The sequence below is a fragment of the Dermacentor albipictus genome, chromosome 2 (genome assembly GCF_038994185.2).
Source record: "Dermacentor albipictus isolate Rhodes 1998 colony chromosome 2, USDA_Dalb.pri_finalv2, whole genome shotgun sequence".
Lineage (NCBI taxonomy): Eukaryota > Metazoa > Arthropoda > Arachnida > Ixodida > Ixodidae > Dermacentor > Dermacentor albipictus.
This window is the reverse complement of record NC_091822.1, coordinates 112,148,865-112,220,953: the sequence shown is the minus strand read 5'-3', so window position 1 is coordinate 112,220,953 and position 72,089 is coordinate 112,148,865. Positions and strand designations below refer to the sequence as shown.

Sequence of the window (72,089 nt, the reverse complement as noted above, 5' to 3'; positions counted from 1 at the left end):
AGCTTAATATTCTGGCTGAGAAACAACCTGCTTTTAGACAACTAGGGCACTGCAAATCACCATCCCCCTAAATCACAATCGTCGAAACCTCAGATAGCAAGGTCACGCCGGCAGTTTTTGGGGTTGGTAAGGGGTGTTGGTAAGAGATTGCCTGCGGAAAGGTAACAGTGTAATTGGGACATATTATGCTAACTTGCTGTTGAAATTATTGGAAGCCATCTCTATCAGCAGCCATGCTGTACAAAGGCGTCCTGCTTTTGCAAGACAATTCTCCGGTTAGCAATTAGCACGTTGCACAAATGGAAGCAAGCTTCAGTGGATATTGACACGTGTATTTATATTTATCGGGGACCAGGTTTCAGCGCCTAAGAAATCTTATCGCACAGCGCGGGACGCGCTTGCATGTATCCGAAGTTTCTGGAAAGCTATCGATGCTTCTATCCGCAGTCTGTTGTTGCCGAACCTTGTGTTATCTGATTTATTCGCCTGACGCGAATGATGTAGAACTTTATGGAAGGCCCGCGGGTCCCAACGATTAGTCTGGAACATTCGACGATTGTGTATAAAAGCCGACGCGCTTGAATCGCTGATCAGATTTTCGACGATCGCCGACCGTGCTCGCCGCTATCGTTGTGCTATAAGTGTAGCCTGTTTTGTGGGCACAGGTTCGCCCAATAAAAGTTAGTTTTGTCTATCACAGTATTGCTACTGTGTTCTTAACGTCACCACCACGTGACATCTGGTGGAGGTGCTTTTGGTCCATGTACCGGACGCCCCCGACAAGCCGTGATCCAAGCCCGGAACGCAAAGACAACACCAACGCAGTCCCGGACCATCGAGCAAGCCGCCGTCTTCAACAACTGCCCCCGGAGCACGGACTTTTGCCTGAGACGACCAGAAAGATTGCCACCAAGTCCACCCCAATGGCAGCCCCGGCATCGCCCATCGTGCTACAGCAGCCCAGGGAGCCTCCGACGTTCCGTGGTTCAACTTTCGAGGACCCGGAAGGCTGGCTTGAGACGTACGAGAGAGTCGCAACGTTTAACAACTGGAACAGCGACGACAAACTGCGATATGTCTTCTTCGCATTGGAAGACGCGGCCAGGACGTGGTTCGAGAACCGAGAAGCCACCCTAACGACCTGGGAACTTTTCCGAAGCGGCTTCCTGCAGACATTCGCAAGCGTCGCACGCCGAGAACGAGCCCAAGCGCTATTAGAAACCCGGGTGCAGCTACCTAATGAGACGACCGCGATCTACACGGAAGAAATGAGCCGTCTCTTCCGCCACGCCGACCCTGAAATGCCCGACGAGAAGAAAGTCCGCCTGCTGATGCGTGGTGTGAAGGAGGAACTTTTTGCGGAATGGTACGAAGCCCACCGAAGACCGTCGACGAGTTTCTTCACGAGGCCACCAGCATCGAGAAGACACTCGAGATGCGAAACCGGCAATTCGACCGCCGCACGACCTCGACAAACTACGCCGGAGTTCAGTCACTGGCCGCCGACGACCTACGCGAGACTATCCGAGCTGCCGTGCGGGAGGAGCTACAAAAGCTGTTCCCATCATCACAGCCTCAAGTGGCTTCGATTGCCGGCGCCGTGCGTGAGGAACTCCAACAACAACTTGGAGTAGCCCCTGAATCGCCGCAGCGTGAGCCGCAAGCGATGACATACGCCGCCGTCGCACGCCGTCAAGGACCCCCTCCGCGACCACGCCAGGGCCCTGTCACGCCACAGTTCCGTCGTCCACCGCCGCCGCCGCCAGCACGACCACCCGTCGCCCAGTGCACCTACGCGAGGAAGACGGACATCTGGCGTGCTCCCGACCACCGCCCGCTCTGCTACCACTGCGGAGAAGCGGGTCACGTCTACCGACGATGTCGGTACCCGGGAGATGGGACTGCGAGGTTTCGCCGTCAACGCGCCGCGTCCACAGCTTGGCGAGCGCCCACGTGACATCGACGATTACCTCGCCGCTACTCAGTGGAGCCCTCGACGGCCGTCCCGTTGGCCATCACCAGGCCGCTACCTGTCGCCGCAGCGCCGACCATACACTGGCCCAGCCCGGGGCCGGTCAGCGAGCCCATATCCGGAAAACTAAAAGCAGCAACCGATGGAGGTGCGGTTGCTGTTCGTCGAACTGACGAAGATCCTCCGCCGCCGACGAAGACGACGACGAAACGATCTCGACGACATAACAACGACACGCCGCCGTCCCGACGAAGTCAGGAAGGCAAGACTACACGGACGAAAGACGACTTGACGACGCGACGTTCCAACTTCAGTTCAACACGACGCAGCCGTGATCCGACGCCACGACCTAACTGCAACGCCAGACAAAAAACCACCGACCTCGACGTGCTTCTCGACGGCCACGCAGTCACTGCCTTAGTCGACACAGGGGCTGATTACTCCGTCATGAGTGGACACATCGCCGCCCAGTTGAAGAAAGTTAAGACTACGTGGGAAGGCCCTCAAATTCGAACCGCTCGAGGACACCTCATCACGCCGTCTGGAGTCTGCACGGCAAGAATTACCGTTCATGACCGTACTTACCCTGCCACCTTCGTTATCCTCCAACAGTGTTCACGAGACGTCATTCTCGGCATGGACTTCCTGAACCAACACGGCGCAATCATCGACCTGAAGTCGAAGTCAATAACGCTGTCAGAAGATCAAGCGATACCGCCGGAGAGCCCTCGTAGTCACCACGCCTTGAGGGTGCTCGAAGATCAAGTGAGCATCCCACCTCGCTCCAGCATTGTCATTTCGGTCGGCCCCGAAACACCCGTTGACGTCGAAGGCGTCATCGAAGGCGACCAACGTCTACTGCTCGACCGTGAAATTTGCGTCGCAAGAGGGATCGCTCGACTGCACGGAGGAAACACGAAGGTGTTGCTGACAAACTTCAGCCAGGAGTTCAAGCACATCAACAAGGGCACGACGATCGCATACATCGAGGAATTTCAGGAAACCAGCGATGCGTTTGTCCTCTCGGATTCTGTTGCATCTACGCCGACGACCGTAGTTCCCGAGCCAGACTTCGACATAAATCCAAGTCTCCCCGTGATTAAGAAGCAACAGCTCAGAAGTCTGCTTCGACGATACAAAGACTGCTTTTCGACGTCATCGAGGATTCGACAAACCCCAGTCGCAAAGCATCGCATAATAACCGAAGAGTGCGCTCGACCACTCCGCCAGAGCCCTTACCGAGTTTCGACGCGAGAACGCGAAGCCATAAGACACCAAGTCGACGAAATGCTGCGCGACGACATCATCCAGCCGTCGAAAAGCCCGTGGGCGTCTCCAGTTGTTTTAGTGAAGAAAAAGGACGGAACCCTACGTTTCTGCGTCGATTATCGTCGATTGAACAAAATCACGAAGAAAGACGTATACCCCCTCCCACGGATAGACGACGCATTGGATCGGCTCTGCAATGCTAAATACTTCTCATCGATGGACCTCAAGTCTGCCTACTGGCAAATAGAGGTCGACGAAAGGGATCGCGAAAAGACCGCCTTCATCACGCCAGACGGCCTCTACGAGTTCAAGGTTATGCCATTCGGACTGTCTTCGGCACCTGCAACGTTCCAGCGCGTCATGGACACAGTATTAGCACGACTGAAGTGGCAGACCTGTCTCGTTTACTTGGATGACGTCGTCGTCTTCGCCGGGAATTTCGACGATCACCTCAAGCGGCTTGCGACAGTACTAGAAGCCATCAAGTCGTCAGGGCTTACTCTGAAGCCGGAAAAATGCCGCTTCGCTTACGATGAGCTTCTGTTCCTAGGCCACGTAATCAGCAAATCTGGTGTCCGTCCAGACCCGCAAAAGACAGCTGCAATCGCACAGTTCCCGCAACCCATCAACAAGAAGGCAGTGCGCAGGTTCCTTGGCATGTGTGCCTACTATAGGCGCTTTGTCAAGGACTTTTCACGCATCTCGGAGCCGCTAACACATCTAACGAAATGTGATGTCGAGTTCAAGTGGGAAACACCGCAGGCCGACGCATTTGAAGAACTCAAACGACGCATGCAGTCGCCGCCGGTACTTGCGCACTTCGACGAGTACGCCGATACAGAAATCCATACTGACGCCAGTAGCCTAGGCCTCGGTGCCGTTCTAGTCCAGAGGAGAAACGGAGTCGAACAGGTGATAGCTTACGCTAGCCGGTCGCTGTCAAAATCGGAAGGCAACTATTCTACGACCGAAAAGGAATGCCTCGCCATCGTTTGGGCTACAGCTAAATTTCGCCCTTATCTTTATGGCAGGCCATTCAAAGTCGTCAGTGACCATCACGCGTTGTGTTGGCTAGCGAATATAAAGGATCCTTCAGGACGACTCGCGCGGTGGAGCCTCAGACTAGAAGAATACGACATCACTGTCACCTACAAGTCCGGACGAAAACACTCCGATGCCGATTGCCTATCACGCGCCCCCATTGACCCGCCGCCGCAAGACGACGAGAATGACGACGCCTTCCTCGGAATGATAAGCGCGGAAGACTTCGCTGCACAGCAACGGGCAGACGCGGAGCTAAAAGGCCTCGTCGAATATTTGGAAGGGCACACCGACGTTGTCCCCAGGGCATTTAAGCGCGGATTATCTTCCTCCACGCTTCAAAACAATCCACTCGTGAAGAACAACTTCTCCCCAGTCCGCGCCAACTACCTTCTTGTTGTCCCGTCAGGACTTCGTCCAGAAGTATTGCACGCCCTACATGACGATCCGACCGCTGGACACCTAGGATTTTCCCGGACACTATCAAGGATACAAGAAAAGTATTATTGGCCGCACCTGACCGCCGACGTCGCCCGTTATGTCAGAACATGCCGAGGCTGTCAGCGACGCAAGACACCGCCGACAAGGCCAGCCGGATTACTACAGCCAATCGAGCCTCCTTGCCGACCATTCCAGCAGATCGGTATGGACTTGTTGGGACCCTTTCCGACGTCAACAACCGGAAATAAGTGGATCGTCGTGGCGACGGACTACCTCACCCGCTTCGCTGAAACTAAAGCACTGCCGAAAGGTAGCGCAGCCGAAGTGGCGAAATTCTTTGTCGAAAACTTCCTGCTGCGACATGGTGCCCCAGAAGTCCTCATCACCGACAGAGGAACGGCCTTTACAGCGGAGCTCACCCAAGCCATTCTGAACTATACTCAGACAAGCCACAGGAGGACAACGGCCTACCACCCGCAGACGAATGGTCTTACGGAGCGCCTGAATAAGACCCTCGCCGACATGCTAGCGATGTACGTGGACGTCGAACACAAGACGTGGGATGCGGTCCTGCCGTACGTAACATTCGCTTACAACACGGGGGTGCAAGAAACAACACAGATCACGCCGTTTAAGCTGGTTCACGGCAGGAATCCGACGACGACGCTCGACGCCATGCTGCCCCACGTCAATGACGAGGAAAATCTCGACGTCGCTAGCTATCTCCAGCGCGCCGAAGAAGCCCGACAGCTCGCCCGCCTGCGGATCAAGAACCAGCAGAGGACCGACAGCCGACACTACAACCTCCGACGACGCTTTGTCGAGTACCAGCCCGGTGACCGTGTTTGTGTTTGGACCCCTATGCACCGACGAGGACTGAGCGAGAAGCTTTTGCGTCGCTATTTTGGACCGTACAAGATCATCCGACCTATCGGTACACTGGACTACGAGGTCGTGCCAGACGGCATTTCGCTGTCACAGCAGCGCCGCTCACGACCTGAAATTGTCCACGTTGTGCGGCTCAAGCCGTACCACCAGCTTTGACGAACTTTGGCACTTCGCGTAACTGACCTTTGGACTTTATTTCTCTTCGTTGTTTTGTTACTTATGTTTAATAAGTGTCCCTTTGTGTTTCGCTCTCTTTGTAGCATCGGGACGATGCTTTTTAAGAGGGGGGTATTGACACGTGTATTTATATTTATCGGGCGACCAGGTTTCAGCGCCTAAGAAATCTTATCGCACAGCGCGGGACGCGCTTGCATGTATCCGAAGTTTTTGGAAAGCTATCGATGCTTCTATCCGCAGTCTGTTGTTGCCGAACCTTGTGTTATCTGATTTATTCGCCTGACGCGAATGATGTAGAACTTTATGGAAGGCACGCGGGTCCCAACGATTAGTCTGGAACATTCGACGATTGTGTATAAAACCCGACGCGCTTGAATCGCTGATCAGATTTTCGACGATCACCGACCGTGTTCGCCGCTATCGTTGTGCTATAAGTGTAGCCTGTTTTGTGGGCACAGGTTCGCCCAATAAAAGTTAGTTTTGTCTATCACAGTATTGCTACTGTGTTCTTAACGTCACCACCACGTGACAATATGAACTTACTAACCGTACCCCGTACTCCCCAAATTTCGACACCTCAGACAGCTACCACTTTCCATCTATGATGTTACTTTTGAAGAATCGGGTAGTTTCCTGATGGCCGTACACTCATCACCGCAGTCAAGTAATGTATCCAAGGCCAACGAGAGGACTTCTTTAATATTGTTATCCACACCTATGTAAAACAACTACACAAGCGTGTGGCACTCGGTCGAAGCTACGCAGAAGCAGGGAAAAAGGATGTGCCAACTTTCGTGCTCCTTAGCCAAGAGGAAGTGAGCCAGGAGAAATCTTTATTCAGCACCCTCGTATGTTATTGTATTTACCATTTCGGTGTATGTTATGCGACATTTCTGACGAGCTGTCTGTAGTGAAATTATGCGATGACGTAGATTTTGCGTGTGTTGCTTATTTATGGGTCAAATAAAAGGCTGAATACACTCAAAAAAACAGTCATACAAAATGAATATGACCATTTCATTGCTGAGAAAATCAAGAAGATAACAAACATAAACATGCATAGGCGTATGCGTACTAGTTGCCTTGAACTTCGTATAAACGCAGGAAATGTAATAGGTTGAACGCATTAATTTCAAATCGCAAGGAAGATGTACACCCAAAACTTCTAATTTCTAATATAAAAAAAATTGCAATTGTAATGTATAATAACAACAACACTGAAGAGACAAATCACCGCACATATTTAAGTTACTTGAAAGACAACTATTATTGAGCTCACTTCTTGCTGCAAATGCTTCAGCTAATAAAGAAAGATGCCTTTTTATACTTTACGTGTAGAGGAAGGGTACCTTGCATTTTGTGCGCCACAGCATTGTGGATTTGCTGTATGTCTTGCGGATTGGTGAAACATTCTCATATTTACCGTCCATCATCGAGTGAAGTGGTGTCATAAAGCAAATAATTATCCGCTGTAACACAAAGTTCATTCTACTTGACACTAGATGCACCAAATTAACAGATTTCGTTGGAATAAGTTGCACCGTTTCCCGAAGTTGTCACCGGAATGTTAAGGCGCAGTTGAAAAAGAAAGGCTCGATTACGAGCAGAGACTAATTGCGACAGCCTTCGTACCTGAAGTCAAGGCAGTCAACATTAAACGGTTGTGTAAAGTGGAAATTAGAGATTTCACTACCAAGTGACGCACACATAGCAAACGTCGGTTTCTTTCACAGATCCAACGGCCCAACAATGCGTGCAGGATTTAGACGAAGAGGTCTTACGCAAACGTTGTTTCTCGCTATCATGTTTATTGATTCACACGTGAGTCAGCATTTACGTAGCTGTTAGGTTATCAATAATTAGTCACCTACGACCACGGTGTGCAACAGGTCGACGTTTAAGCTACAATAGCATACAACTTTATATGACAATGAAAGGAAGGGTAAGAGCTGGATCAGACCTTTTGCCCCTGCCTTACTGTGTCAAGTATTGTCGCCTCGGTCGACAGACGCTTTGGTTTCTTAGAACAGACTGCGAATAATCGTAACTACCACATGGGACGATTTCGCATTTCCCAAACGATGAGAAAGAGGAAAGCGGGGATATTAGTTAAACTTACCACTCAGTGATCTATTTTCTCGTTTTTGTTTTATAAATAGAATGTTTCCCCATATTCTTCTCCAGCTAACAGCAACGCTGATTAGAATGCGGGACCTTTCTCTCCAGGAGCGTGCTTGGCCTCCGTTGCAGTCTCTTCATTGCCACAGTTAGTTGTCCGCGAGTATGTATAGTTCATTATACAACGTCTATATGTAAACGACTGCGTCAAGTGTCCTTTACTACGCAGGTTACGTGCGCGGGACGCGGTGTGTGCCACCCTCGTAAGTCAAGGTCATCTGACTGAGGGTATGGGATTTGAGTCGGAAGTAACGACAGGTGGACGGTGTAGAGAACGGGCCGAGGTGAAGGGCATAGTGGACAGACGACGGGGCTTGCCAAAGAGCAGTTCCTCGGGCCAAGCCCTTGAAGGCTTTCCTTGTTCGACTTGGTACGCGGCCAGAATCGAAAGGTGGTGCGAGATATCAATAGTCTATACTCTGCAGAATACTTCTCTGTGTACACTTTCTTACTATCACTCCGTATAGAATTAGTCCTCATGTATAGTTTCCTGAATAGGGCACAATCGTCGCATGCAGCAAATTAAAAAAAAAACAAGCGTCTTTAATAATAACTCTAAGTAGCATCATAGAGCGCCCAAGGTCCCTGCAACAAAGTGTCTATATAGCCAGAAAACTTGGTCGAGCTTCAGCTTGACAGTGCTTCGACGACGCTTCTTGCATCTCGCTCTCGACGGTAGTGATGCGTTTGCTGTCCCAGTTTTGTTCTGTTTTCAACAGTTATACAGGCTTCATGACGCGAAAGGACCGTCAAAAACGAAGTCGGTCGACGAACTTTATCGACAAATTTTCTGATGAGGGAAAGCTAGCCTGAGCTGCATACTTTGTTGCGCAATAATTTCGCATTGGGGTCTAAGAAATGGAGGATTTGTGGTGGCATAACGCAGCACATACTATAGCCAAAATACATTTACTCTTTTAGAGCTATCTTTCTGGCGTTGGACTAAGGAAAAATTAGCCTTTGCAGTAAATATTATCTCAAACACTGAAATATGTTCTCCTCAAAAGCAAGAACTGCGCCATCATCTCGACGAGTATTGGATTTTGTGTGGTAGAGCAGCTATCGAAAAGGCTGCCCACTATGGTCATAGCTCTCTTGGGTGAAAGAAAAACGTGGTTGAAGCAATCTTCATTACAACTGCTGTTAGAACGTCAGATACTCGTTCTTTGTAGCTTTCCGTCCAGCGTTACAAAATAGTACGTGTCCGAGGTTGTCGCGCCGTGGGCATAAGGAGTAGGGCATGGCACGTGCCCAGGCCGAGCCGTCTGAATCGTTTGCCGGCGGGCTCGGGCCAGGGGTGCTATGTAGGATGCGCCGAGTTTCTCGTTCACCCGGGTTTTACCCGAGTTTGCTCGACGGCAGTCAGTGAACGTAGATAGCGTGGAACGCGCAAAGGCTGCAGGCAAAAAAATATGTAGACAAAAAGCCGCGTATGACAACATGAGCGCACCCTGCGCGGCACGCTGCTTCCACGTTTCAAGCGCAGACGGCTGCACAACGAAACGCGCCAGCGCCGCGTATTGTTATCAACGGATTATCGCAACTTAGCAGTACCATGACTGTCCCGCTGTCTGTCTGCACACTTGCCGTGAGCCGCTTGCCACGCCTTTCACGGGCGCGTCAAGGGCGTGCCTCTTCTTTCGGCAACTATCTTTCTATCGTCCATCGAATGCGAACAGGGTACATGCGGCGCATTCTGGCACCTACGCCTTCGCTCAAACGAATACGTTAAAATACAACAAATAAAATAACAAACATTTTTATTTCTTTAAGTGTTTGTTTTTAGTTTTGAATGCTAGAAATTTCTGATGACAAACGGGGATCGAGCAAATTATTAAATTTTACACTTCTTGCCGCGAGTGGCGACAGTGAGGCGAAAGCTTAGAAGCGGATACATTGAAGCGGGTCGCACGCACGAGGCAGTTCATACGGTGAGATGTCGCCTAGGGGCGCTACAGTGCTTTTCTCAATAATGTCAATGATCACCACTCTTTCTTTATTAGGCGAATAGAAACGCAGCGTCGTGATACGGCTGTTCATCGCAGGCGCCTTAATGCCCCCGCTTTACCAACTAAAAGCGACGCACTAGTCACAAATAGGTGAGCAACGGCTGTTGCTGTAAAATGGCGGGCCGTAGTGACGCAGTTTAGTGAAAATGTACGAGTTTATCTTTGTGCGCGAAGCCTCGGCGATGCATTGCGAAGAAGTGCGTGCTTCCCATCGACACAATTCATCGCTTGTCATCGCTTGCCCACTGAAAGTGCCCCTGAGCGCATGTACGCAGTTATTTGAGTGTTTTGTGCGCACCAAGGTGCTTGCGGATTACTTTTGCTGGAGCCAGCAGCGATCGCAGAAGGATATCGTAACGACGCCGCAGCAATCGCATTTTGGCAGGTAAGGGCTCTTGTGGGCGGTTATGAAATGAGACTTCGAACTGAGGAAGGTGTTGGAACTGTTGAGTGCGCAGTGTTTGTGATGAAGAAATGCCATTGCACTGGGTCTAGAAGAGCGAGTGATTCTCGAACGCTGATCGTGTTTACGACGTTGTGGCTCCGATACATCACCGATGACAGAGCAGTCATCTCAAACGACTGCTGCGATACGCACTCCTCAGCATCGTCGTCACCCTCGGCGCATCGACGCCTTTTAAGCAGCTACAGTGATGTGCCGATAATTATTTACTGTGCGCTACGTCGCCACAATGCAGGCAATGAAACCGTGCTGTGGGGCCATCTCAGCCAGAGAAGGTATATGCATAAGCCAGCGACAGTCAACGATTTGTTTTTTATAGTAGTGCGCAGTACATCACCGATGACAGTGCGTTGTGTGTGTCTTATGTCGATGGCAAATATTGTTGATGCCTCTCAGCTCGGCACCGCATCGCTGTTGCCGAAAGATAAGTTGGGCGTGGCCCAACCGTGGTGGGTGCGCGCACAAGAGTTACATGCCTCGCGCGGGGCGTGGCCTCTGGCTTTGATTGATAGGCGAACTCGTGCTAAACTCGTACATCGCGAAACCCCTTCCGAGTTCAACTCGGGAACATGGTGGCGGCAGCAGCAGCCTGTGTTATTGCAGCCAGCGGCAGCAAGCGTCAGTATGACCGTCTGGACCCGTTCACGTGCATGAACGCCGTGGAGTTTCAGCGTCATTTTGGCCTGTCGAAGACATCAGTGCGCTGGCCGTTTGACGAGCTAGGCGAAGACTCTCGTCTGCGGAGACAGCGTTGCGGGCTTCATTCGCTCACCGTCCAAGAGCAAGTCCTCTGCGCCCTCCATTTCTACGGGACTGTGAGTTTTCAGGGAAGCGTCGGCGCCGAGCGCTACATTGGACGTCATAAAACTACTGTGAGCCTCTGTGTCATAGATGTCTGATGCGCTTATTGACGCGGCAGTGCGGAAGCGGTGGCTTGTTTTCCCGAAGACTGCGGCTGAGCGGGCATTTATAAAAGAACGCTTCTTACTTCGCGGAAACATTACGAACGTAGTCGGGTGTGTCGACGGAACGTACGTAGGAATTAAGGTGCCTTCAATGTCAGCGTTACTGTGATTAGCATTGAAGCAATGTCTAGACGAACCATATTGCCAAATTCGTCACTTCTGTGTAGCCGACTTAAATTTTGTGTTACCGACATCACACATGCGGCAGCCTATGATACTGACTTTTTCGCTGGTTGCTGACTTTTTACCGATTGTTCTACTTGTCTATCAGGGTGCCTTCCAAATGGCTCACTTTTTGGGGAAAGAGGTTAATGAAGTATAAATAGATAAATGGATATCACAAATTGTGTGAAATACCCTGTGAATGCTAATCTCATAAAGAACTTGGGATTTTTTATGAGATTACTTAGTACAAGTTACTCAGTATGCATAATGCCGAATTTTGGTCATGCGTCATCTATCGGCCGCACTATGAAACAGCAAGGCATTGCACAATTGCAATGCGAGATGCGGATGTCGTGCCAAGCCGGTTGTGCCTATGCATGTATGGCAAAATGAAAATGCATTGAGAATCTTAGTGTGCTGGCTTGCATGAAGAAAATACTTCAGAGTGTTTGCTGTGTTCACTGTTGGTGCATGTGCCAGTGGTTCAGTGTAATTTCTTTTGAGGGGGGGGGCAGCGTTATTCTGTATGGACAAATCGTATATTTTCCTCTCATAATGGGGCTCTAATTCATCAGCAGTAGAACAATGCAGAGCCAATGCTCTGCAGAACTCGGTGTGCGTGAAGATGTCGTGAACCACCAAGGCAAAATTACATATTGGGAGAAATGTGGTGCAGATGCCAATGAAAAGTTGGTCTTTAACCCGTCATGATACGAATAAAGATTGCAGAGTGAATCCACCTTTTTTACAGCTTTAGAGCAATGATTACACAAACTGTGACATGCTCAAACGTGTAAAAGCTTGCCGCAGTGCCAAAGTAGGATGAGCGATATGCAGCATATTTTGGCATTGAACATGTATTGTAAATGCTATTTTTATTGTAAGCCTCGCTGTCACGCCTTTCCCTCCGGCACTCCCTTTACTGAAACGCAGCAATGTCTTTCTATTGGTGTCATGATGATGATGGTAACGGCAGCAGTAAGGCTGGTTAATGCTTGCCCCTTTGATTCCTGCGAGTTTAGTGGTACAGAATATGGCACGTGCATACACCTGTGCAGCAAAATATTATGCTTGTGGGGATTTGCTGGAGAGCTAATTCGTGTTGGGACATTTCAAAGACGTGCACCATTTTGGCTTAATAACTAGATCATTGGTGAGGTTGAAGACTCATTGTATTGGTATAGGAGCTTGAACCTGAATTGCACAACGATTCGACGGGACACAAAGAAGAGAAATACACACAGCAGAACGCTCTGCTGTGTGTCTTACTCTTCTTTGTGTGCCGTCGAATTGTAGTGCGATTCAACTTCAAATAGAGCATTGGGCCTCTTTGGTGCAGGACCGAGGAAGTGTGAGCTATTCGACACCATGCCGGTGCCTTGCCACACAATTATGGAAGTCTGAGGGTTTGCAAACAAAGCTTTGCTTTCAAATCCACCTGCTCATGTAATACAAGCACTGATTGAAAGAACCGTCATACAAAAATAATGGTGAAATGAATGGCCTTTCAAAATTTTTATGTTGACACTAATGACATAATAGGTGCCACAGCGAACTCGACAATTGTACTGGACAGAGCACTTTGTTTCCTATGTGAAGCAAAAGCTTCCATTACATGCTGTGCAGATAACCAAGCTCAGTTTGTTTTAACGTGGTACACAACATTCACTGTAATGTGTTTTTGATTCTAAAGTGCCAAACACCACCTCTTTTTCGAGGATGTCATGGGAATATTTGGCGAGAACTGTTTACAGCCCCTCATAATGGATGTCTGCCCAGCCAGCTTTGCTGGAGTGCCTTTATATATTTCTGTTCCTGATCACTGTGTGCTATCAAGTTGCTAAAGGCTATGCAACCAGTGCAAGGCATTATGTGATTCTATAGTCTGATACAACTTTAGGAGGCCGCAGAACCTGCACTTCAATGGCAGGTGAACACAAGCCTGCACCAATGGGCACACACTCTACACTGACGTCGTGCCGCTGGACGCACTAATACCCGCTCATTGGAGAGGGACTATTTCTTTAGACATGGAGGCAATCGGCTGCTGCGCTTTGGTCATCTGGGCGGGGCCTCTCCTGTCTTGCGAAGTTGTATCCGACGAGAGGATGCCGCTTTTCATACAACACAAACGGACAAAGTGTACAATTGTTTGGCCTATGAAATGGATACATCACAAGTGAGCTACGCATGGGCTTAAGCTGTGTGAAAATTAGTACATGCAAATATATGACATTGTTAAAGAATATGTGGTATCGAACATGCATGTAATGGCACGTTTAAATTGGAGAGTGTTGCATTCATGTGCACAGTCTATATGTCATAGCATTATTAAGGTCATGCCGTTTCCTGTCTTTTCATTGTGAAATACACACACCATTCATCTTGTGGCTAATCAACACCCACTGCATTCTTGCACATAGAAAGAACAAATAGCACAATGACATATATGCTGCATTAGTGTCTTTTTCATTTACACGGTCCAATAGTGGCACAGGTTGTCTTACGTGTTTGCCGATTTTGAAGAGACATCAAGTGCATGTTACAAGTGTCCCAATATGCCCAGCACAATGCTTACTGCAATAATTTTATTCATGCTCTTGAATAATAAACAAAATAATAAAGTGAAAGCTCCTTTATAAGGTGTGTTCTGGGGGTTCGACTGGAAAGCAGTGAGGGCACTGATCCTGCTGTTGCAGAGCTACTGTTGCCACACTCTGAAGAGCATGTGCCTGGCGCTCGCCTACTGCCACCAGGCGGTTGAATGCCTCCAGCAGCAGAATGTTTTGCTGCAAAAGAAGTGGATTGTTGCAATGAATCAATCGCATATAAACCATTATTTACAAATAAAAATGCTCATTGCACTATCGGTACTAACTGCCCTTAACTGTGGAAGCCTTTATTGTATGCATAAGAAAACAATTTGTCGGGATAACATTGCTTTATTTTTCATAACAGGTTTTTTTCAGAGCCAATTGTCATGCTTGTTAGTGTGCCAACAGCTGAGGTGTCCTCGCACCTTCACGAGTCCCTACTGTCAACACCACAAACCTATTTTTGTTCACTGCAAAACCAATGCCTCTCCCTACAATCCCGTCTTATGCGAGCTGATTGCATCCTATGCCTACAAACATATTTTTGTCCCATTACGCAATTTTCTACCATCCTCAGCTGCAGTTCTCTCTCCTTGACATCCATTCTGTCACGCTTATGTAATCACCTGTTATAAATTGGCAACAAGTGATTGAAGACGTGCATGGCCTGCCCACCGATTCCATTTTTTTTCTTAATCTCAACTAGCATATCAGTTGCCACGGTTTACTACGCCACTGTCTTCCTGCCTTAACGCTATCTCGAACAATTTTTGTTACTTCGCTTTCTGCACAGTCCTCGACTTCTCAAGTTTCTTTGTTAACCTCCAGGTATATGTCCCATATTGGATAACCGGCAGAATGCAACGATTCTAAACATTTTTCAAGGATATCGGTAACGTGGCGATCACGATTCGGAAATGCCTCCCATGTGCTGTTCAACCCATGAAATTTTTGTATAAGTTTCCTGCTTTATATCAGTACCTGCTATTGATATTTCACCTGGACAAAGATACTCTTTCATAGATTCTGCGGGTTGAATGTCACTGATGAATTTCTGTTATATCACTAAGTTAGTGAAGGTTACCTTTATATTTTCCATATTTTCGCGTGCCCACGTACATGTAAAAGCACGAGCACTCATTGGCTCTCAATGCCTTTTTTAAACTGCTGGACATTCAGTTCGTTACTACGAAAGGGACTTAATCCGTGCAATATTATTATGCTAAATATTAAACAGTAGAAATATACTTATCTGCAGTTTGTCGATGCTTCCTTCACTGTGTTGGTTGCGAGATCCATCGTCGGCACCACCTCCTTGTCGCATCGTAGCTATATCGACTGTCTTCCTTTTGCACACACTGTGCAATATTTGTGACGCTCGCAGTCACGCAGAGTGGAGGAACTCAGCGCACTCACATAAGCAGCACCGGATAAGTTGTTTGTTCAGGATTGTGCCGTGAACAGTAGGTGTGCGTTGCGATCTGTAAAATCGCCTAAGCTATTGGCAGTCTTTCGGGGAGCACGGAAAGATTGCTCACGGAGCAATAGAACTATCCAAGAAATAGTGGTCATTGTCGAGCCTGATCACTACGTCGCGTACTGCAAGCTCGTAGTACGAGTTTGTTTACACTGGGCATCGCCGATGCTTAGCCGCCATGCTCGCCCGATGAATGTATGTATGTGATGACGCCACCACAGCGTTCCCTCGTGGTATAATGCGAAGCGTAATAAATTACAAATTAGTCGAATATACATTCAGTGTACATCTTGTAAGCTTTAAAATGCTTTTAAACCACGTTAAACTAACTAATAATATTGTACTAAATGCATTTGTTTTATAACTCGCTTGCGCGTGTAATGCACTCGGTGGAACGACAAACAAGTGAAAGAAGGCGCGACCATGCACCGACGGTATGATCACGTGAGCCCCAGTTTGTCGACCGCCCAGAAGGCAACGCCCAAGGAATGATAGCCAGCCAGAGTGAATCTAGATCAACCAATGAAACTGGAGGCTTGTCGAAAGATAATCTGTGTCTCGGTACCATTCGTGCTTTCATCTTAGGGTGTCGCCAGAGCTCGTGAAGATCCCGAGTTTCGCCAAACTCGGCGCATCCTGCATAGCACCCCAGGCTCGAACTTGAAGTCACAGCGTGAGCCGGGCCCGCTCATTAAAGGGCCTAAGCTGTGACTTCGAGCATGCGTGAACATTACTCATAGCTTGGTCCATGGAATTCTGTTCCAAGCGGAAGTGACACGTGCAAAGAGCTGGCTCTTATTGCACCTTAGTAAACAAAATAGAAAAGGAGATGAAGTTCAATTTTCCTGCCGAAAGACGAGCATTGTTTCCACATGAGGAAAAATACATTACGCAATAAACCGCCCTTCACACCTTACCGCGTTTGCGATTGCACTATTACAACTCTCGGCCAGTGCTGGGCAGTATCGAATACCCATGATACTGTCTTAGAAACTCTTTTGGTATTTTCTACCTGTATCATGATACGCCTGACACGTCTACATACTGTGCTGCCTACGCCAATGCGTGCGACATCTTTCGCGCAAATTGCGATGCCACTCTAGTAGCGTTATCTAAGTTTCTCTTGCGTAGTGTTTTGTTACAAAGTCTGAAAAATGTAAGAATTGGGTTTCCTTGCGTCTAGTGGCTTTCACACATCAGTGATCTGAAGGATCTCGTGGATTTACCTAATAAAAATGTTTATTCTCTCTCTCTCTCTCTCGTGGATGTAAGTTTGACAGTTGCGAACCACAGCGTGGATGGCACTGCTTCCAGGAAACTTCGACATAAGACGGCTATTTTGTGTGCGTGATTGTTGCCTGCAAGCACCGAAAGCAATTGTTTGGACAAGGTTAGATACGTAAATGGTAATATACCTTTACGGACGAGGGGAAAACCCACAGTGGTATTTGCGCCATCGTGCAGAAGCTTCTTATCTGCGTTCTTGCAATTTAGATGGCGACCCACTTCCACATCGGCAAGCGGAGCAGCGACTCCAATCAGTTACAAAAGCGATAAGCTAAAAACCGCTGACAGCGTAGCCTACAGAGAGCTTTCAGGTTAAGAAGCTAGAGCAAGCCCACTAAATTGCTTGGGAATGAAAATATTATACTTTGAGCAACAAATACGAAGTTTTTGATACTGGCAGTCAATTCATTCAAATGAAACAAGGTTGCTCAGAGTTAAGAAATTTCCAAGCAAACATTTTTGTGCATACGCGCTTGCTGCTACAATATATAGATCTATAATGACAAATTTGCGAATGTATCGAAGTATCTTACGTTAGAAATGCAAAGTATAGTATCGAATACGTCAATCGCGATAGTAGCTTGTATCTGTATCTAAAATAATTGCTGGCCGAGTATCTTGCATCGAATCATGACACAAATTCAAGGTATCTTTGCCCAGCCCTGCTCCCGATACTATCATGCTATTTTACCGCTAACGTAAGGCGTGTCTTTTTCTACTTGTGCGTTTGTCTAATGCTGTATGCTCTCCAATTCACCTGTTTCTGTGTATATTTAGGAAGAGGAAGGTCGATTCGTCAATGTATTTACAACTATTTACGTGGAGAAAAGATAGTGGTAATCACACAGGCTGGTACAAAGGGCACAGCTCCACGAGGCAGTCTACCACTTCCTCTTCGTCTTCCTCTGGCGCGCCCTGTCCTGTCCAAATGCACCGGACCATAACCCCCGGAGCTGGAGCGCCATCCCGGCGCTTTTTACAATAATAGCAAACTATATGAACAGTGTGGCTTTAGGTGGGCTAAGTGGACGACGTGAGTACGTAGCTGGGATGGCAACTGCGTGTCTTCAACAGGGGCAATTTACACCGACATAGTGACTTGGAGCCCACAGCAGAACGAGATTTCCGGGAGCGAAGTGAATGTCCCGGTGACGACTGTCGCAGCGAGACTTTTGTGACGCCTGAGCCACTGTAAGTTGATCACAGGCAATCTGGCCAGCCATAGGAGCCCGCTCAACGGCGTCACGGGCATATTCCGTGGTATGTCTCGACACCGAAGTTGTCAAAAGGCCGAGTAGGATGGAGACCAAATAAGAGGTCGAAAGGCGCCAAACCCTTGGTATCATGGCATGACGAACTGAACGCAAATCTCACGTTGGGCAGAGGGCAAAGTCCCTCCTTAGAGCCCTTGAAACACAAGAGCCTTTGGCATGTGCTACGCAAAACAGTTATCGCAGTGGCATCCTCCAGCACGAGGATGCTCTACGAGTTTAATGGACTTGTAACATGTAAGATAACATGCTTTAAGAAACCGAGGACTGCTTTGGTGATAAATAGCGGTTCTTGGCAAATATACATTGCCGGGTGAAGAAGGATGTAATAACGGTATGCCAGAGGAAAATATTTCTTTCTCTCAACTTCGGCCTCTCGACACTCCACGAGGACATGAAGCACAGTCAACCTCTCACCACATCTACCCCAGATTGGAGGTTCATTTCCAGTATGTATAAAATTATGGGTGCCAAATGTGTCTGTTATTGTGAGACGACAGAATGGGACATCTTTTCACTGTGATTTTGTTGCGGATGGCCAAAAACCAAACCTAATTTTCTCCTTTTCTTTGCGAGAACCAACGTAGCTGTATATATTCACATGTCTCGTGTACGCCTCGATTGTGCAATGCCTCCATGACTGTTGCTAGCTCTACTCTATCAAATGCATTTTCAAAGTATATGAAGGCCATATAATTTGATTTTGAGGCCATAGATTTTGATTCTACTCCGTAGATTTCTCAATTAGCTGATTGAGGGCATGGATGTGATCCATTGTAGACTATACGTTCTTGCACGGTTGAAATCCGGGCCAGTTGGTACATAGTTGAAGAAAAAAAATAGTCAAAAAACACAAAGGACAAGAACAGAGGTTCACACCACAACGACTAGTCATTGTGGTGCAAATGGTTATAATGGAAATATTCTTAGTGAACATTAGTGCGTAAGGCATTATTTGGTGAGCTCCCGAGTCCTGTCACGCGGAAAATGCATTCCCTTGTACCCGAACAAAAATGCGTAATTTGCAAAGCTAAGACGGTGAATATTTTATTACAGTGTAAATGTGTGTAATCTGAAGTTTTTAGACGATAAGCAACAGCTAAAGCAAAAAAAATAAAATGTGTCGAGAATACCCATAAAAATACATAGGCATTCTAAGAAAATGCATGGGGAAGCTTGTAGAAGTTGGGTCAACTTGAAATTTCAGGGTGGGCAATAGGGAAATTTCAGGATAGCCCAACCTAAATTTCGGGCTGGGCCAACACAAATTTGGGGCTGGGCGAACTGAAATTTGGGTGTGAGACAACTTTAATTTTGGATGTCAACTTAACTTTAGGGATGGGCCAAGTTGAAATTTAGGGATGGGCCAGCCTAAATTGAGGGTGTGGGCCAATTGGAAATTAGAGGGTGGCCTAACTTAAATTTCGCAATGCGCCAACCTAAATATGAGGGTGTGCCAACTTGGAATTCGCATGTTGGCGAAGTGAAATTTAGGGGTGGGTCAACGAGGTATTTGGGGCTGGGCGATGGCCCAACTGAAATTTGGGATTGCGCGAACCTATATGTAAGGATGGGCCAATGTCAATTTGGGGGTGCATCTACTTGAAATTTGGCATTGGAACAACCCAAATCTGTGGATGGAAAACTTGGAATTGTAGTGAGGGTTAATTTGAAATTTTGGGGTGGATGAATTTGACATTGAACGCTGCTGAGCGTATATTGATTTATGAACACCTCGTGGGCAAGCGAGCACATTGAGACACTTGGCGCGTTTTCATTGGGATTTACCAAGAAAATGCACAGCCTCCTAGTAGTTATTGTAGCTGATATTAACATTGACATTTATAGCACAATTCACAGAGATTACCAGTATCTTCTGGAGACTTACAGCTTCAGAATTTCTTTTCCGAGCCTATACAAGTTACTAGCTCATCGGCTACACTTCTTGATCATTCGCTTAGTAACATCACTGAAGGGATTCAGGCTGGCGTACAGACGCAGCAGATCTCTGACCATTTCTTGATTTTCTTTTTCATTGATGTCAATTGCAGTGTCATTCGTCCTACTGTCAAAATCGCAATTAATAGTGACTGCGATACGCTGCGCAACAACATTCTATGAACAAATTTTGATGCTCTATTAACGGCAATATCGAAACAGAGTTTTGTAAACTGATTTCATTGCTCAAAAATGCAACGAGATTAACACTAAAACATATGTCCTCGGTTGTACGACAGGTCTGTTTGCCCTTGGATGACGAAACCAATATTAAAAAAAAAATAAACAATATTTCTATCGAAAATTGAGGCAAAATAAAAAAAAACAAATTCTTGTTAGTGAAAAAATTGCGTAACCAATCAGTTTCAGTGATGAGAGCCCGAAAAAAATTTACTCGCGTAAAATTGAACAGCGAGCTATACAAAAAAGACGCAGAATGCTGTGAATGAATTGGTAGATCTCGTAAATAAAATGTCCTCCCGAAAAATATTAATGAAGACTAGTAGCGTAGCGTAGCATAGCAGCGTTGTAGCGTAGGACCATCCTTAGCAGCCCAGCTTCCAGATACGGACAGTAGACCTTGTTTATCTGTCTCAGTTGTCAATATGTTTGTATTGTACGGCATTGGAATTAGTTCGCTACACTCCCTGGTTTCCAGTGTGCAGTTAATAAATCTCCTGGACTTGAGGGAATTACAATGAGAATGATCAAGAAGAATCTTCATGTATTGGGGCCAATTTTATGCACCTGTAACCATTCCTTAATTCTTCATTATATCCGGCTGAGTTGAAAACAGTCAAACTAGTTCATATGTTTAAACACTCATATCCTTCGGATCCATTGAACTACCTACCTGTCTCGATACTAAGTGCAATTGTTATAATTTTCAGAAAATAATTACTAAAAGTTATCGAAGTTTTCTTGAAAGACATGACTTGTTACGTCTCCAACAATATGGATTTCAACAAAATATTCCACATCCCAGGCAACTTTATCCCTTTCCCTGGTAATTAACCATGCATTGGAGAAGACTAACCTTCTAGCTGTAATTTTCTTAGACCTAAGAAAGGCATTCGATACGTTGGATTGTCCAATACTAATGAGCAAATTAAAGACCTATGGCATTCGTGGTAAGGCTTTTGAGCTATGTTCAATGTACATGGAGGCACGCGAACGAGCAGTGTTGATGGATTGGTTCAAGTATTCGAAGAAGACATTAGACAAAAACTTACATAATGCAGAAGTCATGTATGCCGACGATACATGCATTGTACTAACAGCCCAAAATCTTACAGAATTGGAGCCAGAGGCTAACGCTGAGCTCGACAGAATTCTCAGATGGTTTTTCGCTAACAAGTTTCGCTAACAAACAAAGCATGTTGTTTTCCATTCCCCACAAAAAAAAGACATCTGTACCGCCAAAGCACAATTATCGAATAATAATGACTTCATAGAACAAAATAATTCATAGAGATACCTTGGAGTAGTTTTTGTAAGGATGTAAACATTACGTTATATTTGATTCTGGCTGCAAGTCGAATCTCGTCAGAACAACGTGCATGGCACTTGGGTGGGAGATGGGATGGGAACACGTGTTAAGGGTTAAGTGTCGCGCAAACGACAAACATGTCTGGTGGGCCGGCGTTACGAGAATATGCACTGGCACGAACGCAGCAATGCTGTTTGCTCCAAAATAACATCTGTATGCTATGCCTTTGTATGAACACAGAACTCGTTTGAAAACAATATGTCGCACACTGTGTATCCTGCCTTAATTCACAGTCAATTATTGTACTGTATTGAAACTTGTGGACGCACTTAAGAAACGTATATTGATCCCACAAGAACATTATAAAAAACGCGCAGTTAGAATAATCACACCGTCTACTTCCACCACTGCAAGCAAACCTCTTGTTCGCTCAGCTTAGAATTTTACCGTCTCACCAGCTACGCGACTTACGGATTGCCGAGGGTGTCGCAGATGTCAATTTGTGTATAACGCAAATGGATGTTATCCTTTGTTCTATCGTTATGAATCCAGACGGCTTTTTTTGCACTTCCTACTCAGTTCATTTCCTTGCACACTGCATTTCCCAGCATTTCATGGTTTCGCACCTGCCGGAAATTTTACGGTAACATCAAGGTTTTTGTATGCCTTGTTTCTAAAAAATATTTCTGCTATACCTGTTATTCCCTTTGCTGTTGCAGTTCCGTTTAGTTTCGGCTTGATGCCTTGATAATCATATCAATTATTTTCTTTAGTTTCACTCATTGTCACATATTTATTCTTCTTTATTTTGCCTGTGTTTATTTAGGAATGCTAAGGTGAATAAAACATTATCAATCAATTACGCTGGAACCCTCGGCGAGTCATGTACAAAAGCTGACGAGCTTGACCCGCTCATGAGATCTTCGACGATCGCCGACTGCGGTCACCGCTATCGTAGTGGTTCAATGTTGCTCCTTCTTCATGGGCACAGGTTCGCCCAATAAACAGTCACTTTCAGGATTCACAGTTTTCCGTAGTGGGTTCTTCACCGTCAACGCAACGTGACACTGCATCTCGATGCATGCCTTCACGCTGGTGTGTTTTGTTCTTTTACTTATGCTTTTGGTAGTGTGATTAGTTCATTGCCCACTGCAAATCATGAAGCGTATGGAAATTTCGCTCTCATGACATCAAGCAGAGTTGCACTCTCCATTTTCCTCACAGAAGCTCCCATTCCCAGAGTTTGTGAGTAGATAGATAGCTTTGAGGAAAATGTGCCACTAATTTGTATGCGGGCTTTTTCACCTGGCCTTCCAAGGATATGGAGATGATGCGAATGCCACAGATTTGCCTAAACTGCGTGCTTTTGCCTTCTACTTGCGTCACAGATTGTTATTGTAACCTTTACGAATATGCTTTCTTTAAGTATTTCAACATTGTGGTACCGCCAAATTAACGTCGTCCTAGTCCGCTATAGTTTGACCTATTCTGTCCTCTGAATCGGGTGTTAAGCGCGACACCTCGCACAGATCAGCAAGCGTGAATGTTACGCGATAGCCAGAGTTTAGCATGTCGCCCTTTAAACTGCGACATGGGTTTGAATCCTCTTGCTGGCGAAAATTTTAGGCTCTCCGTACATTTTGCTGATGTTCGTATGTAGCACCTACTGTGTTAAGATAATCATCACATCTTGCACTCTTCTGAGAGCATTTGTATTTGTGCAAAATAATGACCATGAAGCGGCTATGTTCTTTAATATTGGTTTATTCACAAGAGGTAGACTTTTCACAATCCTGCTTGCGTTAGCACTCAAGTGCTATAGTGCAGCGTAAGCAATCGGTTTGCACAGCAGCCGGTACCAGCGGCGACATAGAGGTATTATGTCGCGGTTCATTGTTTAATTACGCACAACAAAGATGCGCTAACTTGCACGCTTCGTGACTGAAAATAGCGTGATACAAAGGCGGTTTCCTGGTGCTTGCATTATCTGGAACGCTATCAATGGATTAATGGTTGTGCGTAGCAATCTTCTTTGTCCTGTATGAAGGGGAACATTGAGGAGTTAGCCAGGAGGCTACCAGGGAAAAGGAAGCAAAGCTTCAGGAAGACCATCGAGGTCGTGTTACATCGGACTATTTACCTTTTATGCAACGTTCCGCGGCACTGCGTACTGGATTGCTTTATTTATTTTGAAACTCGGCAATATCCCTAGCCGAAAAAGCTCTTCAGCAATGGTACATGAAACAATGTAAATTAATCAACATGGAACATATTGTTGCCATTAAGAAGAAGCGATTTGGCAAAGCCTGCCGCATGATCAACTGTTGCAATGTGGACAGGTATCGTTCCATTTTTGGTAGCTTCTGTGCATCAGCAGCTGCTTCTCTGTATACGCATCCGCTTGGCCATGCGTCGTGGCTGCCGCAGTAGCGATATGCGAATGTCGTTGCTCTATAACGTTCTTACAGTGATACAGAAGCAGCAATGTCATTCGCTTTTATTGTTCTTTGAGCAATTAAGTGTTCGCTTTCTTCAGGGTTTGATACGAAGCACCTCTTTCAGAAGCAGACACAACCAATTATGCAGCGATTGCCATCGTGTTAAGATGTCCAAGTGTGCTTTGTCGCCTTCTGCCTGCGCTGAACGTGTTAATTCTTGGCAGGGTGTGACACCTATTTTACCTTGCAATCATGGATATAATTTTCTTTGTTTACCTGTAGTCGCACATGGAACCAGAAGCTTTTCGCCAGTTGTATTTGTGGTTGCAGAATGCTGTATTGGATTATAAGATTCTTTGTTGTTCCTTTCACTAATTATGGGCATTTGGCCCTCGCACTCCAGAGACCCTTTGTTGAATGCCCTTGACTTAAAACCAAACACAGGTTGTGCCTCGACGTCATCTTAGGTGCAGTACATGAGACACTTTACACTTGGGCACCTTCATAAAGCGGCAGCCCCAAGCAGGAATCAATGACAATACCTCGTGTTCAGCTGCACGACGCGTTAGACACCCCTAGAAAAAAGTTATACATAATATTCCCTCCCCCCTAAGTATATCACTGACACGAAAAGCTTGATAGAAATAGGACTGAATTTTTATAACAACTTTTCCGAGGGGCTGAGCTGCCACAGAGGACGCGTAAACAAGCAATCACTTCACAGCAAGATGGAGGCTTGAAGTGATTAACAGTTTACGAACAAAGAATGTCAAGGGTACCTCTCTTCCTCAGGGCTGCATATGCTTTTGCGTTCTCTAATATACGTCCCTTTCTCCAAAAGTTGACTCCAGCAGCATTCCTTGTTCGATCCCTGTAAATAATTATTGCAGACCACATGTATGCATTTTCAGTTTTACACGCACCGAGTGCAGTTACTGCATGAACAAGTGCAAGCTCCTATTTTGCAGTACTGCGCTACAAACACGCAGCTTTGGTGTATTGCAGTGACAGGGAAGATTTCCGTCGCATTCTTATAGCATAGAAGAAATGCGCAATTCCGGTATCTTCTTTGCTATTTGACTGTTTTTATCGGGCTGCGATCGAGCCTTTCCAGTCGGCCAGCTGAGGATGAGCCTACACAGCGCCGTTGATGGCGCCTCGCAGGCCAAGAACTCAACGTAGGCCAGAAGAAAGCACCAAACGAGCGTCGCGAACCACAACGTGATCTGCAAAGAAAAAAAGAAAAAAAGGCCCGTTTAGCGCGAGGTATAGATACACGACAATATATTAAAGCATGTCTGCCAAAAAAAAAAGAAAAACTGTCCTAAATATATTAACGAAAAACGAAACACGTAATCGCTTGCGAGTGATATCATCAAAACCGAAAATGCGTGGAAATAGTGAAAACACGAGGATATTCGTAACAGTACAGTACTAATCACATGTTTATTAGGAGAATAATGATTATTTATGTAAATGCTCATTGTGGTTGCAATGCAAGTTTTCTACTTCACACATTAGGGTTTTTCTTCCTCCGAAGTAAAGGTCAGAATACCACATGCAGCATCGTTGTTACTTTTTGAGAATTTGGTGATCTAAAGAGTACCACACGTTGAACTTATTCGAGCATATCGTCACGTACTAGTGATGGTGAAGAAAGGAAAACTGCCAATGACGAAAGTAGCGTTTTATTGGGCGAACTTGCACCCACAAAAGCAGGTTACACTCAAAGCGCAGTAAGAGCGGCGAACACGGTCGGCGGTCGTCGAAAGCTGATCTGCTGGTCAAGCGCGTCGTCTTTTATACACTAATCATCGTAGATTCCAAGGCAATTGGTTGTGCCTGCGTGACGACGACGAAGTGTTTTTGACACAGAGCTGTTCTTCCTTGCCCCAGTTTATTTATGTGAAAATCTAATTTCATCCGCTGGTCCTCGCTCCCTGCTCGGTCGTGATGGAAGTGGACGACCCCGCACGTCTGCCGGCGACGGCGGCGTCAGCGGCGGCCGCCTCCAGGAAGCGGAACGGTCAGCAGAGCGACAGCGACAGCGAGGACACCCATGTCTACTCTCTCAGCAGTGAGGACACTTCCGATGACGACTTCCAGCTGGTGCAGAGCCGCAGAGCGAAGAGAAGAAACACCAGGACGTCCTGATCGTCAAGCACGCAAACAGTAAGACACACACAGAGGCCGGACGCCAATACCATCATCTTTGTGCCCTTGCTTCCCACCGTCAACATGAAGCTACTCAACAGGCAATCTGTGTCGATGTCACTGGAAGCCCTGGTGCCAAATGAAATATTGGACATTCGAGTCAACACTCGGAAAAATCTACTGGCGGTTGATGTCCAACATGCGGCTGCTCTGAACACTCTACGCAGCGTAACGGACATCGATGGAATTCAGGTGCGCTCTTACATCCCTCTGGGATCTGACGTAGTCAGTGGCGTTATCTACGACGTAGACGTCGCCATCCTTAATAACGACTTGCCGATTCCTATCAAGCCAGCCAATAATGAGGTCATTGTTGATGTTAAGCGGCTAGGCAGTTCACGCTGTGTGAAGATTGCATTCAAGGGTAAATATATACCCTCGCATGTTAAGGTGGGACACTTCAGACATGCAGTGTGGCCTTTCATTGTGAAACCTCTTCAGTGCCGCAAATGCATGCGACTGGGACAAGTGAGCAGCGTCTGCGAAAATCAGGCAGCATGCCCCCGTTGCGCCGAGCCCCACGCTGCAGATAAATGTGGCGCGACTGTGATGAAGTGTTCAAACTGCGGAGGGTCACACGATGCTTCCTCGAGGAAATGCCCGCATATTAGGAAGGAAATGGCTATCTTGAAAGAGATGGCGAGAGATCATTCATCTCATCGCGAAGCCGCCGAAAAAGTCAGGAATTGACGTTCCCGTCGCCGGCGCCCCTCAAGGAAGGCTGTTGTCTCTGCGACGCGCATGCCACTTCCTACAACACCTCCTCCTCCTCTGCCACCCGAGCCAGACACTGTCGAAAGGACCGCGAAGAACAAGGCAACTGAGAAGACCACACCTGCAGAATCTTGGCCGGCTCTACCGAAACGACAGCATCCACCGACAGAATCACAGCAAAATTTTGCTGGACAACCCCCGAAGTCTACTGTCAGTGATCTGTGCGACCAAGACAAGCAGGTGGCTGATATGCTGCAATCGCTAATTAATACAATGCGCATCATACTGAACAAGCTGCAAACCCCAGCAGCTCGAAGTGCTCTGCAAATACTGGATGTACTAAATCCAGTGCTTGCTAGCATCGTTTAGGCATCATGGCTCGACCAATAGTCCCCTTCCGCACTGAAGTTAAAGGTGCGTCGTTCTTTCAGTGGAATGCTAGGGGTCTAAGGACCCGCATAGCAGACTTTCGCCAATTCATTTTTACAAATCGCTTTCCCATACTGGTCATTTGGGAACCAAACACGTCAACTCCACTCAGACTGTCCGGTTACGAATCTTTCGTCTCGTCCACATGCGGTGCGAGCACGAAAGTAATCATCTACATCCGCACGGACTTTAAATACGTCGCTAACGCAGTAGAGCCTCACGACGACAACCAATATGTCTGCCTCAATATCCAAAAGAAAGATGTGTCATTCACACTAATTGGAGCCTACATATCCCCAGCGGGTCACTTTGACGGCGAACGACTCAAGAAAATATTACTGATGAACAATGGCCCCTGGGTTATCACAGGTAACTTCAACGCGCATCACCAGCTATGGGGAAGCAGTAAAATTGATTCCAAAGGCAGGAGTCTCGCCTCCTTTGCTGCCGACCACGATTTGTGCTGTGTGAATGACGGCAGCCCTACGTTTTTGCGAGGCACCACATATAGTAGCTGCTTGGACTTAACTTTGGTGTCACGGCGCTTTGCCTCGAGCGTCCACTGGTTTACGGACATCGAAACACATGGAAGTGACCATATTCCAACACACATAAAGATTAGAGGAGTTGAGCAATGCCCCTCTACTGTCTTGCGTACAGTTGATTGGACAAAGTTTAAGAAGGATATGGATGACGCATGTCGAGAAGGCCTTTCACAAACCATCGAAGATGCAATCGCAGAGACATTGAAAACATCCATCCGCTCGCTCACAAGGTCAGCAAGGCGAACAGACTTAGATATGGAACTGGAGAGGCTTCGTGCGGAACGCCGACGGGCGGAGAGGAGGTATCGGCGCACGAAGTCCGTCTTGGATCTGAGGGCTTCACGACGCATACAGAAGAAAGTACAGCGTCGTATAGATAAACTGGATGACAAGCGATGGAAAACTTTCTGTCAGTCGCTTGATCCCAGAAAATCGCTCTCGCACATATGGAGAACTGTAAGGGGACTTCGCTCATCTCCGCACCAAAGGAAGCGCTTTGCTGCTCTGGCCCTATACCAACTCCGCTCGGAACTTCAAGTGGCTGAAGAGTTCTGCGCAGGGGTTGCTGGGTCCGCGGCCACCATTACTGACGCAGCATTGAATGACATCCCTGATGCACGTGTACCAGAAATGGACGTGCTCTTTTCACTCGAAGAGCTCGATGTTGCGTTGGCGACCTGCAGGCGTTCGTCGTCACCAGGACCTGATGGCATCACGTATGCTGCCCTATGCCACCTTGGACATGACGCACGTGATGAGCTGCTCAGCTACTACAATGAGTCTTGGCAGAATGGCGCCGTTCCTAGACAATGGAAATCGAGCCGCTTCATCCCCATTCTGAAACCTGGAAAGTCTCCGCTTGGGCTCTCATCATACCGTCCGATTGCGCTTTCGAGCTGCGTCGGTAAATTGATGGAAAGAATGATTCTTGCTCGCTTGGAATGCTACCTAGAGCGATTCAACATCTATCCGGACGCCATGACGGGCTTTCGTCGAGGTCGCTCGTCCATCGACAACGTCATTGACCTCGTAACCAAAAAAGCCTCAAGCGCCTATCAGTGGCACTTTTTCTAGATATTAAAGGAGCATACGACAACGTCGCCCATGAGGCCATACTGAACTCGCTTGAGGCTGTTGGAGTTGGTGGCCGGATGTATCAACGGATTCGGGACTATTTAACCGAGAGGTGCTTTTTCTTACAGACTGAAGACGGCCCAACTTCGGAACATTACATCTGCCGTGGTGTGCCGCAGGGTGGAGTGTTGAGCCCCATTCTGTTCAACCTCGTCTTGGTAGGACTAGGGGAGTACCTACCGCGGTCAGTTCACGTCTCAATATACGCCGACGACATTTGCACCTGGGCTTCAGCGGTGACTCGACCTCAGGTACGAGCCAGGCTTCAGCGGGCGGCAACCATGACGGCATCTTATCTACGAGAACAAGGCCTCATCGTGTCTACTGAAAAGTGCGCATTGGTTGGCTTTACGCGCAAACAAATGTCATCGTATCCTGTTTCAATCAATGGTCAAGCGGTATCCTATTATCACGTGGTAGTGACGGTGAAGAAAGAACACAGTAACAGTACTGTGAAATACAAAACTAGCTTTTATTGGGCGAACCTGTGCCCACAAAACAGGCTACACTTATAGCACAACGAAAGCGGCGAACACAGTCGGCGATCGTCGAAAATCTGATCAGCGGGTCAAGCGCGTCGGCTTTTATACAGCAATCGTCGAATGTTCCAGATTAAACGTTGGGACCCGCATGCCTTCTAAAATGTTCTACACCATTCGTGTCAAGCGATGAAATCAGATAACACAACGTTCGGCGACAACAGACAGCGGATAGAAGCATCGATAACTTTCCAGAAACTTCGGACACATGCAGGCGCGTCCCGCGCTGTGCGATAACATTTGTTAGGCGACAATACTTGTCGCCCGATAAGACAAGTACACGTGTCACTATTCTAAGACACATCGCTTTCTGGGTTTAATCATTGACCGCAGCCTCTCGTGGAGCCCTCACTGCGTCTATCTAAAGAAGAAATTGGCTGCCATTGCTCACGTCTTTAAATTTCTCTGCGGCAAAAACTGGGGTACACCAGTCCGTTCTATGGTGCAGCTCTACAGGGTACTGTTTCTCGGACTCCTGCGCTACAGTCTACCAGTGTTGTCAAATGCATTCAAGACGAACTTTCGCGCCTTGGAGAGCATCCAAGGTCAAGCCCTACGCACGTGTTTAGGGCTGCCTCGGTGCACGTCAACGACAGCAACAATTGCCATCGCTGGGGACCATATGATCCAGACACACGTAGTTGTCGACTCTCTCAGAGCGCACATTCGCCATCTGTCAAGGATCCCCGACCATCATTTGACCTCCCTACCACCCGAAAGACCTCAAGCGACCTTTTCGCGAGTGATTAGCGCTCATCAAGAGTGCATACCGTCATCTTTTACACCAGCGACAAAGCCTTCATCTCCCCTGTGGTGCCTACGACAGCCTCAAGTGAATTTTGATATTCCTGGAATTACAAAAAAGTCCAATCATCTATCGCCGGCTCTGCAGCAACTTACGCTCCTATTACTACACCAGACGTATCATGACCGCATACGTATATATACCGATGGTTCGACCTCACGTGCCAGCTCAACTGCCGCATTTGTCGTTCCAGCCAAGAAGGTTACAGTTAAATTCAAATTGTCGCACACGACTACATCGACATCGGCAGAACTTGCAGCTCTCCATGCCGCTATGATTTACGTCACCGAAGAGCCCACAGAGAAATGGGTCGTATTTTGTGACTCTAAGGCAGCCCTTCACAGCATCAAGTCTGCATTACGTCACAGAATATACGAGCAGATGATATCTGACATCAGGGAAGTACACCACCATGCTCTGGAAAGAGGGCACACCATTACATTTCAATGGATTCCTGCTCACTGTGGCATTGTCGGCAACAACCTAGCAGACAAGGCTGCCCGGTCTGCCCACGCAGATACCCAGACGCGTTCAGTACCTTTGGTGATGTCTGACGCTGCCATGGAACTTCGCCTACATGCACGCAAAAAGTCGCAAGATCTCTGGAGTTCAGGTGCCTTCAACTGCCGATTATATACACTGGACCCCACGCTACGGCTACAAGTGCCATCTAGCCTTTCCCGTGGTGAAGCAACCTTGCTGTACCGCTTGTGGCTGGGAGTAGCATTCACAAACACATATTCCTTTCGTTTGGGAATGGCCGAGAGCCCGATGTGTGATTCCTGTGGGTGCGAGGAGACCATCGAGCACCTATTGTGTACCTGCCCCCGCTGCGATGTACAACGCCTCTCTCTGCAGGAAACTTTGCACCGACTAGACTTACGACCTTTCACCGAGTCAAAGATACTCTGACCATGGCGACACCCGTCACTGGCACGAAAACCCAATCGTGCATTACTGCGATACTTGAGGTACACCGGTTTAAGAGACCGCTTATAGTGTCCCTGTGCCTAGTGTCCTGCCCACAAGTACTCTGTGCTTACTCTCTCCCTTTCTTCTCCTTTCTATTCCCCTTTCCCCCACTCCCAGTGTAGGGTAGCAAACCGGATACTCTTCTGGTTGACCTCCCTGCCTTTCCTGTCCTTGCTTTCTCTCCTCCTCCTCCACAACATTCTCGTCGCGCCTACATGAAATAAGATTCCACAAGGTTCGGTGGCAACAGACGGTGGATAGAACCATCGATAACATTCGAGAAATTTCGAATACATGAAGCTGCATCCTGCGCTGCGTGAAAATATTTGCGAGATGGTGAAAAGCGGTCACCCGAAAAATATAAAGTACATGGGTCAGTATCTAGATGACCAAACGCTTTGACAAAAGGATGTTCATTAAAACAGTATACAATATACGAAAATTCCCCTTAAATGTGCGCTGAGGAAGCTTCCCTACTCAAATCTTTGGTATGCAGCTCAGTAATTCCGTGCAGTTTTTGCGTGCTTTATATTTACTTTATACGTAATTTATTTAGATTCCCTTTAATGTTTACCTAGCTTTCGTCAGAATCGTACTGAAATCATCATAAATTCTTAGAATGCATGCGGAATTTTCCATTATATGGGACTTTCGCAACTATAGCGCACACATCAAAGTGCGCATGGCATGGCACTCTTTGGGCATACCTGGCCCTTGCACCAATAAACATCACACATTCATACGTGCGATTGCTTATCACGCTTCATCCAATCTCTTATTAGTGTCAACAAATTAATTTAGACCACTGGCACCGGTTTTGCCAATTCAAAGCTAGCTACCAAAACACCACAATTCATTCCATTTTCCCCGGCCAGAGCTACACTCACCCACGTATTATAGAATGTGCCTCCACTATTTCCTTCAACTCGAGTTAGTGGAGGCCAGTGCAACCCATCGAAAAACACAGTCACTGTTATCTTTTTACGCTCCAAGGTAGTTCATGTGAAACGTAGTATTCTTCAAACGCGCGGGCGGACTCTCGATGTTAGTAGCTAAAGGTTTTGAAATTCCAGCGGTCTTTTTAAACTATCGTTTTGGAAAGTGCTACCCATTGAGTTCCGCTGTAGCATTGCGGTGAAGTTTGATGGGGGGCTGCAGGGTCGATGTCAAAAAGTTCCATGTGTGTGTGTGCGTGTGCCTGTGCGCGCAAACACCTCTCCTAGAAGATTTTGATTTACGCGTTCCACCATTTGCACCTACTGCAAGAAACTTGACTGAATGGTCGAAGCACTAAACTTTCTCAGTAGTAAATGTGACAGCGTAACATCGCTTGCAGTAATGTTGCTGTGTTTAAAGCGTTGCTAAAGGTCCATCGTTTAGCCATGCGAAGCTATGAATCCCAACAACTCTGGGCTGCGAAAAAAACTACACGACCGGAACTCTTGCCGAGGCACCGCCTACACCACCCCACCACAAAGAGTGGCTCGTGGAACGCAATGTAATTTCTCAAAGATGCATAACATGACGGGAATGCCGCAGCGCACTTTACCCCAAGCCGAACCACTAGGCATATATTTCAGCAGCGCGAGTGCATTGGCACTGACTGCGAGGTTTACCATGTTGTAGCCTGCAGCATGTACCGGCCGCAAAACCTGCCGCACGATAACACAGCGACGTTAACAATGTACTTATCGACATTAATTTCAATGGCACAACCTAAACGTAGTAATAAGCATTTAAAAAAAATATTAGGACAGAACCGTTGGCCTCAGTCGATCCTGTAAATGTTCATCGTAAGTACACAGCATACGATACCTGAGAATTTGTATCACCATTTTCTTATCTTCGATCAACAAAAGGTAAAGAGTGAGCTGTACAAGCTAGTAAACTTACCACGTTGAAATGAGACCAGAATATGCGCTCTCTGGATGCGTGAAGCATGAGTTGGACAAACGGGAAGTGGATGAGGTAGACGCCGAATGTCAGCTTGCTCAGAGGTACAAAGGCACCCCAAGATAGGAACCTGCTCACAAACCCTGCGAGAGGATCGATTCCAGCACACGCTATAACCATTGAAAATAAAACGAACCATTTAATTATTCATTTGTATGGCACTGTTAGGATTGGCGTTTTTTTTAATAAGGAATATAATAAGCGACACGTGGCACCAGTTCGGCCCCCTCATGTGGTGACATTGCTGTATAATAGCTGTTGCTAGGGCGACATATGAGGGCGCATCATGGTGACGTATGTTATTTTTCACTCAGGAAGGCATTATCCAATCGCCGTCTTATCAAAGCATGTATACTTATAAAGGCTGGCCCACATCGTATGTGTTACAATCGAGGCTGGCTGCCCATGCAATGCAAGCATGCATCGTGCCGACGCGGCGCGGTATACAATGGAGAAGAGTATGGCTGCAGAATAAAGCATTCAATAAAAATTAGGATGGGAACAAAATAACGATTTGGCGCGAAGTTTAAACTCATAATTTTAGATTGTGGAGCATGACACAAAGAAATTTATTGCCTTCACGAAATGATGGGCCGTGAATTACTTCGTAATGCAGGCAACGTCGTCTCGGTGTTCTGTAGTATTAAGTTATAAACTGTATAATATACGGTTCTTACATATGACATTTTTCTGTGTCATATTGTTTTCAACTTCAGTTTGTCTTTTAGGCTGGTTTCTATTCCCCCTTCAGAGGCCCCAATTTTTTCAACGGGTGTCATGAGTCAGAGGCTGCATGCAGTACAACCTATGAGGTTTGCGCGAAAGAATATTTTTTTTTCCTGTGGATTGGCGCTTCTGATACAGAGGGCGTTTTTGGTTGCCCCCTATCGGGCGACATGTAATGATAAAGCTTTCTGGCGTAGTTATTGCTACGTCATTTGTTGGAGTGGTGTCTTGGTTGCTTTCGATGTTGCTTTAACCTGACCACCCAATTTTTCGGGGCATACGTCATCCATGATATATGCCATTTTGGGAGGCTGAATCATCAATATATTCATGTATAGGGATCAATTTAGCCTCCCACTCGGTTTTCATGAACATGATGGGGATCAGTTGCGTCAGATAAACCACTATTTCTCCACAAGCGACATAAACCATGTGCCTCAAGAAACAAAAAGAAAGAAAATCTTGGACCCGCCTTACCACCACGTCCCGAAGAACACGTGAGAGTGATCCAGATGAGAAATACGGACCAGAATATCCGGTCACAGAATGCAGCAATCAGGGTTACGCCTTGCGTGGTGGGGTTTGCGCTTCTGTACCACGGAAGCTTTCCGAACACAGAGGCGAGACCACAGCTGACGGACAGGCACCATCCCGCGATCTGCATACCCTGGGCAAAAAAAGAAAAAGAATGTCTACCCAAACAAATCATATATAGAGCCATCTTCATATACGACCCATTAATTCGATACATTTAACCTATGCTTTAATTAAGCTGCCACGGCAGCACCAGAACAATCTTCAAGTCAACGGTGCTAACGACATTCCCGGCATCGCTCTCATCTCCGGAGATCCTAATAATAATTTCTTGCTTGCACCTCGTAATATATATTCGCACATGCTGTGAAAGTGTCCCATGTCCCTATATATTCACATGTCTTGCTTGTTGTCTGCGGGTATGTTGATATATATAGACCACACGTTGGAATACATCGACACGAAACCTATATTTTTGTGTTATCCAAGTGTTACATATCCACGTCTCACACGCCTTCAACGCTTCTCGTGGGGGGGGGGGGGGGGTCAGTATATTGTTACATATCTATTCCGCATGTCTGCCGCAGGAACAGTAAAGAAAACATCGCGCCAACATTTAGCACCAATCCCGAAAATTAGGACAATGTACATGGGTGGCTGTGACTGCTGCCCTCTTGTTTATCATTTTCTTCGCCTCTTTGTACGTAGGCGTTCACCATGATCAAAATCCAATGAGCCCCGCTACAGGCTTTGAAGCCATACATTTTTGCAGACCGCTAGAAGATTTACACGATTCCTCCTTCAATGGTTCATCGACAATGATTAGACTTCGCCGCAGTGTACAGCGACGATTTACCACTAACTTAGCTGTCTGTTAGCTTTGAAAGCACTATGCTTGTTTCTTTAACATCATGAACCTTCGAACAAATGCTTTTGGGAAATTTAGGCGTGAATACTGTATAAACGCAAATAAACACGAAATCTCAGAATCACCACACTGCATAGTAGAAAAATATGCGATACAATACAACCAGAGAGAAAACAGGTGAATGCAAGAAATAAAACGACTGGACAGAAGACTACAGAACTGACATTTAACCACACTTCGGAATAGAAGAGAAAAAAAAACTATTAGGTATTTGAAGCCTCCGAAGTAGACTTTTCTATATGTAAACTACGGATATCCTCAGAACAATAATTAAACAATGCAAAATGGCTATAGGATCGTATCTTGCATATAATATATTAATTTTTTTCATGATATTCAGTATAGAAGATTCGAAAAGCTGATACCGCCCGACACTAAGAGGTACGTCATCTGTCTTCTGGCATCGAAGACAGATAGAGGGGTAGAGGCGCCGGCAAAGTGAGGGTATCCAATGGGATACATGCAAAAGTAACGTGTTAGTATTACTTTGCCCCGTAGAAGACACGGCCTCCATTTTTCCTTTTAACTATACAGCACATAGAAAACGAACGCAGCCACTAACTACTACCTAGTAGTAATACCCTCCTTGTTTATGACTGATCTTGAAAATGCAATCGGGATGGTTAGCAACATATTTTACTTTGGAATTACCCGGACTTTCATATGCCAAAGGCCACGCAAAAGCTGCATGCAGTTTTTAGATATCAAGTTAATTATCAAAATGTACCATTTGTGCTCACCCTGCACAAGGAAGAACCTTCTGCCGTACGACTACGCCCATACACACCTGGGAAAACGGCGTATCGCAGTGGCGTGTTTTTAAAGCTTGGTTAATGAGAATTTGTTGCCGCAGTAAGAAGAAAGTTTGAATAGTTAGGTCAAGCGCGTAGCCCATGCAGATCTTTCCCCTGCTCTCGTCACTGCCGTCTGTGAGTCAGTGTTTCAGCAATTCAAATAAAAAGTTGAGACCTAGCGCAGCAATAAAAAAAAAAGAACAAGCGAAGAACTCAAGTTGTCGCCTATATCCATAGCCACTGGCACAATATTAAAAGAAGTGCTCCTCCATTCCACCCTGTGAAAATCGATGTACAACGAAAGTGGTGCGCACGTTGGACACGTACCATCTCGCCCCCCGCCTCCCTCCCCACCGAAAATGACGATGGACGACGTTGCACAAGCGCCACCACCACATACGATCTACGTTACGCGCGCATGCACGTGGATACTCATTCTTCTAGGCCATCCACCAAGCTAAGGCGCGTTATGGATGCATGGATGGAGTAACTTTATAGAAAGGTCCTGCGAGCTACGAGGCGCAAGGTCCCATAGAGCGGGCTACTCCCACGTTGGGACCGGGAGTTGTAACTCCCTGGACGCACCATGGGCTCGCTGGACAGCCCAGAGCTGCTCCGCCAGGTCCGTGCTGCGTAATGCGTCTTGTAGCCTGGCGGAGTCTTGATCCTTGTTTGCGTGGGTCCGACCGCACGGCCAGAGTTGAACTAATAGAATTTCTCAAAGTGAAATATGTGAGAATATTTGTATAGTAGGACTTACACACGACCTAGAGACACGATAGCATCGGAATGTAATTTGAATAAACGAGAAAACGCAATTCTGTCACGCGGAAGCACAAACACAAACCCTTTTTCCAGCGGCCGCTTTTTGGTTGAGCCCGCCACGAAAAAGGCTAACCAGAAGCTGACAGTTTCGCTGTAAATGGTAGCTTACAGGTGTGACATTGCAGTTGTCTTTTCGGCTCTACCTAAGTCACAAATATTTCCTTTGTGAGTCAAGACAAAGCGAGAATCGTGTCGAACAAAACTTGAGCATCGCTATAATAATTGTACTATGCACATGGTGCATAAGATAACGCTAAGTTGTGGTCGGGTGTATAGTAGCCAGACTGGGCGCTGCTTCGATCTGAAAGCGTGAGAATATGACCTTGAATTGTGAAACAAATCTGGGGGACGTCTCGGAAGTCCCTGTAAACGATGGTTCTCACTTCATTTGAATGACTACATTCCTAAGGCATGCGAAAACAAAAGGTGGTTTTTGAATCGGTAGTTGAAGCGGCCGATATAAGGGAAAAGCAGGCGATTGCTTCATGAGTGTGCCTAGCGTACGTATTAGCGATAAAGAAATACGGTTTTTGAACGGTCTGCGCTGGTATTACGTTTATAATTTCTTGTTCTTGTTGTTTGATTACATGTATACATATTTCAACGCTGATTTCACGATTCTAAAACTGAATGGTTGGACGTCAACATCAGTGTAAGCCATTTGTGTTTCTTATGTACAGTCGCTTTGCGCTTTATGGATGTAGTTTTCAAGAACAATGTACAACATACACCACGAACCAATATCTTGGTTAGTTTTTGCAGTGCTTAACGGGATTGCAATATTAGCAGTGCCCTAAAATCTTTCATTGAATGTGCATTGGGTCTGAAGTTCATTCACGAGATTGTTAAACATGGTAGATTACTATTTCCGGACTCGACACTGCAGCTACAATAACGCCATACTTGCTAGATACATGTGTCTAGATCAGTTAAAACCTATTCTACACTACAGATCTGGTCATTCTAAGATTGTGAAATGCGGAATTGCTGTTTCCTACCTTAAGGCAGCTTTGAGCAAACCGTTTAGCGACAAACATAACAAAAGCTTGTCATATCAACTAGAATAAAATTGTTGTGATTCAAGGAACAAGTTAATTGTAGACAGGCTGAAAACGACATGAAGATGGCTGATGGTTTGCCGCAAGAAGCGTCAGGAAGTACTGGAGTAGGCAGAGAGCGAAATTTTGTCTCCGTTGTGCCCTACGTTTATCGTTCTTCACGTGCACTGAAGTACTAGCCTGTCTGGGGTTGATAATTTTAGCGCCCTTAACAGGTTACCATAAGACAAGCTGCTCAGTGTAGGCTATGTTATTCGTTTTTAAAGCAAAAGTGACCTCCTATAAACGAGGAGAGCGCTTGATTGGTCAGTTCGGACAACCTTGCGGGCCATCTCCCGATGGTTGCGTCGGCGGTTACACAAATTTGACGTTAGGAGATTGGAATGAAAACATATTGGAATAGTTTTAAGTTATAGGGCCCCATATATCGAAAACGTGCGGCTGTTGTGAACGTCGGTTAGTGATAAATGACGTCCTGTTAACGACCAGTGACATAAGTGCAGGCACGATAGTTGTCTTGGCGACGAGCATTTGGCTGGTTTAGGAAGGCGAAATACGCTCACGTAACTGTCCGCCGTACGTGTGTGAAGTTTCCTTGAAACACCCTTTACAACATTTCTTGCCTTCCGTCCTCGGCGAGAAAACTTCATATGCATGATGAAAAACATTCGACCGCTTTTTGTTGTAAGGTACCGCGAGATTGCACGCTAACTTTTGAGCTGTTCAAGCCACGGGCCTAGTCGGGATCTTATTTCGGGGGATCGAGAGGAGTATGTACGTTCGTGCGTGTGTTTGTATATGCGCGTGTATATGTATGCACATACAAACTAAAAATTTTGGGGGGTTACGGCGGTTACGCCAATGGTTCAAGTGTAGCCCGCATCGAATAGTGTCGTCTTGCTTAGCGCTTGCATACAATTGCCGCATGAAGCTCGCGACCCGCAGACAAAAAGCAAATTGAACACTGCGCGGCTTTGCCTTCTGCGCGCGCGAGGAGGGACTTCACTGCAGAGCTGGAAGATAAAGCGGACCTATGCGCAACTGTGCTGCCTGCGGGAGCATATGCAGCAACACTAACCGCCATTAGTGTTCCGGTATATGCTCCCGCAGGGAGCAGACTTGCGCATAACTTTTTTGTCGCCGCTCGCACCGCTATTCGCCGAGCGCTATCACGTGTTGCAAAAGAATATCAATGATCAACTGCGCCGCGGTGAAGCCAAGTTTACGGGCGCGACGCCGACTCGTCGTTTTCGTAAGTGCCATCGACATTGCAATCAGCGGACCATCGAGCGTGCGTTGAATTCATAACCTGCGGTTCGCAGGTACAGTATTGGACGATACTAAATCAATAGCTTTGGTGAAGTGATGCGAAGCACATCATATTGATACTTGCATTCCAGCATGACGGGGTGCAGCGCACACAAACTGCACAAACCGCACGGAAGGTAACAAAGCTTTTTACGCCATGCCATGCGGACGGACAGATGTGCGCCGGCGACTGGTATGGCTACTGCGTATTGGCCGAGAACTGCCGGCTCCGAAAGGGACCAAGATATGCTAGGTGCGTTCGCCTAGCTTACACTGAAACATTTATCCCGAGTAATATCTTTTTAACGCCGAGACGCGTCCACCTGGCACGAAGGATTGTTCACTTGTACAGCCGCCCTGATTTTTAATAATATAGCGCGAGCGTCGACTGAACTGCTGGTGAGCGCCTTATAACGGCGATAAGCGTGCAACAAGAGCGTGCAACAAGGCGAGTGCAACAAGGCAACAAGGCTCGTGCGCGAACTCTCGCCTTGTTGCACGCTTATCGCCGTTATAAGCAGTTCAGTCGACGCTCGCGCTATATTATTAAAAATCAGGGCGGCTGTACCATTTTTGGCGTATATGTGCAGCGCGACAAAGAAGTGAGACAAAGAATGAACGACACGTCCGTGTCGCGCTGCACATACGTATACGCCAAGAATATTAACTCACTAACTCACCCAATGCGCTGTGTTGCTTCTACGATTGTTTGGACTATGCGGGTCTCGAACAGTGTTCAAAACAAAATAAATACTAGCACATACAATTTGAGCGTTGCACAATGGTTTTTCTCTCCTGTGTTTTTTTTTCTTATTTTTGGAGGCGTAATGTTAAGGTAACGTTGACTGATGCGCTAGTGTTAATTTTTCTGTAGTAAGCGAAAACTTCCCGCGATCCCTCTCATGACGCAACTGGGATAGTTTCAGCAATTGCCGTCCGCAATATCTCGCTTGTTAAATCGTCCTTAATTGACATGAGGAATGTAAACGTATGCCTGTGTGTATGCCTGTTCGAATAATTGCTTTGCAAGTTTGCCATCTTGGTGTGATTAGAGAAATAAAAATAACCTGTTGTTCCTCATAATAGTTTGTTGCCTTTCTAGTTGCTCTGAATGCTCCCGCCCATGGCTGCAGCAACCAGCACTCTTCCCCTGCTGCCAGTAGCCATTGGTTATCCATTCCCTTGTACGAAATAAATTTGATCTAGAAGATCCTACATCTTGAATCTTTTTGCACTTGCAGATTCGCTGCTACGAAGCAGCTGTTCATTCTGCGGTATGAATTAATCGTCAAATAAGCTTTGCATAAAATGTGCGCATGTAAACATTTGAGATGCATTTAAATCGACATGTCTCCACCGCATATATCGAAATGGTGCAGCTGCTATGAACGACGGTTCCTAATGAGTGACGCTCCGTTAACAGTCACCGACATAACTGCATGCACGATAGTTCGCTTACCGACAATAATTAATCGGCTTGTTTCGGCAGCCAAAATGCGCTCACATAATTCCTTACGTCCTTAAGTCCACTTTACGTGTGTGAAGTTTTCTCTAAAGGTTTCTCGCCTTCCGGCCTCGTCAAGAAAACTTCATATGCACTGTAAAAACATTGCATCGATTTTTATTGCAAGGTACAGCGTGTTTGCATGCGAACTTTTGAGCTGTTTGAGCCATGGGCGAAGTCAGGTTTTTATTTAGGGGATTCTACCCCTTATGCGTTCGTGCGTGTGTATGTATATGTGCGTGTATATATGTACGCACAAACAAACTAAGATTTGGGGGTTTAGAACACTATCCTTCGGCGGCTACGCCAATGGTTCGAGAATAGCCTGCTTAAAACGTGTCATCTCGCTCAGCGCTTGAGAACAATTGCCGCTTGTAGCTCGCGACCAGCAGACTAAAAAGCAAATAGAACGCCACGCAGCATTTGCCTCCTGCGCGCGCGAGGAGTGGCCTCACTGCATAGCTGGAACAAAATGCCGGACCTATGCGCTATTCTGCTTCCTGCGGGAACATATACAGGGACACTATACGCGATGTGAGATACGCGTCGCATAGCGGTGATATGTGGACACTTTACGTTGCAGTTGCATATTATCACACCAGGTGACAGGTCATGTAGTAGTTCACAGGTAGAGGCATAGAGAAAGAAGCATTAGGAGAGAAGAATCTTCAAGGCCATGACAGCGCACATTGGCGGCGCAATAAAGGCACTCGCGGCAGATCTACAATAAAGGCACTCGCAATAAGGCAATAACAGCAACACTGCAATAAAGGCACTCGCGGCAGGCACTCACGGCAGATGACACATCTGGCGCGTTGCCATCGTTTACATGTTATGGGGAACCGACGCACAGAAACCGTGATATCGTCCCATATATTCATAGTTTTCCTAGATTTCATTCTGTAACATCCATAAAGAAGTTGCGGACTTCTTTTCCTAGATTCCTAGATACCAGCAGCTATTAATTAATACTGTCTTTATTATACATACCGTACTGCGCTTGAAACGCGCCACTAGTAATAATTCCGGAGCAGAAGACATCCGCCGACACCGCTACAGTTGACTCGCCCGCATGTGGTGTGAGCGCATGCGTAGGTGACCTTGTGAGGAAAAACTCCCAATTTGGACGTGCAAGCTGTCATGTTTCTTCGCGATATGCAGGCTTTCCATTCTCTATTAGTGGTCTCGTGGGCTTTCCCGATTACGAGGGCGGCCGCTGTTTTCTTAGACTTCGCGCGACGTTTCAACAAAGGCGACTGCTTGCAGCAGTGGCTACACATCCAACAGGGGAAAGGTAATTACGTTCAAAGTTCCCAGTGACCAGGTACGTATGAAACTGTGAGCTCGTGCGATTCCAAGGAAGAATCGAGAGCTCACGCCTGGTGACTATGTTTGCCATAAGCACTTGTCGGAGAGCGACATGGAGAGGTGGCAGTGTTATGGTGAGCTTGGTGAAGAAGTCCTTCTAGACAAGCCTAAAGGCCTGTGCTGTTGCCAGATGCCGTGCCGTCAATGTTTCCGCACTGTCCCAGGTACTTGTGTTCGCAAAAAGAGAACGCCAACTGGATCTGCAGCATACCAATGCGGAGTCTCCGGTTGTTCAAGATACGAACGCGGCGAGCTGCATGCGATGACGAGAAAAATGAGACGGTGTGTCCTGTCGCCTTCTACGTTAGCCATGAGTCCGTGGAAAGTAGTGCTAGTACTGGAAACAATTCTTCGAACTGTGAGGAAACAAGCACCGGCATCTGCGGTGTTGAAAGCCATGATAACGGATTCTGCCCCGGAAGTTGTGGTGTCGCTGACATGCATACGCGAATCGAGACTTCGAAATTTATTTCACCTGAGGTGTGCTTGTCAGAGAAGTTGGTTGCAGAACGAGAAAGCGTCAGGCCCAGTACCGTCTGGAGCCGACAGGACGTCGTAGAAGGAGGAGGCAGCGTCTGCTTTGTCGATCTGAAGAAAGCATCCCCGACAACACCGGTTCTTCTAAGCAAAAGGCTTGCGTTCACAGTATGCGAAGGGGGCATGTAAGCGATGGAGTGCGTCCTACAGCGCGAAACCAGCAGCATGGTAGGGAACATTCGTGCAGGTATACAGCATGCTGTTGACGTTACACAAATGTTCAACGTTTTCCGCAAAAAACCTGTACGGCGCGGTGATTAGACACAGGACACATTTCTCAGCATCAAAGTAAAATGCGGCTCCGTCGACACGGCCGGATTTTGGTGGCATAGGAAGCGTCCCATATTGCTTGATGGCCTCGAAAATGAATGCAGTGCGTAGAAGACGTCCAACACACTAGAGGTCTACAAAATTCGAAAGGGGAAGCGCAGGCAGTAGGCACGAGTGCCACTTCCCTTGACTGCGTCAAAAAAAAATGAAGCTTTGCGAAGACGTTGTACTGCCTGATATCGCTCTAGGAAACGAGCTCTGGTAAGAAATGGTGCACTCGAAGCTGACCTAGTCGAATACAAAGAACAGCTGAACGATTTGAACTAGAACAGCTTGGACGACTTGATGCAAAAGGCACGCTTTCCAGATAGGCGCTGTCCCTCTAAAGGAATTTATAAAAGCTGCAAGAATTGTGTCGAAGCGATCAATGCGTTACCATCAAGATTGGTTGTTGCTGTGCCTTCTTGTGCGCATCCGTAAGTCATCAGGCTACAGATTTCTGCGCGACAATAACATTCAGGGCCAGACAATGAAATCTTCCTTACCTCAGTAAGGAAGCCTTCATTGCAGTGAGGCTACCTTATGTCACTCTGAAAGGTTCCTTACTGAGGCGCCCTCGGTGAAGGCTTCCTTGGTGCTTCCTTGGTACTTCCTCAGCATAAGAAGCCAAACAATGAAATCTTCCTTACCTCACTAAGGAAGCCTTCATTGGGGTGAGGCTACCTTATGTCACTCTGAAAGCTTCCTTACTGAGGGGCCCTCGGTGAAGGCTTCCTTGGTGCTTCCTCAGCATAAGGTAGCTCCAAAGCTACCTTCATGCGTCCTTACGCCGCTCCTGGCCCTGAACGAGCGCTTCACCTCACTGCTTAACCACGTGGCATTCGCTTGCGCATGCGCACTGTCGTCCACCTGCGGAGAAGCGCGAGCACGGTACGTCTTGCCAGGCATGTTCGTTTCAGTCACGCGTGCGGCATGCAAGCATTGCTAGGCGTTGCTAGGCGTTGCAAGACGCCGGCGTGCCAGCGTTGCTGGAGCACATCAAGTTTTGCACTGTAATGCGCAACTTTTTTTTAACTTTAGTAAACGAAACTAGAAGAAAGCGTCCACGCTTCTCTATATTAGCTATTCAATTTAAAGATTGTGCGACGATACAACATTTTTTAATGGAATAATGGTGTTCGCGGAAAGATTTGAAGAGATAATCTCGAACCCAGGCACGCGGCAACCGCTCCTTAGGTGAGGACGGGTGAAGGGAGCTTTCAGAGTACGCTTGCTTCCTCCATCGGTCCTTCGCTGTAAGGAGGCCTCACGTAAGGTTAGGAAGCGCTCGAAGGAAAGGAACTAGGGGTGTGCGAATATTCGGAATTTCGAATACGCATCGAATATTTTCCATATTCGAAGCGTATTCGATTCGAGAAATGCATGTTCGGAAATTCACGAATATCCGAGGACGGCCGAATAACGGTGGAAACGGCGAATATTCGGATAGACTGCGAATAATTGAGCAATTAACCAATTGTATGCTTGCTCCGCATTCTCCTAAGAACATGTTTATTAACTGAGAACTTCGCATGATCCGCTCATTATCTGTATGCTCTGTTTCAGTCTATCTGCTTCAGGCATTTGAGACATGATCAGTTTCGGTTTCTTTTTCACCAAGCTTTATAATTCCAATTATTTTTGGAATGCCCCATTGCCTTGAAGGTTGCAAAGGCAACTCAGGGTTTGCTAACATTCATTCAAAATGTATCAAGGCTCTTTGTGCGGAGTGGAAATTTGATGAAGTGGCCAGCCTAGGCATGTTTCTTGATCCGCGCTTTATGGCCACAGTTCATCAGGCATCTGGTCAGATGATCTGGCTGAAAAACCTTGTGACAAGGGAGCTCCAGGAAGCCGTCGTGGAACACCGTGGGGACACCGCCGTGCCAGCGTCGACTTCGTGTCCACTGGTGGCATCGAGTGTATGGAATGCTTTTGACGATCTAGTGATGAACGAAGAGAAGACACATTTGGCATCTGCCCCTGATAGGGAAGTTACAGACTACGCGCAAAAGCCTCTTCTGGAAAGGGGCATGAATCCTTGTGAGTGGTGGCAGTCCATTGGCCGCTTCAGGTACCCGCTTTTAAGTGCACTCGCCCGGAAGTACTTGGCGATCCCTGCCACTTCAGTTCCTAGTGAGAGTCTTTTCTACCGGTAGAAATGTGACAGTGCATAGAGAGCGTTTACTTTCTGGCCATATTGAGCAGTTAATTTTCCTTCACGACAATCTGTAACAAGCGTTTTACCTGACTGAGGGCATTACCTGAGTCCATTATCTATAATTGAGTACCTCTTTAATTTGAAGCAACCTTGTAAAATGCAATGTTATTTTTAAAAGGGTAATAAAGCTATTGTTACCTCTCTTGCAATTTTTTAATACTACACATGTATTCGATATTCGATTCGATATTCGAAGAGAGTTCTTCGCCTTATTCGTATTCGATTCGTAATCGAAAATTTCAATATTCGCACACCCCTAAAAGGAACGTTTTATTGTTTGGGCCAAGCTACCTTCATGCGTCCTTACGCCGCTCCTGGCCCTGAACGAGCACTTCGCCTCACTGCTTAACCACGTGACGTTTGCTTGCGCGTGCGTGCTGTCGCCCACCTTCGGAGAAGCGCGAGCACGGTACGTTTTGCCAGGCACGTTCGTTTCAGTCACGCGTGCGGCATGGAAGCGTTGCTAGGCGTTGCACGACGCCGGCGTGCCAGCGTTGCTGGAGCACATCAAGTTTCGCACTGTAATGCACTGCTTCTTTAGATTTAGTAAACAAAACTAAATAATAGCGTCCACGCTTCTCTATATTAGCTCATCAACTTAGAGATTGTGCGACGATACAACCTTTTTTATTGAATAGGGGTGTTCTGGTGTTCGCCTAAAGCTTTTAAGAGATAATCTCAAACCCAGGCATGGCGGCAACCGCTCCTTACGTGAGGACGGGTGAAGGGAGCTTTCAGAGTATGCTTGCTTCCTCCATCGGTCCTTCGCTGTAAGGAGGCCTCACGTAAGGTTAGGAAGCGCTCGAAGGAAAGGAACGTTTCATTGTTTGGGCCTCAGCCTCTGCCTAGTTCGTATCCAGCTCCCCCCCTCCCTATTATTTCCCTAGTGGTTTTGCTTTCCGCACTGATGGGCTACCGCAGCAGCGGTAAATTGAGAAAAGATGTGCTTAAGTATTAAGATGGGCACATGAACAACTTGTTTTTGCACCTTGGGGCCAAAGGTATGACGTAATAATTGTGGGAACTTTCTTTGTTGTCGTCCATTAGCATGCTATGGTCGAAGCTGCTCGCAGTATCACGTAACACTTTCTGGTCACCAGGACAGATACACCTTCGGGTGTGTCCCATACAGTACTTGCATTTAGTAGTCAAAGCAATGCCCTGTCACGGTTATTCACGTGCGTGAAAGATAACCACTATGTAAGATTATTGCCCATTAATACATACAGGATTTGTCTGCCCCACATATTGTCTGTCATGTTGCCGTTCTTTCTTTATAATATAGCCGCAATGCAGACCAGCAGGTATGGAACGCAAGAAAGGCTGCCCACGTACTCAAAGGTACTGCGTCCAATTCCTCACAGTTACTTGAATTCAAGAGTTGTGCACCTGTCAAGGATATCATTAAGGAATGTTGGCAGTTCGAGAAGGATCACAGTCGGCACATGATACAATTTGTTCGCATACTGATTGCACGAAAATCGGTATCAGCCTTCGAACAATAACACCATAGAGTGCATTGTATATTATTTGATGGAGTCCGCGTCCCAAATTTAAGACCCATGCCTCACTCTGTAATGACTGTCCCTCAAAGACTGACAACTAAGCATCTTGCATAGTCATCCGCTATTTGCCGGGCGCTGGCGTCGGCCAAAAGACCTAATAGACCTCTCTTCAATACTTGCCGACACTCTCGCCTTATTTCCTACCATATCTGGTTTCAGTTGAACCCTTTGAACAGCCAATTTATTTGTTACAAAATTTGGCCAACCTGTCAACGTAAGTTATGGTTTTTTATCTTTAAGTGATGTTTATATTTGGGTTAATGATATCCTGATATTGTCATCGTTTTCACCTTCCAAGATACCCTCATCTTTGTCGGCGTCTGTTCAAATGTTTGGAGGATTTTTGACAGACGTTGGAACCATAGCACGGCCCTCTGACCATGCTACTCAAGAAGTCATTTTGTTTCCTGGAAGCCGCCTGCAAGCGATTTTATTTTCTGGAGGCCGCCTGCAAGTTATTCACTATCGACTGTCGCCCGTTCTGACGACTACATTCCTACGGATGCCGGCAATCATAGAACATCCATTCGATGGAAGCCGTTTATATCAAATTTACTGGGTACAGAACAGCCGCTTTTTTCTACTTCGAATATAACTATTCCATTATTGAGTGCGATCATTGAAACATGTAACTTCACAGTCTAGAAAATTATGCGTATCCCACGCACTGTGCGAATCGATGTAAGCAAAACTTTGTGCTGTTTGCTTTGATTGGCAATATTTAGCGGTGATGGTGACTACGAATGTTTCATTTCTTCAGCCTTTGGGGAAATACGAGAGTATTGAGTATATGTTAAATGTTACCTTGCGCGTACTACTGCTGTTTGTGTGCGTAGTACCCAGAACATACAGAGAGACGCGTCGGCTGAAGGCGTTGTTGTGCACCATTGTTTATAGCCTATGAAAAGTTTGAGCATTGTCATTGCCTCACCTGGCACATAACACCGCAGCAGAAGTGTTGGTAGAATCATGAGCTGTACGTCCCAAAACCACAATCGGATTATGAAGCACGCCGTAGTGATGGACTCCGGAAATTTGGACCACCTGGGGGGTTTTAATATGCGCCTCAATCTAAAAGACATGTTTTTCGCTGCAATTGAACACACGCATACAAAGGAAGACACCTAAAGACAACATAGGCGGCACTTCCAACTGATTTAGTTTGGGGTGTGACCTATGAGTATATATACACATACATGCATGAGCTAACTGTTCACGAACTACATCTAATGAAAGATGGCGTGGCACATTTGCCTGCGCACTGCAAGGCCTGCATGTGCAAACGCCCTTTTTCTGAGATTAGGATTCTTGGCAGAAGTACATCTAAAACAGCACGTCAGCGAATGGAACTATACTATACACAAAAGAATGGTAGAAATTGCATTAGCGCTACATCAATCGTGCTCTATAAATCGGAAACTAGATTGTTTGACCGCTGGGTAACGTAGATCTGTGAACAGTCAGCGCATGCGTGTATGTGTATACAGTGAAAGCTCGTTAATTCGAACTTCAATAATTCGAATTTATGTATAATTCGAACTGTACGATTTGGTCCGGCCAAGCTCCACAGAAGTCTATGTATAAAAAAGTCCGTTAATTCGAACGCGAGAAGGTTCCCTCACGGATAATTCGAACTACGCTCGCTAATTCGAACTACGCTCGCCTGGCACACGGCCAGAGAAACGCACCTACTGCCTACATACAAGGCTGTATTTCCTCCGAAACAGGGAGAACGGCGAGAGAAGGCAAAATCGGGAAAAAATCTAACCGTCGCGGGGTCAGCCAGAAGGCAGCGGCGGCTGCCGCCTCTCCGTTCTACGTAACCTGCGAGACTCCTTGCCCGTTGCGAATCTCGGAGGCTTTGCAAATCTTGTACAGCTGCTAATGTTGTGCGGAGATGGCACGGCAAGCGCCAAAACACAGCGAATCAAGTACGTCGCAGCTGCGCTTGCAATCAATAACCAACGAATCAGGGCCTTCGCCACCTTCACATGTTCTGCGTCTTTGTCTCGGCAGTCTTCATCGGTTGTGCACCTCTGTTTTCAGCTTAGGAGGTATCGGCCGTCGCGATTCATTGTGATGGTGTTAAGCCTCGGCTAACGTTCGTGTCGGTGGACATCGGGGGTGTGGCACAGTCGGACCCAGAGCTTCTACTTGAAGATGGCGTGTGCCCGCGGCACACGCCATCACTTTCTGACACGCCAAATTTCTGACATGCCCTACTGCTTCCAAATCGCAGTGTACTGTTGCTCTGCTTCACTTTCGTTAGTTCGAACTTTCGTTAATTCGAACTGAAGCGGCTTCCCCTTGCGGTTCGAATTAACGAGCTTTTACTGTATATACTCATGGGCCACAGCCCGAATTAAATCAGTTGGAAGTGCCGCCGGTGTTGTCTTTATGTTTCTTCCTTTTGTGTTTGTGTTCAGTTGCGGCACAAAACATGTCTTTTAGCAAGCACCAGTTAGACCAACAAGCAGTTCTGTTGCAACCTAAATCTAAGTGCGCGGGCATTTTCGCATTTCGCCCTTGTCGATTTGAGTCCGCAATCTCTTGATAACTACGTACTATACGCAGCACTTTCGTGTTATGCGTAATTGTGAAATCATAAGCTGCATAAGCTGCTGCAAACAATCGCTTACTAACTGAATTAACAATCACGTTGCCACGCGCGCACACAAAAGCACGAACACATCTCACTGGATGACCGCGGACACTGGCTTCAGAACGCTGGCGCGATAAAGATAGGCAGCAGCAGCGCGCCAATTCTTCGTGCTGCCTCTTGCTTCAGCACAAACTACGTGCCGCCGAACACAGTGTACACGAAGCCATCAGCAATGTCTGATACCTCATCTATCGAATATTGGTTAGCCATCGAATTCACTGCAGATTGCTTCCATGATAGGACATGTGCGGTCACGCTCAGACACCGCAGCTGAAGTTGAAGAGCAGACGCGCACTAACCCACCCTTTGACGGTTGCAAGTTTTTATTACGAGATCAATTATACGGATATCCGGGCCAAATTCCGCCGTCGCGAACGCCGGCGACGACGGCTGGCATTGGCCCGGAGTGTCCGTATTATTGCTGTCGCAATAAAATGCAACCGTTGGCTTCTTTCGCATTGTACCACCATGGACGAGCCCAGTTGTTTGAGGAAAACGCAGGCAAGTAAACAAAAGTGGTATTAAACATGGGGAAATACCGTTGTCGATGAGTTCAGAGAAGACGGCATCGCTAATGTCTGATGAAGATGGTTCTGCTAGCAGCTGCTGGAATGCACACATTTACAATGGTATGCTAGCATTTGCAAGAATATTGAGGAAAAGAAATCGGCAGGACCCATCCGACGTTGACTTTCGACGGTAACGCGTTTGTTATAGAACTGATATCGGCTTATTTCTGGCGCTTTTCTAAGACACTGCGCCATCTATAATCGCGGACAACTTTCTGTGGCAATGGGAGCAAAGCTACGCGGTCTGAGTTTTTGGACGTGCTTTCACGCCAAGTATTCCGCTAGCGTCTGACAGTGCTTTTGGTTGCTCGGAACAGACGCTAAATCGGCACAGCTTTCACGTGCGATGGTCTCGCGTTTGCCCCAACGCGGAAGGAAAAAGCGCAAAATAAGTAAACGTTAGCACTCAATGGTGTGTTTAATCTTATTTGACTGTTGATAATAAGGTTTTTATGTTTTCTATTCCCCAGCTTAAGCTAACGTGGATGAAAACACGGGACTCTTTTCAGAAGCACTCTCACTTGTGCGCACTTTGCCTCCGTAGATTTACCTTCAGTGCCACAGACAGTTGCCCGCGAGTACAGTAGCGCTGCCCATGGTGGTGGTTGTAAAAACTTTATTTGCTGAAGGCCAAAAAAATGCAAAGAAAATTGAAATGCTGCCTTTCCGTGGGTAGCCTTCAGGCTGCCGGTCGTGGCCACCAGATCATGCCTGGCGACGACTTCTGCTGCCCAGACAGTTAGCCGTAGCTGGGCAGCCGGCTCCGAGCTGTCTAAAGCAGCCTCCCACAGCTGCGGACTGGATGCATGCCAAAAGGTCGAGGGAGAATGTTTCGGGTATGAATATAAAATATGAGCATAGTCTGCTCGTGGGTCTCTGCAGAGCGTGCATTCGGGTGAGAAGGCACCGGGGTGAATAAGGGCAAAGTCGGGGAGGAGAGAGGAAATTGTAGGCCTGTAAATGGCACCACGTGCTCTGTTGGGGCTTAGACAGGGATTTGTGACGGGGAGGGAGGGATAGGCGAGAGTTGCGATAATGGAGGGCGATGTCATGGAAGGTGAGGAGGGAGACACGCGTGTCCATCCCGTAGTGGAGGGGGCCAGCTCGGTCTAGCGCTGCCGAAAAGTCCGCGCATACCATACAAGACGGGCAGCGTGGCGTACCGTTGCCAACGAACGCACTTCGTGGGAACGGTTAGAATTCACGCGAACGCCCAGAATTGTTGCAGCGCTTGCCGCTCATTCAGTGAGACAGGCTCAGGGCCCAAGTTGGCGAGAGGTTCATTGAAGAGCGGCACACACGTTCCTAGCTCGGTAACGTTACCGGCGCAGCTCGGTAAAGCGTTGTTGTGAAAGGCGTCACTTGAAACGCGGCGCAGATCCAGAGCATTTGTGGCACAGCCTGCTCATGCAGTGGGGTTTCTGTCCTTGGTCAACCCTTGCGACATGAGTTCAGTTCCGCTCCATATCGGATTAGTTTAGGGGTAATTTTCTTCATTGTAGAGTGGCGCATTCTCAATGGAACATACCTGCACTTATTCAATTTGCAGACAAAAACGTTTATCAAAGAGCGGCACACACATACTTGCACAAACCCGGTGACCCAAGTTCGCATCAATTCGTCCATGCCCAGTATTCCATGTCGGCGTCAAAGTGTTTCTTCGAACAGCGGCACCTACCCAGTCCCGCGTCTGCAGTGACCCATGTCGGGTGAATGGGTTTCTTGAATAGCATCACGTATTTAAGCATTGTCACATACACAATAACCCAAGTTGGTTTCGTGGTTGGTTTCTAACCCTGTCACCCAGATTCATCCCCTGCCTACCCAGTGACTAAGCTATAGGCTGGAAAACGGCTAGACACATGTATGAACAAACAGAAATGTCTCTGCACGTACCTTGCTAATTTTCTTCTTTTTGAAGCCTTCCATGATAAGGAATGCGATGCAACCGCTGAAGTAGCACACCGCATGGTAATAAGGACGGACGTAGTATTCGTCGAGCGTGTTGGTCATTACACTGTAAAAAAGAACAGAAGGAACGTGGAATAGGAACCGTGTAAAGCCTCTAAAAGAACGCCAAAAATTGCAACCGTGTTTCTGAAAGGCGAGGGTCCCTACATTTTCGTGTATATTATATTTTGTCAAATGTGGCAATTGCTCTGCATTAATAATATACCAGTAGGAGTTATACGTATAGCCGAGGCGAAGTCAGGCCGTCGCCGTTGGGGTGCTGCCATCGCACTGTCCTGCTATCGACGCTGCATGCGCCCCTTGCTCGCGGCGTTCTAGACTTATCTGCAAAGACACGTAGAGCGCTTGGCTGCTAAAACGGCGAAGCGAAGTGGACGCACCGGCAACGTTGCCCTAAATCGGATGAGTGGTTCAGCGGTGACAGTGTTTTACTTAGCTCTACCTGCTCCTGCTGGCATGACCGTTGCATGACCATGACACTATTGTCTTTGTAGTGGTTCGACTTACGTGACGAACAGGCTTCCTCGTTGGGTAGGCATTGAAATGTTTATACACATTTAAAAGAAAGCGAAATCGAAGGACTTGTCTGCAGCCATCGGAGCGCGTGAAATCTGGGTGCAGTGGAGCGTAAGCGACGCAGGGCGAAAATTGTCTATTAGATAGCTTTAGCAGAGCGTTTACGGTCCGCTCTACTCAGGCAGGGGTATGGTAGAGCTTTGCACACAAACGCTTAGTGGAAATGGTAGTACGCGTGCCAACAACGCTCATGCTGGCAGCAGAACGCATAATGATTTCCTCGCTCCGATATAAGGCCGATTGAGCGGGTGCGCTAACTTGGCGTCTTGGTTGCTTTGTAGCTCAACTGTAGCGTGTCACTTGCGTCTCGCTAAGACCAGTTGTGTAGGGGCCTTAGATAAGACGTGCTCATCAAAACGACGCAGTTTCACCCAAAAGGCGAAGCATCGATTGCGGTAACAAGCCTTCAAAGGCTGTACGAAGATAGGCTTGTAGTTTTGCGCTGTCCTAAGTAGCGCCGACCTTTGAGCAGGGCTATAGGCTGTCGATCGGGCCCGCGACGGAGCAAAGAGACTTGGCCTTTCTGTATCGACGGGGGAGCGGCCCGCTACGTGCTGACGCGCGTTTCGAAGGACCAGAATGAAGGTCTACCATACCATACCATACACGTGTCTCTCGCTAATGTGCTATGAAAACAATGAGGCATTGCAGCTCGAGCTTATCTTGAGGAAAGTATGCATCTTTCCCGGGCACTTTTATGTTTCTTCTTTAATTATAGCTGGATCGTTGAACGCAGACAATATGGAACACGCCAAGCAGCACTGTACGAAACACAAGTACACTCCCAAATAATTGCATTCCCTTTGGTGCTTATCTTGCGACACCACAACAATAATCAACAATACTAATGAACAATAATCGTCGTCACAAAACAACAATAATCGTCGTCTGTCTTGCTACCGTTTCATGTTTTGAAAACACATGGTTCGCTACTTTAATATCGGGAATGCTTTGTCATGCTGATAACGCGCATACCGTTCGTGACTTGAAAATAACGGGCTCGCAGCGTTAAAGAAAGGAAATGTGGACAAGCCAGATATCGTTTATCGTTGTGTAGTAGAAGGGGCAAGCCAAACGGTGTAACTTTGCCTAAGAGTGTAGCAACGCAAGCGCTTGGAACGCCAAGATAGAGAGGGCGGTGCGAACGTAGACACCGCAAACGTGGATGAAAGTGTAGTATCGGTTCTTATAAGCTTGATATCTGATACGGGTTGTGTTTGGACTAACGATATTAAGCTTATTTTTGCAAGATAGCGGAGTGCTTGAGCCTGCTTCACGGTTTTTGGTCTATACAGACATATATCCGCTGGGAAGTAGCAATATGCAGCTTAGCTATAATACAACAGTGCCTAGCTCTTTGCAGCCACCCGAGTGTCTGAAGTTCTGCTGAAGTCTGGCATAGGCGGTGTTCCGATAATATGTTTATTATGTAATGCTTCGCCGAATCTTGATTAACTAACTCCGGCGGGGTTTCGCCTACTGCGCCATTGATGCTGCTCGTTACACCAGCATTCTGAGATGCCTGGTAGCTGCCAGGTCGCTGTTCCTGCTGTCCAGCAAGCACTGCAGTTGCCTTGAATGCTTCGTCCCGCCAACTTGTGGCACACGCGTATTGCTAGAAGACCGTCCGCATTTCCAGACGCAACTCCAAACTTGGTATTGCTGTCAAAGCTTCACTCTTCGGGCACTGCCAATTTTCTATGCGACCGAAATATTCCCCCTTCAAACAAGCACACAAACACACACACACACACACACACACACACACACACACACACACACACGCACGCACACACACGCACACACGCACACACGCACGCACACACACAAACACACACACACGCACGCACACACACAAACACACACACACGCACGCTCACTCACACACACACACGCACGCACACACACACGCACACACGCAAGAAATTTTGGCGCAACGATCACCCCTCCTTTTCTTTCTAATATCAGCTAAACTTGTTCTTCCGTTCGGGTGTTAATATTGTACACAGTGATGGGCTCATTGCCGAGGCACGAGGCAAAAGTCAGTAGGCAGAATTACGTTAATGCAGGCTTTCAGCATTCGATTGAATGTAGCATTTTCTTTTTCTATGTAAACTGCGAAATTCAAGGCAGGTGTCTGATAAAAGAAATGAAATCGTATTGAGAGTGAAGGAAGCAAGAAAAGCCAATTGATTAGCTTTAGGATAGATTATCTGCAAGAGAGAGTGAAACACTTTATGCAGCATAATGAGGCAGCTGGAGAGACTCTCAGTCCATAGTCTCGCTGGTGTGACCTCTCAGCACTGCGCTAATGAAATCCGTCAGGTACTCTAGGGAATGAATTCAAGCTGCTGTAGTCATATTGAACTGCAATCAACATAGCTGATAAAGCTTGTGTTTTATGGCAGGGAATTTTCAATGTCTTAATTTTATACATTGAGAGCAAAATATGTACATATCGTAAGTTGTGGTAATATTTCATGTTGTTTAATTGTACAAGTCACCTGCTCCTCTGTCCCTTCTCTTCCGCCCTCCGCGCTCAGTTTGGCGTACATATATATATATATATATATATATATATATATATACGCAGGAAAGACACGACGAACTTTTTGGAAGACTTCTTTTACTTAACGTTTTCGGCTGGTGGACCAGCCTTCGTCAGAGTACAGTCTAGTACAGTACAGTACAGTACAGTCAGAGTACAGTATATATATGTATATATATATATATATATATCAACGGCAGCTAAATGGAAAAGGGAAGAAAATGGGTGATAGTTCAGGGCTTTCATTGCAAGTCGCCATGGAAGAGTTGGTATTGTCATGGCAGGATTTCCTCTCTGTCACTACTTTGCAATGCTACGAAGCCGCCACTTACTGATACTCACTTTACAAGAGGACCGGGAAAGATGAGGAACGGTAGTACATCAGAACTCGCCACGACCCACGTTCCGATGGCGCAGCATATTCCGGACAGCAAGATGAAAGTACGCACGGCCAGAACCCTCCAACTGCAGTAGCGAACGCACAAGACATGGAGCCCCGCGGAAACTCTTGAGGCGTTTACGAGCACGTTAGACAGTAGGAACAGGTCACTTCGGGCTCGAGTGTCTTATTTGTCATGGTGTTATGTGAAATATAGTACGCAGAGATTGGTTTATTTGTTTCACGGCGATTTACGCTCCACGTGGTGCATTCGTTTATAGCCGTAGCATTAGGAATACCAAGGGAGGAAAAAGTGGGGAGCCAGGCACGTGCTGCATTTCTTTCGCATGGAACAAACAACTGTATTCATATGTACCTGGTGTCCCGCATGACTTGAGCCAAATGTTTAAAGTATGCAAATGCCACGTAGGTGCACAGAAGCCAGATAGAGAATTTTAACGCGTCTGGTAATCCGGCAATCGCGGGTGGTTTGCCGGTTGAGCTGGGGCGTAAACGTGAGCGTCCAGATTGGTGGTGCCAGCTGGTGGTGCAAAGCTCAACCACACAAACACAAAGCACTAATCGTGTTCACCATTACGCCACTGCCGAAAATTTGCGCCAGCAGTCAAGCAGGATATAGTGGGTTACTGCAATTTTAGCTCTGTGTTTGTCTGGTTGAACTCTACGTCACCAGGCGGCTGCACCGCTCCGGCCGCTCACGTTTACGCCGCCGCAAATCCGGCAGCCCGCCCAAACCGCCCCCGTTTGTCGGAATGGCGGACAGGCTGAAAGTCTCTAATGTTGTTTGCCGTTGCTTGGACGGCTACGCATTGGGCGACATTGTGCATAGTGCAAGAAATAAATAAAATAAGCGCCGTTTTCTTTTATTTAGTTGCGTTGGCATCGCAGCTCACTGCAATGGCCCGGCATATTTTGCGATTACCTGGGATGAGCTTCGTTTCTTTTGTTTTCTTTTTGTATCGCGGTACAAGACCTGGGGCCCTATAACGTAAATGTATTCCAATATTTTTTTTATTCCACTGATATAAAGTGAAGTGGTTGCAGCCCGAAACTTATTGACCAATAGCAGAGGGCTAATGGAGAAAAGGCGTTGAATCAGAAATAATTATTTTTTTTTCGGTCGAATCATGCACAAACAGTGTGTACACGTCATGTCAGATGGAGAGCTGTCGCGGTTTCAGTGACACTGCCGCAGACGAAGTAGGGGTGGTCCAAAAAAATTTTTAACCAATCGTGAAGAGCTTGTTGCAGAATTCGAATACGAAAGTTTCGAATAGCTTTACGTTATAGCGCCTCTCATCATCGAATCTTACCGTAGCGGGCAATGCCAACAAAATTCTCAAAGCTCTTCGCTGATGTAAGTCAGCTAGCGCTTTCATTTTAAATTTGTAGTAAATTCTACAGAACTACTTACCTCTTGAATACGGACACCACCAATAGAGAGATCAGAAACAGCTGAAAATCGGCTGACAGGTACCACACGTGCACCAGCGGTGATGGTGGTTGCGGTGGCGTGACGATCCTGTTACAGGGTGGGTTAGCCTGGCAGTCTATATCGTCAACCGGTCCGCATGAGCATTCATTTCCGTGCGTACCCTGGAAATGATAGCATCTTTTATTGCCCTCTGTGATTCCAAGGCTCATGCTAAATTTCTACACAAATTCTGAAATATACTGTCTGTGTGAGCGAGTAAGGATCATGTGATGGGTTCCTTTCTTTTTATTAACAGCAAGAAAAGTTCGTGTCAGCCTAGTCATGGTGCTCGATGCTGTTCAACCATTTGAACCGGTTAGATAACGTCAAACTACAGTCTGTGCATGACAACACTGCATAGGCAGTGCGTCCCACCTGCAGGTGGCGCCAGTGAAATCCACCTAGCGGTAGATTTAAGAATCGCGGAGGGGAGAAGGCACATCAACGCACATCACTGCGCATCAACGACGGTAGACGTGCACGGGGCTACGATTTTACTATCGTGCGCTCAGAAGAAAATTACTTCTGTTGTGGTGCTGTCCACAAAGAAAACGCACTCCAACCGTGTAGACAGGTTTCCGATTCTACTGCGATTTGAGTGGGCGTGCGCTTTTTTCGCAACACAGGCGGGCACTGCCCGACTATGAACGCAATGTGTTGCATATTATATCTTGCAGCTGCGAAGCAATAACTTTCATTATTCAGCCACCGCAACGAGCTTATTGTACCCGTGCGACAAATATACGAACTCGAAACGGCGACAGCAGTCACACATTTCTGCGTGACCTATAGTGAACGGGATTGACCACCCGGCAGGAAAGCGAACATTTGAAAACTGCGGTGGCGAAGTCTTGCTAGTATATACGAAGGTAGGTAGTGCAATGGTGCTCATTTTTATAACTGTACAATTCACATTCCATTCACACTTCACCACTCGTTATGGGCTTGGACGCTCACGCCTCGCCGTTATCGCTCGTACGGGTCACTCGGTGTGACGAATAAGAAAAGATCTGTAAATGAAATGAAACGTCACGAAATACAGCCGTAGACTTAAGAACGGTGGAAACGACAGGCGAACGTAACGTTTCGGTCGTTTAGCTAACAATGCCCACGGGACAAGAGAAGACGCAGAAAGATGCCGCACGCCCAGCCGTGTAGGCTCACTTCTTTCCTTGCGAGAACCATGCGATTTGTCTATACTAAACAAGGCGCAGTATCGCAAGCGCGATTCCCAACAATGTGAATCGCGCTGTGAAAGCAATGTGAAAAGCAATGTGGAAAGCAATGTTTCAGCAATGTGAAAAGCAGCGACAACTATTCGCTGCTTTGAATGTAGTTTCCTCGACTCACCGCTGTAGCTGAGTGGCTATGCCGTCGCTTTGCCGGGCACGTGGGCGGGGGTGCGATATCGGCCGTGGCGGCCACATATATACTGGGCGAAATGCCACAAATTTAATGAGGAGTGCCCCATCCCCCCCTAAGATGTGCCTCATGATTTAGATTGTGGTGTTGGCATGCGAAGCTCCACTGAATTAATTTTAATAGCCTACAGGAATGCATATCTTGCAGGACGCGGGTTTCAGTTTCGCCTTCAGTGCTGTCTTAATACCTGGATATCATCCATAGCTGCTCCTTATTACACGCAGAAACAAAAGAGCTAGTTAGAAATTATAAGCGATCCCGTGCACAAATGAGCATCATGCCTTGGCGGAAGTGACCGCCTGAATTGATTATCTATAACAGAGCAATTCAAACATGCCTGGGAATGAACCAAGAACCAACGAACTACTCGTATGCACTAGAAGGCAACAAGAATCACCCATCGATTGCGCCAGGCAAGGCGTGAAGTGTCCCAGCCATCCGCGATTTGGCGCGCGGCATAAAAATAAAATGGCAGCCACGAAAGCTGGTTTCACGTGTTTGCGCTGGCACGCAGCACATATATATATAGGCAGACAACGGTCGCATGGACGAAACGTACTCGGAACAACCATTTCGTCCATGCTGCTGTCCTCTTCCATCCGTTGTTTTCGTGTGCTGTGCACCATATGTATTGTGGTTCACAGCACAATACATGTGCTGTGGACCAGAACATTTGTGTTTATTGCACCGCATGTTTTATGGAATAAACACATATTTATTGCGCCCTTCCTGAGCCCAATAAACAAGACAGTAGTTTCGCGAGTGTAATTTGCCCGACATATATTCGCGCACACGAGGAAGATGCGTATCTTTGAGGCTTACCACGAGAGCACTTCCGTAAAAATTCCTGATGAGGAGGAGAAGTTTCCACCAGTGGTTGTCTACCTCGTCGTTTAGCTTCAAGAAAAATGCCTTTACGTCGGGTCCAGCGACGATGTGCGGGAGCGGGTACAAGCACATCACGACGAACGCAAGTGGAAAGAGTAATCTGCGAATGAAATGATTCGGTCCTTGTCGCATCATTTAGAGCAGTGTTAAAAGAGTATGACACATTTTGACTTTTCGACAATCGCTTCTGGCACGCTGGTTCTGGAAGCCCTGAAAGTAACTAATTTACCGGGCCCTGTGTTACCCTTTCTTCTTCATTTAACCCACCAGCAATCAAGAGCTCAAAACATGCCTTTCTGTGCCTGTCCGTTCTTTCCGTTTCTACGATCGCGGCTCCCATTGCCATGATCGTGTCTTGGTTTTGATACCACCATGGCCACAATGTGAATAAAGCCGTCTGTTTGTCCACAACGGGCGTGGGCCCCACTCTTGCATGTAGAAGGTGGAGGAGAGGCGCATTTTCGACAGGGATGCCGACACGTGTGCACTCCTAGAGTACGAGAATACTTTAAACTTAGGCTAAAAGTTACTCTCGCAAGTAGCACATGGCACAGAAGAATAAGAATCATAAGCTAACGAGCAAGTTTTCTTGAAACTGCGCGTGGCGCGTACCGATACTCCCTAGCTAAACGGCGGCTCTGGAACCACGTTATCAGCATAATTATAGGCAAATACTCTCGTATTTTCCACTGTGACGTTGAAATAGTTGTTCACCATCGCTTAATCGTGTTGCTGTAACCACACTCGGAACGCCACGACAAACACAAGTGAAATAAGTGATCGCAGGAGAGGCGCTGCTACTGAGCACATTCACAATAATATAGTCTCCTTGCTTTGCACAACACGTGATGTGTTAGCGAGAGGGTGATTCGCCGACTGCGCGTGCACGCCTTATTTAGTTAACTACCGCACACCTAACCGTAATTCATATCATGGTATACATAACATTATGACAGTGCCGAAATTACGCCAGACTGCCAGCTTCGATACGATTTTAATTGGCCACTTACTCTCCTTCATGACAGTCACAAACAGATTGCAATATCACTTCCCGCTTAGCTCCATGTCACGCTGAGGACAGGTTAATAGAGATATTTCATTGTTATTACAAAGGTCAGCTGTTCGTTTTGACGATGCCAGGTCTAAAGGGATGGCACCAAGCCAGTGTTTTCACTTACATCTTGCACGTGGCGCGAAGTCATTAGCACTTGTAATGCACTGGCGATGCGGAACGTTCTAAACGCTTAATTGTTAACTTCGCCAGTTGCTTGACTCCGCCCTTTAGTACCGTAAGCAAAGATGGTATACCATATCGTGAACTCTCAGCTTGTGGTTCCGCGGAGATGAGGCACATGCGCAAGTCTAACGTATTACGTATTGCGCAACGCCAGAGCTACTTGATGTCGAAATGGCACGTTGATGGCATGTGAGCATGTAAATAAAGGATAAATGCTTATGCTTTAGTCACCTATGGATAGCTACTTTTTCTGTATCACGTACTGGATGATAATAAAAGCTGTCGTTCACATATTAGTTGCAAGACGTTAAAAAATCTGCCGTTTCTTCGCAGCAAGAACTTCCTAGCTTAAGAAAAAAAAAACACGATTCGCCTTTGTAACTTCGTGCTACGCTCTTGAGTCAGGACAATTTTCCTATTGGCAGGGTCACTCTTCGAGGGACACTGGCAATTATAATTTCAATCTGCTTCGCGAAATGCATGCCTAAGTGTCTGCGAAATGCACAAGTGTCGCGCATACGCTTTCGGTTGTTTTTGAACTGATGGACACGTTTCGTGGCACAACTTGGTGGTTAGGAGTAATAACGTGCCTTTGTCGTTTCGTCTTTCTACGTGTGGTTACGCGAACGGGAAGTACGAAGTGGGACTCAAATTTCTTACCTGACCAGGCGTCTAACGATGTTGGTGAGGAAAACGAGAGGCCCGTTTGTCTTCTGCTTACTCACGGTTAGGCAGAGAAAGAACCCGCTGCAAAGGGTGAGAGGACATAAGTATGACAAATGAGTGGAAAAGGCACCCTTGAACAGAGCAAAGACAAGGCATTTCAGTTGCAATCGGCCAAATTAGGAAATTTTCCCATACATCTCGCGCCTCCATGAAATATGACACATTGTATGCATGAGGAAACTACGTTGTACTCGTGAAGGACGCCGTAATATATGAAAGACAGAACAGAAGCTCTCCCATCCATTTTTGCTGACGCTGCCTGTGCACACACTTTTACATGCGAAGTTCACTCCAGTGAGACAGCTGTTCTACTTGCGTATTTGCATTAACTTCGTGCTTTGCTTCGAAGTTAATGAATTTTCGAGCCACTGAGGGAGAAAATTAAAGATGCGCCCCAACTAACGCTTTGGTAGAGGCCTTTTTATTCACACGTGGCAAACTTTTCCGAATCCATTCTGTGGTTCCCTAATGAGGGCGTATTTGTGCTTCAAATTTCATGAAGGAAGCATGGCTTTAGTGGAGGCCTTTTTCGTGTGTAGCATTCTATGGCGTTGCGGTAGAAAAAGTTCATGTGAAGGCAGAAAACCCGTTTCGCAATAGAGGCCACGAATGCGCAGTTTAAGCCAATTGTGGGGTCGATTGATAGCTGTCATCCGGAGTACAGTGACAAACGACCAATAAGCGTGCCGGCGCAAAGCAACGTACGAGCCCGTCTGCTTCCGCCGTTCCTCCTACACCATACCTAGAAAGGAGGCGTTAAAACTAGACCAGAAGTGTTTGGGTCTCTTCTAGGGGGATAGCAAGCAATATATGCCGGCCTAGTAAACACCAGACTAGTGAGCATCGAAAGTGACTAAAGAGAGGCATACAAAAAGAGAGGATTCGTCACACGTGCATCGCTTACGCGTGCACTCGGAGCCGGCATCCCTCCGCTGCCTATGACAGCATTAATGCATTGGTTATGCCCCGCCGGCCATCACGCAAACAAATTAAGCGGGAACTTCCTGAACAGCAACTACGGAAGACATGAGTTGCATTATACGGCGGTCCGTGTTGCGTGGAATGTCTAAGTTCAGCAGTGTAAATATGTGCAGCTCTCATTCTTGACACCCATCGGCTTCCTTCCTAACACAGTAAATTGTAATAATTATTTACCTATGCTTTATTCACGTTAGCTTTAAGAATGTTACACTTTGAACACCAAGAAGAATACGCTTTCCTTTAGTATTTTTTTTCTAAACATTATGCATCGATTTTCTTCAATAGAGAGGGAGAGAGAAGAGAGCAACAAAAGGCAGGTTAATAAGACTGTGTCCAATCTCCTACCCTACACATGAAAACTGCCAAATTCTCGACCGATCGCCCACAGTTGGTATATGCCATTTGTAGAGATGAGCACCAACAACATCAATGATGAGGCCGGCGGTAGGACAACCACTTTTCTATTGCAACTCACATTACCGCACTCTATTCGGTCACAGCAAGAGGGGGGTATGTCTGCACTGTGGATTATTCCCAGCTTCAATTTAAGATCCTTAATCCGGGCGTGGGTTGCTCCCTTTCCGCATGGTGACGAACGAAATTTCGCCTCCGGCATTCTTTCACTTCACGGTCTTTTCTGCCTCTTTTTCGTTGCCGATGTTTCCCAGAACGAGGAGAGCGGGAAATGCTAGAAATCCCGATTGGAGCTTGTGACCCATGAGCCACTTCCGAGGGCTGAAGCCTGTTAGCCTAGGTGCATCTTTGTACGCTGTTGTAGAGCAAGGTATGGGTGTTTCGCTTTCTCCAGGAGATGTCCCGCCGTTATAACGGCGTGTTCCTCTTCTTCGCTGGCCTGTGCGTGGAGATCCCTGTTTGGAGCAGGTGCAGCCTTATATGTATCAGGGAACTCTGTGACTGTTGTGTTTGAGAATTGCGAGCCGTTGTCCGAGACCGTTGCCACAGGATTGCCGCGGTGCGCGAAGACCCTCTTGAGGTGCTTAACGACGCCGTCTGCGAAGATGGAAGCAAGGTGTGTTCTCCTCACGTAGCGTGCGCGATAGTTCACACAGGTTGTCTTCCCGAAGTTCTTACAAGTCCACACCCACCATCTGTCACGACATGGTGGGTGTAGGTTAGGTTCTTCGCGCGTAGGTTTGTCGCGCATGCTTCACAGAAAAAACTTGTTTGCCGAAGTTGGACTGCAATTCCAGACCACTATAAAGACTGATTGCCCCTAGAACTGCAGCGTTTGGTGCTGTAGTGTCCCTCATGTAGGCGTGCGAGAATTTCGCTTCTCAGTAAATGGGGAATTACTAGGCATGTTCCTTACGGTAGCTATAGCCCTCGTTTTCAAAGCGACTCGTTTAGTACTGCCATTATGGAGAGGATGGAGCTTGCACGTGACGTTTTTCTGGTCACCTATTGGCGAAAGAGTAAAGAAGACACTGGTAGATCTCGTCTTCCTTCTGGGCTTTCTTTATTGGATCGAAGGCGAAAGTTTGCAGGCCCATGAGTGCTCCCTAGCCTAAAAACAGTGAAGAAGAAACTAGGAATTGGCAAGAATCAGATGTATGCGTTAAGAGACAAAGCCGGCAATATCATTACTAATATGGATGAGATAGTTCAAGTGGCTGAGGAGTTCTATAGAGATTTATACAGTACCAGTGGCACCCACGACGATAATGGAAGAGAAAATAGTCTAGACGAATTCGAAATCCCAAAGGTAACCCCGGAAGAAGTAAAGAAAGCCTTGGCAGATATGCAAAGGGGGAAGGCAGCTGGGGAGGATCAGGCAACAGCAGATTTGTTGAAGGATGGGGGACAGATTGTTCTAGAGAAACTGGCCACCCTGTATGCGCAGTGCCTCATGACCTCGAGCGTACCGGAATATTGGAAGAACGCTAACATAATCCTAATCCATAAGAAAGGGGACGCCAAAGACTTGAAAAATTATAGACCGATCAGCTTACTATCCGTTGCCTACAAACTATTTACTAAGGTAATAGCAAATAGAATCAGGAACACCTTAGACTTCTGTCAAGCAAAGGACCAGGCAGGATTCCGTAAAGGCTATTCAACAATAGATCATATTCACACTATCAATCAGGTGATAGAGAAATGTGCGGAATATAACCAACCCTTATATATAGCTTTCATTGATTACGACAAAGCGTTTGATTCTGTCGAAACCTCAGCAGTCATGCAGGCATTACGGAATCAGGGTGTAGACGAGCCGTATGTAAAAATACTGAAAGATATCTATAGCGGCTCCACAGCCACCGTAGTCCTCCATAAAGCAAGCAACAAAATCCCAATAAAGAGAGGCGTCAGGCAGGGAGATACGATATCTCCAATGCTATTCACAGCGTGCTTACAGGAGGTATTCAGAGACCTGGATTGGGAAGAATTGGGGATAAAAGTTAATGGAGAATACCTTAGTAACTTGCGATTCGCGGATGATATTGCCTTGCTTAGTAACTCAGGGGACCAATTGCAATGCATGCTCACTGACCTGGAGAGGCAAAGCAGAAGAGTGGGTCTAAAAATTAATCTGCAGAAAACTAAAGTAATGCTTAACAGTCTCGGTAGAGAACAGTAATTTACAATAGGCAGCGAGGCACTGGAAGTCGTGAGGGAATACATCTACTTAGGGCAGGTAGTGACGGCGGATCCGGATCATGAGAAGGAAATAATCAGAAGAATAAGAATGGGCTGGGGAGCATTTGGCAGGCATTCTCAGATCATGAACAGCAGGTTGCCATTATCCCTCAAGAGAAAAGTACATAATAGCTGTGTCTTACCAGTACTCACCTACGGGGCAGAAACCTGGAGGCTTACGAAAAGGGTTCTACTCAAATTGAGGACGACGCAACGAGCTATGGAAAGAAGAATGATAGGTGTAACGTTAAGGGATAAGAAAAGAGCAGATTGGGTGAGGGAACAAACGCGAGTTAATGACATCTTAGTTGAAATCAAGAAAAAGAAATGGGCATGGGCAGGACATGTAATGAGGAGGGAAGATAACCGATGGTCATTAAGGGTTGCGGACTGGATCCCAAGGGAAGGGAAGCGTAGCAGGGGGCGGCAGAAAGTTAGGTGGGCGGATGAGATTAAGAAGTTTGCAGGCACGGCATGGCCACAATTAGTACATGACCGGGGTTGTTGGAGAAGTATGGGAGAGGCCTTTGCCCTGCAGTGGGCGTAACCAGGCTGATGATGAGTGCTCCCTGTATATAAGCGTTGGTGACCCTGAAAGCGCGTCCGCAGTAGCGATACTTTTCCATGGGACATACTGCATGGCGTAGCTAAAACGCATGAGGTGCATGCGGAAATACCGAATTCGTGGTGGCAGCAGATTCCTAGACTATTACCAGGAGGGTGACCAAACATTCATGATGTATTTGAAACACTGCCATAGGATCACACAAGTATTCTTAGAACTGTTCGGTTAACGAGACTTAGCCGATGTTTCATTTTCGACTTCAGCGCTACGGTTGGCGTTAGGAATCTTGAGGCAAACGTAGCAGCTGGCGGTCATTCCCATCTAGATGAACCTGTAGCAGGACCGCGCCCGAACTGCGGGTGTCGCGCAGGACAGCGCAGGACTGCGGGTGTCGTAATATAGCCCGGATGGTGTTTTGCCGAGCAATGGTTTGAACAAATGAGGTCCTTGATGCTACGGAAGGCTTCTTCTTGAGCAGGGATCCCTGTGCACTGTGATGATTTTTGATACGATCATGCGGAACGGCTGTTTTCTCCGCCAAATCGGAGAGAAATCTAGCTAGATGGTTCACCACCATCCCTTGAATGATGTTGATCATGATGTTTATTCCCATCCGATTTGAACGGGCCGGGGACAAATAGCCACCTAGCTTGCTTGATTTCATCTGGTTTTATTCTATTTACAATGTCGCCCATCAAATTGACAGCTGTTATTAGTCCTGCAAGGATTTCGGACATCCATTTTTGGAAGCATTGCGGTTTGTGAAACTCGTGAAACAAAAGGCGCGTGAAGGCTCGTGACAAAGGGCTTATAAAACAAAAGTGTCCAATTGGCGTTAAGAACAAGTTATTCTTTTCGCACGTCGAGAAGAGAGGTTTGGTGAAAGCGTAAATTTGCGTGTAGTCTTGAAAGATGATTGTCTCACTTAACAACGCGAGTGTCTGTAGCAAAGCGATAGGGAGAAGAAACCTTTTTCTGAGGATTGAAGAGTTGAGGTGGCTGAAGTCCACGCAGATGGGAACACTTCCATAGAGTTTCACTCGTGGCACAATTCCCGACACCTGTCCGTAGGGTTGGGATAGTGGTCATTCGACAGTATTAATACCTGCTTGCTGTTCCATGCTGGTTATTGTCTAATCGACTGCTTTTCGTAGGCGCATAGGAATGCGCCATGTCATGGTTATAAAGAAATGCGCAGCCGCGGTGTATAGACAAATGATGTGCACGCCCGGCAGAGAACCAGTCCGTTGAAAAGTTGGGGATACCGTTCTTCTACGCGGTCTGTGAGGCACAGTCGTACATGTCTTGGTCGCAAATGTCAACCATGTTGTGTAGGACGGTGACATACTGCTCAGCAATCTAAAATGGCTCTTGTTCGCGACACTTGAAGCATACCGATTCGTAGGCGACGTTCCTCACTTGAACGAAGTTCTAGTCAAACTTTTTCGTGATGACCCTGAAATTCTTGGCGCCTTCCGGGGAGAGCAAAAACGCGTTTGAAATCTCTGGCTTGGCAAACCATCGCGGTGAACAGGATTCGATTGATCACTTCGACAAGCCCCGTCGCAAAGCGGTAGTCATCGGGCTCGGGAATCGGCGCAGGCCACTCAAAAGCACGATGAAACGTGTATGGCTGAATAAGCTTTAAAGAGGCGTCCGTCGCTTCTGTTGCTGCCGCAGCTGAGTCCATCATCGTATTTGTTGAAGACCCCCGTGGATGACGAGGCCAGAGACTGGTTATGGGCGGCCAAAGAGTCGCACTTATGAGACCATGTGGTGGCGGCGAGGCACGGCTTGACACGGCTTGCTTCGAGCGAGAAGCACTTATTCGCCAGGTGCACCGCCATGTTTGCCCTTGGAGTGAAATCTAATCCGTGCCAAGGATGGCTGTAGGCGCAGTGTACGTTAGGCAGTGCGCGCGTGTGACAGTGAGCAAGGCGCCGTGCCACATATACGTTCTCCACTAACAGCGCACCTAAACCTAACGAAAGGTCAGTGGCTCGCTGCAGAAAGTCCCTGGTGTAGTTAAGTAGCAAATGAACAAGGAGGAAAGTTTTCGCTTTCATTGTGTACCCTAGCGCTAGCTAAGCACTTCTTTCTGCAAGTTACGTGGACGTGCTGTGAAGGTGATCGTATGAATAACTTAAGTGATAGAGTTAACCAGGTCTGTAGTTGCTTATGTTATAGAGTTGGAGGTTTAAAACCAGGACATATTTTCACAAAAAAACACTCTTACGTTTAACATACGATTATAGCCACGGCGACCAACCAAAGACAAACACCACGCACCAAAATTTGACGGCTTGTTCCTGAATTCGGCCACTTAGAAATTATTGCTTTGTTATTGCATAGCTTAGCGAGGTTCCGTATATTCATAAGGCTTAACCTGAACAGTTAAGAACATTTTGATAATCATCAGTACGCAATCAAATAGATCTCGTATGAGATCATACTCCGTACATTAGGAGGGTGCTTTCATTAATCTGAAATATTGAGTTTTATGGCTTGTTTGTGTGCTCCTGTGTTAGTGAGCGAGCTTGCGCGAACAAATTTTACTGTAGTTGCCACTCCTTCCGAATACGTTTTCGGACGCAAATATCGCCACTTGCCTGATAAAAAAGAACGTGTCGACGCTGTTGAACATTGCTGTTGCAATCATGTGGGGCCAGTGGTCAGAAGTGATGAATAGGCTCAGCACACGGGCTGAACAAAGGAGGAACAACTTCAATGAGTCATTACCTGAATTTAGCGGCCAATATTCATCAATTCAACAAAATCTATTCATCTAATTAACATTGAATCGCACCTTGTCATTCACATATAGAAAGCGAATGCCGCACAAACAACACCCGCTCCACTAGCATAATAAAGGCACTGTGGCACATTTAGAGGTAATCAAGGTATTTTCTGTGTATCTATGTCTCGCAAGAAAACAGACAGCCTTCGTATGGCAGGTCACACAGTGACCACTGTTGGTAGTCCGAATTTCTCCAGTAGCTCAAGGCAGTTTAATTGGTCAGTGCTTATGTTGGCATTGGTCATTTCTGGCCCATCCTATGCTGATAGTTATACGTAATAGCCGTGCTGCATGCGCAAAATTTTGCCAGTTCTTTAGGGCACGTACAACTACGAGGTATTTATATATATACACAATAAACACTACACTTGCACTCCGCGATGCATTTTGTAGATATCAGCTTTCAGCACAAACAAACACGACACACATAGACGTGAAATAATCGAAAAAACTAGAGTTCGCTGAAAGTCTCACTTTACTTCAAAGACGCTGTTTCTTTCCCAGTGTTTGTTCCCTACAAAATTGTCACGCTTCAATCGCTGCTCCCTTAACTACCCTTGCTGACATCCGTGACAGTTTGTTCTTGACCACTCTTCGCCCGAAGCTTCGCGACCTATTTGGATCGACCTTGGCCTGGCAGCGGCTGGTCAAGTTGGATACGTCATGCCGGAGAGGACGGAGACGTTGAGCCCACTAGCATTTTACCCTCTGCGCGTTAAACGTTCGGCGCGTTATACGTGACCCGCAGCAGCACGGTGATCACTTGTTGCCAAGGCGCAAGCGCGCAAGTGCGTGGCGAGCGAGCGCTTTGCTGTTTGTCGAAGGCGCAAAGATCAGTGAAACCGATCTGTATATAGGCCACCGTTGAGCTCGTCAGACAAGCTAGCGCGGGATGCAGCCTGCTCCAAGGGCTTCGGCGCGAGATATGACATTCCCGCGTTAGTAGGCTGTAGGGGGTGGAATTTCCGCCGACGTATGGTAACAGTGCCGCGAGTGGATCGCGTTCACGTTACGCCAGACTTTATCCGCGCCTACAGCTTGGCCGCCCAATATGCTCTTCACCGAATGCGTGCTGCTTGTTCAACGTAAACAACCAGATACAGGAAATCAGCTTGACTCGCAGAATACGCCGCATTAAAAAACATCGAAGGTTCGCAACGGCATAGGCACAGCGCACGAAGCAGCCAGCGGAGTATAACTCTGTGGCTAGTAGACGTGCGGGACTCTTATACAGGGGAGTCGTATACAAGCAAGGGAAGCAGACTAACTGGGTGCTGGTCCCCTACAGTCTAAATCCTGCTTTCTCTATGAAAAACAAAATTTTTGTGAGTGTTTGGTAATGTATCCACTCACATGTTAGGCGTAGCATTTCGCACGCGGACTGTCTGTATGCCAAAAGTATTTCAGACGGAAATTCTTTTTACCTCGCCCATGATTTGGTTGCCGTTGGCCTTTAAGTAAGCCTACCGCAGCAAGAGATGGACTGACGTCATGAGCGCTCCATGAGCGCTCATTACGTCAGCATCCGCAACAATGACGGCATCATGACGGCATCCGCAACAATGGATGCCGTCAAGCGACCTCGATGTTCAACAAGAGATGGACTGACGTCATGAGCGCTCCATGAGCGCTCATAGCGCTTCAAGTACAGCGGAAAGCCCCTGCTTTCCGCTGTACTGGAAGGTAGGGTAGGTGGCGCATTCTTCTGTCGTATGAATTTGACCCCCGTGGATAACCTTTATTAAAATTTCTAGCAACATTTTTACACCATCTTGAGACTATTGTTACTAGAATTTACCAACTGTAAATTGAAATTCTTCCAATGGTCTTTAGTTTTCCTATCAACTCACTAGTAAGCCCCTAGAAACAATTGACCACCAACACTAATTAGTAGCGTGTGCATAGGCTGTCTGTAAACTTCCTACTCACTGTCTAGAGACACTTCTTGGACCTCATATTAACGTTCATCAAATTGAAGCACGTTCATAGGCTGTCTGGAAACGTCCTATTAACAATTTACTAGAGCTTTCTCTAGACACCGTACTAACGTTCGGCCAACAATTGACCACCTGGATTGAATAGAACATGTTTGTAGAGTTTGTCAACATTTTAGGAGCATTCTACAAAAAGTCTTTTAGGCATCACCACGATTTGTTAGTTAATTCAAGCATCCTACCATCATTTTGCCTTTAGACATTCTATCGACATTGCTTACACTGGATCACAGTATTCGAATAAAAATGTGTTCAAGCCTGCCTATAAATATATAACCTGGAACTTTATAGCTCACACTCCCCCAGCATGGGGGAGTGTGAGCTATATCGTAGAGGGCGCGGACCTGATTATCTCGTTCCAAAGCAAGTTGGTGTGCTTCTAAAGCAGTGCATGGTACAGGCCGATTTACGCTCCAGCCGCACGCCACACCGCCCGCCTGCCACAGACATGCGGCCCAGTGGCGTAGCCGGAAATTTTGTTCGGGGGGGGGGGGGGCTACGCCACTGGCCCCATGTATATATATATATATATATATATATATATATATATATATATATATATATATATATATATATATATACGTGGGGCCAGTGGCATAGCCAGAAATTTTGTTCGAGGAAGCTTTAGCTCGGGTGCTCCTATTTAAACACATGTATAAGGGGAATTCGTTTTTCCCTGCAACCACTTCACAAAATTTGAGGAGGTTTGTCGCATTTAAAAGTAAAAGTTTAATTCTAGTGACTACTGGTTTCGAATTTTTCATTTAGGTGGTCAATTATTTAGTAAAAATTGGCCAAATCGAAAATTTTCAGAAAACGAAACTATCAAGTTTAAAACTCCGTGACTCAACAATGAAAAACGATATCACAATTCTGTGAATTGCATCTAATAGTACATCTACAGCGGACAAAATGGATATGTTACACATGAATCTAAAAAAAATTTAGTATTGTGGAAATACGGCTTGTGCCGAACCCTTTGTACACAACGTAACCAATTCACGTAAGATACAAATTGACATAGCAAACTTGTCCGCTTTGACTGTTATAATAGATGCCGGTTACAGAACCACAATGTCTGTTCATCATGCATAGCTAATAGTTTGTAAACGTCGTGCTTCTATTTTTTCAAACTTTTGAATTTTTCAAGATATTTTAAACAAAATTCAGGCCCTAAATCGAAGTTGTGTTTCCAACATAACTAGGATTTAACTTTCTCTCTCAAATGCAACGAATTTCAACAAAAGCGATTAGCAGGATTATCTAAGAAAAGCGTTTCTGCGTTTTACAATTATTTGAATAGGCCGCATCGGATTGGGCCCGAGCTAAAGCTTCCTCTTAAACAATTTGTCAAGGGGTCAAATCCATGAATACTAGCTGCGTTGTCATTGCCAAAGATGCTGCAAACGAATTCTTGAACGCTACGCACAGTCAAAACAATAAAATATGTATTTTTTCATAAAGGAATATACTCGTATGTGCCAAAAATTTTGCCCAAAATAACTGGTATCAATGCT

At 46.7% G+C, this 72,089-nt stretch overlaps 1 protein-coding gene and 1 long non-coding RNA gene across 2 annotated transcripts; both read right to left on the bottom strand.

Annotated features, from left to right (window-relative positions):
- Positions 1-23,494: 23,494 nt before the first annotated feature.
- Positions 23,495-55,891, bottom strand: LOC139055513 (nose resistant to fluoxetine protein 6-like). The gene is made up of 5 exons (XM_070533017.1): positions 55,773-55,891; positions 52,232-52,352; positions 34,631-34,820; positions 33,368-33,510; positions 23,495-25,348 (listed from the first exon to the last, which is right to left on the bottom strand). The coding sequence occupies exons 2-5, from the start codon at positions 52,346-52,348 to the stop codon at positions 25,154-25,156; spliced, it is 645 nt and encodes a 214-aa protein (XP_070389118.1). The 5' UTR covers positions 52,349-52,352; positions 55,773-55,891; the 3' UTR covers positions 23,495-25,153.
- A 1,359-nt stretch (positions 55,892-57,250) lies between these two features.
- Positions 57,251-61,601, bottom strand: LOC139055512 (uncharacterized). The gene is made up of 3 exons (XR_011511821.1): positions 61,512-61,601; positions 59,549-59,714; positions 57,251-57,426 (listed from the first exon to the last, which is right to left on the bottom strand). It is a non-coding gene; the product is annotated as an uncharacterized lncRNA (long non-coding RNA).
- Positions 61,602-72,089: the final 10,488 nt, after the last annotated feature.

Bases quoted from the DNA above. Each gene is read 5' to 3' on its own strand.
- LOC139055513 (XM_070533017.1), bottom strand. From the start codon at position 52,348: ATGACCAACACGCTCGACGAATACTACGTCCGTCCTTATTACCATGCG. The intron at 34,821-52,231 runs GTACGTGCAGAG...TTTTTTGCCCAG, and splicing joins AAAAGAAGAAAATTAGCAAG to GGTATGCAGATCGCGGGATG. The intron at 25,349-33,367 runs GTAAGTTTACTA...TTTTCTTTGCAG, and splicing joins TCTGGTCTCATTTCAACGTG to ATCACGTTGTGGTTCGCGAC.